Here is a 72,089-nt window from a genome sequence, read left to right on the forward strand (position 1 = left end):
TTCTACTGGTCCTGGTGGATAAGTTCAGTAAATGGGCAGAACTGGTCCCCATCCGCAAGGCGACGGCAGCGGCAGTGAAGCTGGCCTTACGAGAGCGGATTCTGGCGCGGTTTGGCGCACCAAGAAATCTCATTACAGACAATGGAGCCCAGTTTACGAGCCGCGCGCTGAAGCAGTTCCTCGCCGAGGCAGGCATACAGCAACAACTGACGGCACCATACACACCTCAGGAGAATCCCACGGAGCGGACTAATAGAACGGTTAAAACATTGATTGCTTAACTGGCGGACGGGCAGCACAACACGTGGGACGAACAACTGCCGGAAGCACAATTGGCCATTAATACAGCAATTTCAGACGCAACGAGCTACTCACCGGCTTTCATCCTATTTGGGAGAGATCCTCGGCATCCACACACACTGTACGGCAGGGATCCTGACGCCCCTGAGGCAGCACCAGGTAGCCCAGAAACACACGCGTCGCTGCTACAGTTTGTTGCCCGTATAGCAAGAAGAAACCGAGGGGTGGCCAGCGAGGATCAGGCACGCCAGTACAATCTGCGGAGACGCGAGTGGCGACCCAAACTGGGCGACGAGGTGTTCGTGCGACAACATCACCTGTCCAACGCAGCCGAGCAGTTTGCGGCCAAGCTGGCGCCTCGCTTCGATGGACCATTCACGGTGCGAGCAGCGACGACAGAGGCAGCGTTAGTATGGTCACCAGGGCCACGCCACCGACAGCTTCACAGCAGCCACAGCTCAGCGACCACAACAGCAGCCGCAACACCAATCTCCGCAGCCACAACGTCAGTCCGGGTCACAACATCGGCCACATCAACGAGCACAACGGCAGCAGCCGGCTTCGTAGCAGCCACACCGACAACAGCAACAGCAACCCCACCGACGTCCACCAAAGCGGGAACAGCAAAGCTGCCGTTCTAGCCGAAGAAGATGCCCATGTAAGCCTACAAACATAATTAAACGAAGTTTGTTGTTACGTTTCAGGCCATGCGGAGCGATGTAGATTACCGCACCGCCTGAGATACACACACAGCGCCGAATATACCAGAGACGCAGCAGATGGGCGGTATGGTAATTCCATTGGCGATCCCTAAACAGCTACGGCAACAGCAGCCAGTCCCACAGAATCCAGAGGATGACGACACGTCAGCACCACGCGGCGGAAATGAAGAGCGAAAACAACGAGGCGACAGAATGACAGCGCGAGCAGCTGACGGTGAAGGTACAGGTGGCGTTGACCGGTGGCCAAACGCGAGGGGTGGCAGCGCTGCCACCCAGCTGCTACACATCTGCCGTTCGATTATGGCGCGGTGAAGGAAAATTCGAAAACACCACCGATCGGGCCGTTCGACCCCTTGGGGAAAGGGGGAGGTGTAACGACGCGTTGCGCAGCAACCAGCTGTGCGTCATTACGATGCTGAGTAATTATAAGTTAACAAGTAGTTGTAAGTAGGAGTAAGCCATGAAGGCGAGTAATTTTAAGTTCTGTTCTAGTTTTAGTCTTCTTTTGGCTTCTGCCCAACGCGCACTGAAGCGCTTTATTATTTTGTATTAAAGAACATTACGAAAAGACACGTGGGGAAGATTTTTGGCATACAGCCCTCTTTATTTGCACATTTTGGTGGACACCTCGGCACTTTGGGGTGCCTAATTTATTTCAGCAAACTCTGGCCGGCGAGCATACCCGCGGCAGAGTAACAACGTTACAGTAGTTCCTGTTTTCTCACGAAGAGGCACAGTACACGTGAAGCGTAGGGAGAATGAGAGCGCGAAGCCCATACTAAGCAGAGACGAGCTTTTAAAGTTCGCTTACTGTAATGAGCGTGAGTTTCGCTCTCCCTATGACTCTAATTCTGCTCTGGAAACCAATGCTAGCTTTTACTAATAATATAAGTTTTAAGTTTCATTTTAAATTGCTAAATTGCTCTTCCTATATACTCTTAATTGTAAATGTACTTATATTTATAGTGTGCAGACTCATAAGTGCTTTTGTAAGTTGTAAAATGCGTGGGCGTCTGATTGCTTTTCTGAATCCATGCCAGATGACCTAAGTCATATGTCCACAGCGAACAGTCGAACTATTATTCGAGTTCTATGCAAGCAAAAGAAGGGTCTACATATGTGCCACCTCAACGCACAAAGTCTTGTTAAAAAAATGGATGAGTTTAGATATTTATTTGTCAATTCCAACGTCGATTTAGTTTGTGTGTCTGAAACGTGGTTTGCTTCTAGTCTTAGTGATCAATCTATATGTTGTGATCGTTCTGATCGTGAGGGGCATGCGGGGGGTGTGGCCATATATGTAAAAAACAGTCTGAAAACAGCAAACAGGCGTTGGGAAACAATATTGAATATCTGTTCTTGAAAATAACAACTCGCAGCAATACTGAAAGCATCCTTGTCGGATGTGCTTATAGACCAAACAAGCTAACGGATTATAGCGATTTCATGAACACATTTCACTCGGTTTCTCTAAAACACAACAATATTTTCCTAGCTGGAGATTTTAACAGCAATATGTTAACTGAACATCACCTGAGGGACGATATGATCTCTCTTGGCATGGGACTAGTAAACACTACTTTACCGACGCACTTCTCCAACACTTGTGATACCCTCCTTGACGTATTTTTTGTTAATGACACCAAAAAAGCTATCCTATTTGACCAGCTTTCAGCACCAGCCTTCTCTAAACACGCCATGATTTTCTTGACGTATGACATCTACAAAGATCAAAGTAACCACGCAATATCTTTTAGGCACATTTATTACATATATTTTTAACTCCATTCTTACAACCTCATGCTTTCCATCCAAATGGAAATTCGGAAAAATAATCCCTATACTTAAGGGAGACAATGAATTTCCATTCTTCCATTTCTCTCAAAAGCATTTGAACAGCTAATGGCTAACCAAATTACTAACTTCTTGGTAGGAAACTCATTATTAACTGACAAACAATCGGGCTTTAGAAAGAATAGAAGCTGCATAACATCACTGTTAAAAATTACAGAGGACATTCGCAAGCAAATCGACAACAGTATGGTAACTTTTCTTACACTTCTTGACTATTCTAAAGCTTTTGACACGGTAAACCATACCATACTTTGCACAAAACTAAAAAGACTCTTCAACTTCTCTGACTCGGCAATAAGTCTAGTGCAATCGTACCTATCCGGTCGCCATCAAGCAGTTGTCACCTCGGGTAGTTTTTCGTCTTTTATGTCAATAAAACGTGGTGTCCCACAGAAATCGGTGTTAGGGCCTCTGTTATTTTCTATTTATGTTAACGACCTTCCATGTTTCGTGTCAAATTGCGAGATTCACATGTACGCAGATGATGTCCAGTTATATGTTAGTCGTCCGTTAAATAGAATAATAGAATGTGTTAGTGTCTGTAATGACGATCTGTTAAAAATCAGTGAATGGGCGAGAATTATTGGTCTTTAGTTAAATCCGAAAAAATCTAAATGCCTGGTATTATATAAAAAGAAAATTAACTCACTCAATCTAGAGAAATTGAAACTCAGCAATGAGCATATCGATTATGTCAAGAAGGCAAATAACTTAGGAATCACCATCAATGAGACTCTATCCTGGCATAATCACGTTAACAATGCAGTAGGAAGAACTTATAGTGCACTAAGGCATCTCTCTTTGACGCAGAATTTCCTCCCAGGCAAACTCAAGCTTCTTATTGCAAAGTCATACCTGATACCCTCATTATTTTATGGGGTTGAGTTATTTGGAAACTGCGATGCCGCAAGCCAGAATAAATTAAAAGTCGCCTTCAACCGCATTGCGCGATATGTCTATAACATTATGCGAAGAGAATCTATAACGACATACGCTAACAAAATTTTAAACCTGACTCTTCACTCGTGGATAAAACTTAGGACTCTAATTTTGCATAGAACCATTAATCGTAAAGAACCGAACTGTATAACAAAATCTCATTTAATTCATCAAGAAGAACCAATAATATAGTTTGCGAAAGATATAGATTATCCAGAAAAGCACTTTCTCATCTTTGCTGTTCGTCTGTGGAACGAGCTACCACATAACTTAAAAATAATCAGCAATGAAGAGAGTATAACTAATTGAAAAAATCAAAAAGCACTAAACCTATACTATACATTTACACTCATTAGGCAACTCTCTTGTACTAATTTAATGATAACGATAAGAGCAAAAGAAAAATCACCTTAAATATATGTGTTGGTGTGGGGTGCTGGGGATGAGTCTCCAAAAAAACCCAGAGGAAAAAAAGATGGCGGTTGGTCGATTTCTTTGCTGTGCACTTGCAGCGCACGCACTTGTATTCACTTTGCTTTTCAATTTGAACTCACTTAACCTAATTACAATGGCGCTTAGCTATACATATGAGAGAGAGAAGGGCCGCCGACGCTAGCAGCGCTCTGCCAGCTGATGTTGCTGGCGAGCGTTGCCACGTCAACACTGGCAGAGCGCTGCCACATCAACATTCCCCCCCCCCCCCAGGATGCGGGAAACCTTCATTGGCAAGCGCCCGAAATGACCCAGCCCAGCTGGGTCTGTTGAGCCGCCGGGAAGCCGTCGCTGGCACGCACTATCCCCGGCATGAGGAGCTCCTGCTATAAACTGGCGCCTAGTACGACGAAAATGGAGGTTGGTAATGAGGCACGCCCGTCCGGTATAATTCTTCACCTCGAACGGCCCCGCAAAGTCGATGCCGGTGTGGGTGAAGGGTGGAGAAAAGGTGCTTCTTGGCGCAGGAAGGCTTCCCATCAGCTGGTTCTGCAGCCGCTTTTTAAAGATGACGCAGACCCTGCAGGAGTTTACGGTGGCCATGACTAGATTCCGGAGCTTGGGAATCCAGTACTTGGACCGCACGAGGCTTACCGTTAGCTGGTTCCCGCTATGGAGCGATATCCGATGCGTGAAACTCACGAGGAGCCGCGCGAACTTGCAGCCGTACGGCAAGATGATGGGGTGACGCTTGTCATACCTTAACGAGGCCGAGGAGGAAAGCCGACCACAGGAACGGATGACTCCCTGCTGGTCCATGAACGGATTTAAGCCGATGATCGTGCTGCTGGATGCCACCTTCTTCCCGTTGGACAGGGCGCGGTACTCTTGGTAGTACTCGGTCCGCTGGGTGCAGACCACCAGTCTACGATGGGCCGCCACCAGCTCCAGATGGGTGACCTCCTTGGACAGCGGAGCGGGAAGCTTCTGGCAGCACATCACAAAACGTTGGACATACGCCATCACCCTGAGCGCTCTCCCAAAGTCGGAGAAACGCTCGAGGAAATCTGGAGCTTTGGGCAATATCGCGAGATGGGTCCGAATAGGACGCTGCTCGAGGGTGGTTCCCTGGGGCACCTGCTCCGGCACGGGCCAACTCCCTCGAGGCGTCTGGAGCCAAGCTCGTCCGTGCCACCACAGGCTGCTATCCGCCAAATCCTGCGGCGCAACGCCTCTGCTCGCCAGGTCAGCAGGGTTATGCTCGGAACGCACGTGCAGCCAAGCCTGTATATCCGTGGATTCAGCTATCTTGGATACGCGATTTGCCACAAAGGTGGTCCAACTGCACGCTGGCTTGCGCAGCCAGGCCAGCACGATGTTGGAATCCATCCAGCACGCCGTTGGGTAGCTGCTGAGAGGAAGATGGGGCAGGATGGCCGCACACATGTCTGCTAGGAGGACGGCGCCACACAGCTCCAAGCGCGGCAGTGACACCGTTTTGACTGGCGCCACCCTGGTTTTGGCTACCAGGAGATGGACCTCCGCTTGCTCGTGCGCCTCGACGCGCACGTAGATGGCCGCCCCGTATGCCTGCTGCGATGCATCATAAAAGCCGTGGTACTGGAACGTACCTTATGGTCGGAAACGAACCCACCTTGGGACCCGGATCCGGTCCAGAGCGGGATAACTGCGCAAAAACTCGTTCCACTTTTGCTGCAGCTCGGAGGGGAGCGGGTCATCCCATCCGATTCCGCTGAGCCCGATTTCTTGCATAAAAATCTTGGAACGTACAATCATTGGGGCCAGCCATCCTGCGGGATCGAACAGTCTGGAAATCTGGGCCAGAACCTCCCGTTTGGTGAATGAGGACTTCTCCTCCAAAACGGATGCGATGAAAAGGAATTCATCATTGGTGGCCTTCCAGCGGATGCCCAGCGTCTTAGTCATGCTGGCATCCTCAATGTCTAGGAAGTCGGCGCGCAGCAGATGCTCTGGTGGTATGTCGCGAAGGATGTCCTTGTTGTTGGCGACCCACTTGCGCAATGGAAAACCTGCTGCGCTGAAGGCTTCTCGTATCTCTCGAATGGATGAGAGTGCTTCCTGCTTCGTATGTGCTCCGGCTAGGACGTCATCTACATACATGAAGTCCGTGAGGACCCGGCTGGCGAGCGGATACTGCGCCTTGGAGTCTTCGGCAAGCTGCAGGAGAACGCGGATGGCCAGGAAAGGCGCACAGTTCACCCCGAAAGTGACTGTGCGGAGCTCATAATCCCGCAAATCACCTGCCGGATCGCGGAACAGGATTCTCTGGAAACGGGTATGTGCGGGGCCGACCAGAATCTGCCGATACATCTTGGTGATGTCGGCACTGAAAACGTGCTGGAAAAAACGCCACTTCAGCACCTGTAAAGTCAGGTCGGCCTGTAGGACGGGCCCCGTGTGGAGCACGTCGTTTAAACTATTCCCGTTGGACGACGGGTAGGACGCATTGAAGACCACGCGGACCTTGGTCGTGGTGCTGTCCGGCTTCAGCACCGCGTGATGGGTCAAGTAAAAGTTGGCGCTGTCCGTCGGAGGAGGGACAGGGCGCATGTGCCCTAAATCGAGATACTCGTTGATGACCGCGTCATACTGCTTCTTCAACGGAGCGTTCCTACGCAGCCGAGCCTCGTTCTTGAGGAACTGGGCCATCGCGAGGGATCTAGAATGGCCCAGTTGAATGTCCTGGGGGTCCTTGAAAGGCAGCGAGACCATGTATCTGCCATCCTGCTGCCGGCTGGTGGTCTGGACGAAAAACTGTTCGCACACTGCGTCAGCCTCCTTCTCGCAACTCACCGGTATATCCTCCACCTCCCAGAACTTGGTGAGCAGCTGGTCCAAGGAAGGCTGTGTGCCTGGAGAAATGCGCGTGGTGAAGGAACGGATGGCCGTCTTCTTTGCCGCCGCCACTGGCCCGGTCAGAATCCATCCAAAAATGGTCTCCTGTGCCAGCAGCGAGCCGCAGACGTTTGGTCGGGTGCCGCCAAGCAGCACCGCAGGCAGTATGTCAGCGCCGATGAGCAAATCAATGGTGGCGCTTCGGAAAAAACATGGGTCCGCCATCGGCAGGTCAGGAAGATCTCTCAAAGCCTCGTCGGATATGGGGAACGATGGCAGGGTGCCTGCCAGTTGCGGCAGCACGTATGCCGCCGTCTCGACTTCGCGCCTCGGTTGCGAGGAAGATGCCAGCTTGACACTGCACACCTTGGTCGCGAGCCCAGATGTGGTCGCGTTCAGTCCCGATACCTGAGCCTGCACCTTCTGGAACGGCAGCCGAAGAGTTCTGCGAGTTCACGTCCACTATAGCCGTGCCGAGGAGGACGCCCTGAACGCTGCTGCTGAAATAATTCTGAACATTCGACGAAATGGACTGTAATGGATTGCATTGTGGAAGGGGAACTGATGCTGAGGGCGTCGATGGAAGGGAGGGGCCGCGGTGTAGGAGAGTGTGGTGGCGCCCCTTGCACGTAGCGCAGTTGTACTGGCTTGTGCAAGCGTTTAGTTGGTGCCCTCGGGCGAAACAATTCATGCAAAGCTTTTGATTCTTGATCACCTTGCATCGGTCCTTGACCGACATTTGCAGAAAACGCGGACACAGGCGCACGGGGTGGTTCTCCTTCGAGCAGAGGTTACAGGTCTGCGGACTGGTGCGGACCTTCGTCTCGAAAGAGGTGACTCTTCTCACAGCCGGCTCCTTTTGAGCTGGCTTCAGCATGCGAGTGCGGAGGCCCAGTTTCGCATCGTTTATCGCCTCCAGTGTGCGATAGCGATCCGAGAAGAAGCGATTCATGTCGCTCCAGGGCGGAATTTCCGATTTGTCTTGTACAGACTGCTCCCATAAGCAAAGGGTAGCTGGAGGAAGCTTGGTGGCGCAGAAAAACACCAAGATACAATCCCAATTTTCGGTGCCTATCTTGGCATTCTCGACCGCCGTTAAGCACCCTTGGATTGTGCTTTGGAGCTCCTTTATGGCGATGCCACACTCCGAAGGAATAGGCTGGCGGTTGGCGAGGACCTTGAGCTGACTGTTGACTAACAATCGCTTGTTCTCGAAACGCTTAGTCAGATTTTTCCAAGCTGATGCGAAACCGTCGTTGGTGAGTGGAGATTTACTCACGATATCCTTCGCTTCGCCTCGAGTTTTGGAGCGGAGGTGGAACAGTTTTTCCACCTCTGTCAACCGCTGGTTGCGAATGTACACAGCGGTGAAGAGGTCCCTGAATGTGGGCCACTTCAGGTAGTCGCCAGTGAAAACCTCGGTGTCCACTGGTGGTAGGTTGCAGCCCCTGAATTGGTGCTCGGGAGCTGGAGTTGGCGCTGGAGTGGGAGCACTGCTCGGCTCGGACGCGTCTCGTATCAGCGTGGTAAGCTGAGTGGCGCACCGCTCATAGACGCGGTAGCAGTGCTCATATTTGGTTTGTAACGCCTGCTTGTCGGAGTCGCCAGACTCTGATTGATTCAGAGCCCGGGAACAGCGCCGACGCTCTTGCTAGACCTGTTCCCACAGGGCTTTGACCTCGTCTAGTCGGATCTGCTGCGTGACAAGCGACACGGCTGGGTCGGACGAAGAAACTAGCGCCTCATATTTGCACAGGTCATCGCTGACCGAAATGAATTCGTCCAATACCATTCTGATTGTTTGGGAAGCGATCCGAACAGCTGCTCGAGTAGACGGAACTGGTTTCGCAATTCTGGGCACCCTCACAAAGAGCTGTGGCGAACAGCTGGTCTTCCTTGGAGAGAGAGACGAGAATGCGTTCACGGACAACTGTGATTTGGGGCTGGCCTTCTTGGCAGTGGAAGGCGAAGGTTTTTTCACCAACAAGCGCGAACCCGGACTGCTCCTCTTGGAGGTAGAGGGCGAAACTTTCTTCAACGATGACGGTGGTTTCGAACCGAACTGGGTTGTGTGTCAGAAGAAGGAACGGCCAAATGCTGCGAAGTGGATGGGACGACCGAGGTAGACGGAAGGACCAAATGCTTCTTCGTGTCCTCCTCGCCTTCACTTGGCGTACTAGGCTCTCAACCGAGCCTGATAGAATGGGCCCACTTGAGGCAGATCGGATCTGAGTACGCCGGACAAGCGGCGTTGATGTCAACTTATGACAACCAAGTTCTGCGACGAGTTTTAATTGCTCTATTAATCTGGCTTATGCAGCTGGAGGCGCTGGACTGAGGAAATAAAGCCGCCCCACAGAACTTTCGGAATAAACTCGACCGATGAGAAAGACGGGAAAAATAAAGAAAATAGTAACTTCCTTTTTAAACTGATGAAAACGCAGCAACAAAAAAATACGTGCAATTACGTTGATGAAACCAGCTTGGGGCGCTGATATGGGACGGAGAATCCCAAAAAAACCAACAACAAACCCAATAATAAATTTGAATTTAATTTTGTTAGAATTTTTTGTTAGAAAACCAATAATAAACTTGTCTTTAATTTTATTAAAATTTTTTCCTTTTATAAAACCAATAATAAATTTGTATTTAATTTTATTAAGGTTTTGTGTGACAAAATCACTGCCGCCAGTAGAAATCACTTGTATCGAAATTCATTAATTCGTCTGCACTCGTGGCTGTGACTAGTATTAGGTCACACTGCAGTCTTCAATATTCTGATAACCGGCTTCGAAACAAATGCGCACCACTTGTTTACATTTAATGGGTGAGTAATTTTTTAAACGAAAATGGCAATGTTAAGCGAAAATGGCAAGGTTCGCCTTCGATTGCAGATGTCGCCCGGGCTGAATGAAGCGCCAACAGGAGTGTTGGCGAGCTGCTTGGAATCGTGGACCGACCAGGTATGTGGTATGTGTTGTAGGATTAATTGTTAGTACATAAGCAGGTGTAATATGTGTAAATATAAGCTTATGCGTGTGAATATATTTATTGTGGGTACCAAGCATATGTATAAGAGCATGCAGACGTATGTTTATTACGGATCCAGGTTTATATATGTACATAAGCATATGTGGATGTATGTTGATGTATTTGTGGCTTCAAAATATATACATATGTATATGTCAAAAGAAAATATATGGACATATATTCGTTGTGGTTGCAAATGTATCGTGCAACACTGTATTTACAAAATATATCTTGTGCTACTAAATAGGTTGCATATGGAAACATGCAAGTGTTTATGCCGGAAAAAGGGTATGGATATGTTGGCATAAGTTTATGTATGTGGATACGTACATGTAAATATATGCGTGTAAATATGGTTGGATATAACTACATATGCCAATATATGTATATGGTTTCGATGCGGTTATGGTTGCGTATGCCAATATAAATATTGCGGACTACGTTTGATGTAGCTGCCAATATATAAATGGGTATGGATATATACGCAGCGAATGTATTGTATATTATTATTATTATTAAAAAAAAACCACTTACAATTGCAAATTGCAAGTAGCTTGTGATTTTAGCTATAGCAGCTAAGGCCTTAAGCTTATCAGTGTCAACTTATTTACAATGTGTTTACTTAAGTCTAGATTTATTTACATTTATTTACATTTCTTATTTTTATTTGTTTTATATCAGGTGGTAGAGATTCGTAGATTTAAGGAAAGCAATTGTTTGATAAATGTTTTTGGGTGAAGTTATTTTTTCTATTGTTGTTGCCAAGAATTTTGTTCTTTCTTGTTGTAGCTTGGTGCAGTCTAGAAGTATGTGGTTGATGGTTATTGTGGTGTTGCAATTTGGGCATGTGGGTGGTGGGGATTTATTTAGGATAAATCTGTGGGTAAGGTTCGTGTGTCCGAGTCGGAGTCGCATAAGTTTTATTGTGTCTAATCGTGATAAATTCGAGCTTGGTATATTGTTGTTTGTAGTTTTCTCAGGGTTGACAATCTTATAATGTTGGGAGGTGTGGTTCCATAGCGTGCTGCTGTGGTTATTCAGTTCCTGTTTGATGTATTTTCGTATGTCTGATGCGTTGAAGTTCTGTTCTGTTTTAAGTGGGTGTTTTAGAGCATTTTTTGCGATTTTATTTGCCATTTCGTTTCCCAATATTTGACAGTGTCCTGGGACCCAGATAAGTAGAAATTTGTTTTTGTATGAGCTCAAGATATTTCTTATTGTAGTTGAGTAGTAGTTTTGGTTGTTAATGTTGTCTATTGCTAATAAAGAGGATATGGAGTCGGAACAGATTGCGAATTTACCAGTTTGTTTGGCTGCATATTTGCATGCTGCGAGTATGGCTGAGATTTCTGCAGCAAAAATGGAGGAGAAGTGGGGAAGTTGTTGGTAGGTGATGGTTTCCGTCGACGTTGTGGCGCTATAGGATACTCCGGCAGTCGATTTTGACCCATCAGTGTATAGGAGTTGTCGGTAATTTAGAGATTTGAGTTCATAAAATTTTTGTTGGTATTCAACTGATTGGGTGTCTTTTTTTAGATTAAGGTGTAATGTCAAGTTAATGTATTTGTGATGGAAGGACCAGGGTGGAGTTATTTGTTTTGAGTTTTTTACAGGTGAAATTTCAATTTGTAGTTTATGGCATTGGGTTATTGTGTCTTTTAGTGATGATGGGATTTTGAGCTGCTTTTTATTTTTCTTCAATTTGTTATATATATCCTCTAAAGGGGAGTTATTTGTTGTCATTATAGTTTTAAAGTTTTTAAGTGTAGCGTGGATTGTTCTGGATTCTATTGGTTGAATGTTTGTTTCGTACAGTAGGTTATTTATTGGGGTGGTTGGGAATGCACCCGTTGCTAAGCGCAATGCCGAGTGGTATATTGTCTTTAGTTTGCTGAGTGTTGATTTAGGTGCTCTTCCATATAGGAAAAGGGCGTAATCTATTTTGGATAATATGAGGGATTTAATTATATTTATTAGTATGGTGGTGTGGCAGTTAAATCTTTTGCTTGATAAGCATTTAATAATATTGAGTCTGTTTGTGAGTTGTAGTGCGAGATTTTCTATGTGTAGATTCCATTTGTAGTTTTTTGTGAATGTGACTCCTAGTATTTTGAGATAGTTTTCATTTTTTAATGTGAAGTTGTTGGATTGCAATTGAAGTACGCATTCTTTTTTCCGGCAAATATGTAGATGTTTGCATTTGGTGATAGAGAGTGACGCACCCGAGTAGTTGCACCATTTTATTATGTCAGCGAAAAGATTGTCAATATTGAGAGAGTTTTGGGTTCAGTGGATTTTATTAACTATTGTGTAATCGTCAGCGTAAGCGGAAAAGTGAAATGTTTTGTGTATGGCTATTGTTTTGTTTAATTTATTGAATGCTATTGAGAAGAGAATTACTGACAATGGTGATCCCTGTGGTATTCAGTTTATTAGCGGTTTTGTTGTGGAGCGGGCATTATATGTTTGGACTATTATTTTTCGTTTTGTTAAGAAGTTTATTACGTATTTAATTATCTTTGGTCCTATCCTATTTTCCATGTGGTGAGTTCGTCGACTATTGTGTGGATTCCCACTCTATCGAAGGCTTTAGCAAAGTCTAATGAGATCACAGATAGATGATTTTTGGTCGAGAGGGCCGAGGTGATCTGAAAATCTAGCATGGCTAGTGGGTCAGACACCGATTTTCCCTTTCGGAAACCCATTTGCCGACTGTCGAGTAGCTGGCTGTTAGTAGCTAGCCACCAAAGTCGGTTGGATACAATTTTATCGAGGACTTTTGAAATGCAGGAGTTTAGTGATATCGGGCGGTAAGAGTTTATAGAGGTTTTATCAGTGTTTGGTTTTGGTATGGGTATGACGCTGCTGATTTTAAATTGTTGAGGGATATGCCCATTTAGAATTTCATTAAATAGATTGAGTAGTCGATTTTCAAAGGTGGGGGACAAATTTTTAAGCATGGGGTAGCTAATACGATCTCTTCCAGGTATTTTCCCTTTAAGTTGATTAAGTGCGGCTTTAAGCTCAAGAAGAGTCACATCGTTTTCAATTTTCATGGCTACGGGCGATGGGGTGTGGCTTATAGTATGGCAGGAGTTTGTTTTGTGGTATCTAAATTCTGGGTGGAAGTTGTTATCTGAGGATGCGGTTGACCAATATTCGCATAAAGTATTGGCTATTTCGGTTTTGTTTACTATTGTTTGTGTGGAGTTGTTCGGATTGACAAGGCAGTGGATATCGTGACGGGTATTTAGGCCACAAAATCTGTTGATGTTGGACCAAATTTTTGATGTGGAAGTGGATGGATTTATTTCTGCTGTAAATGTTTGCACCGCGTTACGTTTTTTGATTTTAAGCTCACGCTTGAGCTTGGCATTAGCTTTTTTGTTTTCCGTACTAATGTTCCTTTTGAGGTTTAGCCAGGCTGTATTTTTTTTATTTTTGAGCTGTTGTAGAGTTTTGTCCCACCATGGGACCTCTTTTGCATGATATATGTGTGTCTGTGGAATGGATTGATATGCACTTTGTAAAATTATTTTGACTATGTTTGCTGTTTCTTGGTTAATTTGCTGGCTGGGTTGTTTTGCATTTGAGTATTTGTCTGTGAGTTTTTGAAACAGTGACCAGTTAGCTTTGTTTAAATTAAATTTGGGTTTGAAGGTGGGTTTACTTGGGCTATTTTCTTGGAATATTGTTAAGTGGATGGGGAAGTGGTCGCTTCCTGAGAGATAGTTGCTTATGTTCCATTTTATGAATAGAGCGAGGTCGGGGGATGCTATGGTGAGATCGATGTTTGTGAATGTGTGATGTGTTGTGAAGTGTGTAGGGGAGCCATCATTGAGAGTAGAAAGGGAAGATTGGTTTATAAATTTATAAATTGTGTTACCTCTGAGATTGTTAGTTTGTGAGCCCCAGCTTCTATGCCAGCTATTGAAATCACCAGTTATTAGTAATGGTGGTGTGATATTGTTGAAGGTATTTCTAAGGTTATTTATTGAAAAAGGCTTATTTGGTGGAATGTACGATGAGATTATTGTGAACTTTATTTTAGAATGTATTGTTACTGCTACTATGTCGAAGTACGAAGTGTTGATGTTGATTTGTTGTTGTTCTATGGAGTTGTGTACAAGAAGTGCCACTCCTCCGTAACCGTTTGTCAATGAGTTTTTGTGGTAGAGTGTATAGTTAATTGGGATGGGTATGTTATGTGTATTGTACAGGTGTGTCTCTTGTAGAGAGATTATTTTAGGGTTTTGGTTTTTTATGAGGATTTGCAACTCATTATAATTATTTAAATAACCATTTAAGTTCCATTGCAGGACTTTTAACATTTAAATTAGAAGTTTTTATGCTTTTGTTCGTTTTTATCCTTGGATTTAAGAGGTTTGGAAAGAGAGTTTTGCTTATTACTATAAATTCTAAGTTTAAGGTCTTCTGTGAGTTGAGTGGAGAAGTTTGCTGTTGGTTTTTCGGTTGTGGATGGGATTGTATCCATGATTGTATCATAGATATCTTCGTAGGATGTGGTACTTCTTTCTATTGGGCTGTTTTGTTTTTGTTGCGGAGACAAGGTGTGATTCGATGGTTTGATGATTTGGGTAGATGTAGATGGTGTTGTATGTGTGGGCTTCGAGCAATGGTTTGTGGATGGTTTAGCTGGTTGTTCTGTGACGACTTTTGCATATGGTGTAGGTTGATGAGTGTGGCGGGAATTATATATTGAGAGGGCGGTTTTGTGGTCTACCTTTTCTATTGTTTTTATTGTTCTTTTTGTTTTACAATGGCTGGGCATGTTTTATCAAACGGACTGTGGTTGTTTTGGTTAGTAGGTTCATATTTGCAGTTTATGCAGAATTTTTCTTTGGTACAGGATTCGTCTTCGGCTGTGTGTTGTTCCGCAGAGCAGTTAGTGCATGCTGTAGGGCTCTTGCAATTGGTAGATGAGTGTCCAAATTTCAGACAATTGCGGCATCTGAGAGGGAGAGGTATGTAAGGGCGAATTTGGATTCTTGGATTATAAGGATAGGATTCCTTATAGTTTCCGGAATTGTTAGGGATGCAAAAGTTAGTATGATGAGGCCGGTTTCTTTAAGTATGAAGTTCTCCTTTTTCATTATTTTCCGCACTTCTACAATATTTTGTGTTTTTAACTCTTCTAAAATTATTGCTTCATCGATGTTGCGAAGCTCGTTCGAATAAATTACACCTTTAGAGAAGTTTAGTGTTTTGTGCTCGCTAACTGTGACAGGGAAGTCGGTGAAAGAGGTCAGTTTCAATAGTTTTTGTGCTTGCATAGTGTTTTTTGTTTTGATTAACAACGTTCCCGCTCTTATTTTTTTACAAGTGTCAACTTCTCCGTTGCACTGGTAGTCGATCACTTTTTTAATTACAAATGGATTTACTTTTTCAAATGTTTGGTTGTCGGTTCTAGTGATTGTGATGTATTTTGGGTTATTGTTGTTGTTTTTGTTCGTCAAAAGACTATTTAAGTCTGGTGGTCGAGACATTGCTAGTGTAACAGGGCAGGAGCCCTACTGAGTTTTTGGTTTTTGTAACTGTTCTGCTGTATTTTTGTTTTTGGATTTTTTTTTTCAAATTTTGTTTTGTGCGGTTGTTTGTTTGTTTGTGAAGAATTGTTTTTGGCTTTAACTGATAAGCACACGGTTCGCTCGCGGTTGGTAGTTACACGTCTTTACTAGTTGAAGCTAAGAGGGGTACTGTGTATTGTATATCTGTGTATATGGGTGCACAATTAGGTGGTGATGGTTGAAATCGTGTATTTGTGTTTCATATATGACGGTGAGCGGGCACTAGAAGTGTGCAAGAGGTAAGACACGGTTGTGTTTCGCACTGGACACTTGTTGCATACTGGAATGCATATGCTCAAGTATGCCGAGATGCAGCCGCAAACGGACGGAGTTCGGTTTTATATTATTAATTTGCACCTTATTCTTTCGTTGTGGGGGTCGGCGGACAGACCGACAATGAAACCAATACGGCGTAAGTATAAAGCCACAAGTAAATGGTTTACTTAGCTGCTTTTTCCTCGTAGGTATCCAACGCCAGGAACAAGCTGGGGCGAACGGGTGTCGGCTGCACAAAACGTAGGATGAGTGAGGAGGTGCAGACCGCTTATCCTGCTCGAAGGACAATGTCGGTCTGGGGCGCTGGGGATGAGTCTCCAAAAAAAACCCAGAGGAAAAAAAGATGGCGGTTGGTCGATTTCTTTGCTGTGCACTTGTATTCACTTTGCTTTTCAATTTGAACTCAACCTAATTACAATGGCGCTTAGCTATACATATGAGAGAGAGAAGGGCCGCCGACGCTAGCAGCGCTCTGCCAGCAGATGTTGCTGGCGAGCGTTGCCACGTCAACACTGGCAGAGCGCACATCAACAATATGTATTAATAATAATAAAAAAAAACAGGAAAAAACAGAAAGAACAAGTAAAAAAGCTAAAGTCGGGTGTCCCGACTTTGAAATACTCTGTACATATGTTTACAATAATTATAGAAAATTAAAAAAATTAAGAAAATAAAAAAAAATTCAATGATTGATTTTACCTTTCTCGGTATTCGAACTCACGTAAGGGGTGTATAATTGCACATTTACATAGCAATTGCGTCTGTGTGAGTGTATATATGCCTATGCGCATCTATTCGTGTCTGTGTAAGCATTTTCGCAGTCAACCAAACAGCAACATCAACAACAGCCGCGGGCACCGCTTGAGCAGCGCTGCAGCAGCAAATATATTTATGGCTATAACTTCTTGTTAAATCGGTCTATTATAGCGAAACTTGGCATACGGACACATAATAACTAACTGGGGGTATTTGCAAAATTTTAGTTCGAAGTTCCAAGAATTACGGGAGTTACGATTTGCGGGGTAGAGGGGGGAGGGAGGGAAATTCCAAAATATACATTTTCTGCGTATTCACATAAGGCACCTTGGACTAAAATTTGGTGTTCCTAGGTCTTATGGTCTCTGAGATATAGGCGATTATACGAATGGAAAATCGGGAACACCTGAGATCCAGGTGTTCATACGGACGGACAGACAGACAGACAGACAGGGCTAGATCGACTCGTCTTGTCACGCAAAATTTTGGTTCGAAGTTCCAAGAATTACGGGAGTTACGATTTGCGGGGTAGAGGGGGGAGGGAGGGAAATTCCAAAATATACATTTTCTGCGTATTCACATAAGGCACCTTGGACTAAAATTTGGTGTTCCTAGGTCTTATGGTCTCTGAGATATAGGCGATTATACGAATGGAAAATCGGGAAAACCTCCATAGGGTGGAAGTGGGGGGGGGGGGGGGGGGGGGGAAATCAAAAAAATAAAACAAACTCGTATAGAATACACACATAACGCATCTTTGTGCAAAATTTGGTGCCTATCTCTTATAGTCTCTGAGATCCAGGTGTTCATACGGACGGACAGACGGACAGACAGACAGACAGGGCTAGATCGACTCGTCTTGTCACGCTGATCAAGAATATATATACTTTGTGGGGTCTGCCACGCCTCCTTCTGCCTGTTACATTTTTCAGCTCCCGCAAACCTAATATACTCTTGTACATTTCATGTACAGAGTATAAAAAAAAAGAAATACCACTGCAAAATAGCTTATCGTCCAGTTCCTTCTCTGTTTGTATTTTCATTAATAATTGCTTTGTGGACAAACGTCACTAAAAGTGGACACATTACGAGCGATGCTTCTATTAAAATATAATATTGGCAGTTAATGATATTATAAATAACAGTGTATCCAGACTAACTTCCGGCACTGGGCTTATGCGTCCGTAGCAAGCGCAAACTTGATGCTGCCGATGTAGTACTGGAGTAAAATTGTTTCGGTAACTTTTCTTAGAATTGAATGGTTTGCATAAAATTGGAAAAAAATTGTTTTGTCAGGAGTTTTGATTAACAAAATATTTTTCATCCTCAAAAAAATTATATATACATATAAGCTTTATAGTTTTTGAACAATCTACATCAACAATTTTTTGCATATCCTATGTTAATATTAGTTACTTAGCAAATAATTTAATGTATGCTTAAACAAGAAAGGAATGCTAAAGTCGAGCGAGCTGAACTCTTAAATACCCTGTACCTCCCACCAAAAAGGATAAAATGAAAAGAAATTTTAAATTAATTAAAAAAAATTATATTAATTTAATTAAATACAAATTATTCTATACATATATACAAAAGTGGAGACATGTTCATGTACAGTTTCAACAGCATAGACTTACATCAGAATCGTGTCTCTGCGTGTTTATATGCGTGTATGTATGCAGCACAAAGTTGAACCAAAGCAGCAACAACAGCAGCTGCGGGAAGCGCTGCAAGTAGATGATGGGCAGCGATTTTATGTATGGCTATAATTTCTTTATAATTGACCTATCATGATGATACTTGGCATACGGACAAATAACCACAAACTGGATGTATATGCTAAAATTGAAATTCCAAGACCTACGGGAGTTATGGAATAAACATGAATTGCTTGGGAGTGAAGGGGGTGAATCAGAATAAAAAACAAACTTGCCCTGCCTAGGGCTCAGGGGAACCTGGATTCCTAGTTTGGTAACTCTAGCTTCTGAGATCCTTGCGCTCATACAGACAGACGGACATGACTATATCGACTTGTCTTGTCATCCTGATCAATAATATAATAATAATACTTTGTGGTGTCTGCCATGCCTCCTTCTGAATGTTACATACATTCGCACTAAACTAGTACACCGTTTCACCCTTTGGGTACAGGGTATAAAGAGCAGAACTCACACACAGCGTCCAAAACAACCTTGGCTCAAAAAGAGAATTACATTTGTCGAACATAACATTTTGCTGAATTAAGCCTTATTTTGATTTAAACAAAATTGACGAAATTCTTTTTTCAAATAAGAACCAAATAACTGCGTATTAATAAAAAAAAACATGACGAAAATTGTGTGTCGTCAAGTGGCAGTTCTGTGTGTTAGCGAAAATATGAATGGCAATAAATCGCCATTTAAAAATACAATCATACCAGTAAAACAATATGCAACTACATTGTTGTTTTTTCTGAATTCAATTTCAAATGCTAGTTTTTTGTAGGGGAACGCAGTTTTCGTCCAATTTTTGGAAGCACACCCCGATATTGGGCAAAATTTCAAATGTTATAAAAACTTTTGGAAATAAATTTAATTTTCCATAAGCAACATAAGTGGAATTATTTAGTGGGATCAGATGCGCTTCTCAAACATTTGCGTTGTATTTTTTCAACATTTAATTGGCGTTTCCGCAAATTCTTGCGAGCCAAATTACATGCAAATGGCATATTTGTTTTTTATTTAATTTAGTACGTTACAGAATTCAAACACAATTATTCAGCCAAATGTAATCGTCGACAGTCAGCTGTTGCTGACAGCTGGCTTGGAGGGGAAGTTCGAAAAAATGAATTCTTTTGAAGTTCTGTGGCACCGACAGATTCTTTTTGGAGATTCCAAAAACAACTGTAGGCAGAACCTCCGGAGACTGCACCACTGATAAAGTCCCTTTGCAAATAACGTTTATGTTGTTTTCGAAATATGAATGGCATTGCCGAAATTCTGAAGCATAGAGTGGGGAGGGAAACTCAAAAGAAAAAACAAGTAAAAAAGATAAAGTCGGGTGTCCCGACTTTGAAATACTCTGTACATATGTTTAGAATAATTATAGAAATTAAAAAAAGTAAGAGAATTAAAAACAAGAGAGAACGCTACAGTCGAGCAAGCCCGACAGTAAAATAGCCTGTACTCTCCACAAAAAAGAAAAATTTAAAAAAATATATATATTATATATATAATTATATATATTATTATTATAATATATTATTATTATTATATTATATATATTAATCGAGCAAGCCCGATAGTAAACAAGTAAAAAAGCTAAAGTCGGGTGTCCCGACTTTGAAATACTCTGTACATATGTTTACAATAATTATAGAAAATAAAAAAATTAAGAAAATAAAAAAAAAATTTGATCGATTTTACCTCTCTCGGTATTCGAACTCACGTAAAGGGTGTATAATTGCACATTTACATAGCAATTGCGTCTGTGTGAGTGTATGTATGCCTATGCGCATCTATTCGTGTCTGTGTAAGCATTTTCGCAGTCAACCAAACAGCAACATCAACAACAGCCGCGGGCAGCGCTTGAGCAGCGCTGCAGCAGCGCTGCATCAGCAAATATATTTATGGCTATAACTTCTTGTTAAATCGGTCTATCATAATGAAATTTGGCATACGGACACATAATAACCAACTGGGGGTATTTCCAAAATTTTAGTTCGAAATTCCAAGAATTACGGGAGTTACGATTTGCGGGGTAGAGGGGGGAGGGAGGGGAATTCCAAAATATACATTTTGGTGTTCCTAGGTCTTATAGTCTCCGAGATATAGGCGATTATACGAATGGAAAATCGGGAAAACCCCCATAGGGGGGAAGTGGGGGGGGGGAATCAAAAAAATAAAACAAACTCGTATAGAATACACACATAACGCATCTTTGTGCAAAATTTGGTGTCTCTATCTCTTATAGTCTCTGAGATCCAGGTGTTCATACGGACGGACAGACGGACAGACAGACAGGGCTAGATCGACTCGTCTCGTCATGCTGATCAAGAATATATATACTTTGTGGGGTCTGCCACGCCTCCTTCTGCCTGTTACATTTTTCAGCTCCCGCAAACCTAATATACTCTTGTACATTTCATGTACAGAGTATAAATAGCCTGCACTCTCCACAAAAAAGGAAAATAAAAATTAAAAAAAATTTTTTTTTTAAATTAAAATATTAAAAAAGTGAATTAATTAATTAAGTAATTAAATTAAATTATAAGACATGTTTATGTTCAGTTTTAACAGCATACATTTACATCACGTGCCTATGCGTGTTTATATGCGTGTATGTGTGCAGCACAAAGTTGAACCAAAGCAGCAACAACAACAGCTGCGGACAGCGCTGCCGGCACACGGACACATTAGTACTAACTGGATGTACCTACCAAAATTGATTTCAAAATTCCAAGAATTACGGAATATATAAACAAAAACACGAATTGCGGCGGAGTGGGGGGATGGACAGACGGACATGGCTATATCGACTCGGCTTGTCATCCTGATCAATAATATATATACTTGGTGGGGTCTGCCACGCCTCCTTCTGTGTGTTACATACATGCGCACAAAACTAGTATAGCCTTTCCCCCATTGGGTACAGGCTATAAAAAAACATTTCGATCAATTTTACCTCTTTTGGTATTCGAACTCACGTAAAGGGTGTATAATTGCACATATATAAAGCAATTGCGTCTATGTGAGTGTATGTATGTTTATGCTCGTATATTCGTGTCTGTGTAAGCATGTTCGCAGTCAACCCAAGCCCCAGCATCAACAACAGCCGCGGGCAGCGCTGCAGCAGCAAATATATTTATGGCTATAAATCGCTCTATCATGATGAAACTTGGCATACGGACACATAATTACGAACTGGGGGTATTTGCAGAATTTTAGTTCGAAATTCAAAGAATTACGGGAGTTAGAGAAAATCGCGGTTTGGGGGAGGGAGGGAAATTCCAAAATACACATTTTCTGGGTATTCACATAAGGCATCTGGGACTAAAATTTGGTGTCCGTAGGTCTTATAGTCTCCGAGATATAGGCGATTATACGAATTGAAAATCGGGAAAACCCCCATAGGGGGGAAGTTGGGGGGAAAATCAAAAAAATAAAACAAACTTGCACAGCGTTCACACATAAGGCACCTTTGTGGAAAGTTTAGTGTCTCTTGCTCTTATAGTCTCTGAGATGCAGGTGTTCATACGGACAGACAGATAGGGCTAGATCGACTCGTCTCGTCATGCTGATCAAGAATATATATACTTTGTGGGGTCTGCCACGCCTCCCTTGAAAGGATCTACTTTCAAAAGTGAGAATTCGGTAACGATGCGATCTTGTGAATAGGTCGACTAAAAGCTCCTTTGCTGGTTTTTAGGTCAACCACTCGAACCTTGCCTGGAGAGGACCTCCAGGAATAGCCGAAGTAACGCGTGCCAGCTTCCATGTTTGCGTGGGCACGCTGTCTTCATGTACAAGAACCAGTTGTCCCTGTTCAATGTTTGGCTGCGCACAAGTCCATTTCGTTTTCCTTTGCAACGTGTGAATGTAGTCACGATGCCATCTGTTCCAGTATTGCTATGCCAGCTATTGAAATCACCAGTTATTAGTAATGGTGGTGTGATGTTGTTGAAGGTATTTCTAAGGTTATTTATTGAAAAAGGCTTATTTGTGTGTCGTCAAGTGGCAGTTCTGTGTGTTAGCGAAAATATGAATGGCAATAAATCGCCATTTAAAAATACAATCATACCAGTAAAACAAGATGCAACTACATTGTTGTTTTTTCTGAATTCAATTTCAAATGCTAGTTTTTTGTAGGGGAACGCAGTTTTCGTCCAATTTTTGGAAGCACACCCCGATATTGGGCAAAATTTCAAATGTTATAAAAACTTTTGGAAATAAATTTAATTTTCCATAAGCAACATAAGTGGAATTATTTAGTGGGATCAGATGCGCTTCTCAAACATTTGCGTTGTATTTTTTCAACATTTAATTGGCGTTTCCGCAAATTCTTGCGAGCCAAATTACATGCAAATGGCATATTTGTTTTTTATTTAATTTAGTACGTTACAGAATTCAAACACAATTATTCAGCCAAATGTAATCGTCGACAGTCAGCTGTTGCTGACAGCTGGCTTGGAGGGGAAGTTCGAAAAAATGAATTCTTTTGAAGTTCTGTGGCACCGACAGATTCTTTTTGGAGATTCCAAAAACAACTGTAGGCAGAACCTCCGGAGACTGCACCACTGATAAAGTCCCTTTGCAAATAACGTTTATGTTGTTTTCGAAATATGAATGGCATTGCCGAAATTCTGAAGCATAGAGTGGGGAGGGAAACTCAAAAGAAAAAACAAGTAAAAAAGATAAAGTCGGGTGTCCCGACTTTGAAATACTCTGTACATATGTTTAGAATAATTATAGAAATTAAAAAAAGTAAGAGAATTAAAAACAAGAGAGAACGCTACAGTCGAGCAAGCCCGACAGTAAAATAGCCTGTACTCTCCACAAAAAAGAAAAATTTAAAAAAATATATATATTATATATATAATTATATATATTATTATTATAATATATTATTATTATTATATTATATATATTAATCGAGCAAGCCCGATAGTAAACAAGTAAAAAAGCTAAAGTCGGGTGTCCCGACTTTGAAATACTCTGTACATATGTTTACAATAATTATAGAAAATAAAAAAATTAAGAAAATAAAAAAAAAATTTGATCGATTTTACCTCTCTCGGTATTCGAACTCACGTAAAGGGTGTATAATTGCACATTTACATAGCAATTGCGTCTGTGTGAGTGTATGTATGCCTATGCGCATCTATTCGTGTCTGTGTAAGCATTTTCGCAGTCAACCAAACAGCAACATCAACAACAGCCGCGGGCAGCGCTTGAGCAGCGCTGCAGCAGCGCTGCATCAGCAAATATATTTATGGCTATAACTTCTTGTTAAATCGGTCTATCATAATGAAATTTGGCATACGGACACATAATAACCAACTGGGGGTATTTCCAAAATTTTAGTTCGAAATTCCAAGAATTACGGGAGTTACGATTTGCGGGGTAGAGGGGGGAGGGAGGGGAATTCCAAAATATACATTTTGGTGTTCCTAGGTCTTATAGTCTCCGAGATATAGGCGATTATACGAATGGAAAATCGGGAAAACCCCCATAGGGGGGAAGTGGGGGGGGGGAATCAAAAAAATAAAACAAACTCGTATAGAATACACACATAACGCATCTTTGTGCAAAATTTGGTGTCTCTATCTCTTATAGTCTCTGAGATCCAGGTGTTCATACGGACGGACAGACGGACAGACAGACAGGGCTAGATCGACTCGTCTCGTCATGCTGATCAAGAATATATATACTTTGTGGGGTCTGCCACGCCTCCTTCTGCCTGTTACATTTTTCAGCTCCCGCAAACCTAATATACTCTTGTACATTTCATGTACAGAGTATAAATAGCCTGCACTCTCCACAAAAAAGGAAAATAAAAATTAAAAAAAATTTTTTTTTTAAATTAAAATATTAAAAAAGTGAATTAATTAATTAAGTAATTAAATTAAATTATAAGACATGTTTATGTTCAGTTTTAACAGCATACATTTACATCACGTGCCTATGCGTGTTTATATGCGTGTATGTGTGCAGCACAAAGTTGAACCAAAGCAGCAACAACAACAGCTGCGGACAGCGCTGCCGGCACACGGACACATTAGTACTAACTGGATGTACCTACCAAAATTGATTTCAAAATTCCAAGAATTACGGAATATATAAACAAAAACACGAATTGCGGCGGAGTGGGGGGATGGACAGACGGACATGGCTATATCGACTCGGCTTGTCATCCTGATCAATAATATATATACTTGGTGGGGTCTGCCACGCCTCCTTCTGTGTGTTACATACATGCGCACAAAACTAGTATAGCCTTTCCCCCATTGGGTACAGGCTATAAAAAAACATTTCGATCAATTTTACCTCTTTTGGTATTCGAACTCACGTAAAGGGTGTATAATTGCACATATATAAAGCAATTGCGTCTATGTGAGTGTATGTATGTTTATGCTCGTATATTCGTGTCTGTGTAAGCATGTTCGCAGTCAACCCAAGCCCCAGCATCAACAACAGCCGCGGGCAGCGCTGCAGCAGCAAATATATTTATGGCTATAAATCGCTCTATCATGATGAAACTTGGCATACGGACACATAATTACGAACTGGGGGTATTTGCAGAATTTTAGTTCGAAATTCAAAGAATTACGGGAGTTAGAGAAAATCGCGGTTTGGGGGAGGGAGGGAAATTCCAAAATACACATTTTCTGGGTATTCACATAAGGCATCTGGGACTAAAATTTGGTGTCCGTAGGTCTTATAGTCTCCGAGATATAGGCGATTATACGAATTGAAAATCGGGAAAACCCCCATAGGGGGGAAGTTGGGGGGAAAATCAAAAAAATAAAACAAACTTGCACAGCGTTCACACATAAGGCACCTTTGTGGAAAGTTTAGTGTCTCTTGCTCTTATAGTCTCTGAGATGCAGGTGTTCATACGGACAGACAGATAGGGCTAGATCGACTCGTCTCGTCATGCTGATCAAGAATATATATACTTTGTGGGGTCTGCCACGCCTCCCTTGAAAGGATCTACTTTCAAAAGTGAGAATTCGGTAACGATGCGATCTTGTGAATAGGTCGACTAAAAGCTCCTTTGCTGGTTTTTAGGTCAACCACTCGAACCTTGCCTGGAGAGGACCTCCAGGAATAGCCGAAGTAACGCGTGCCAGCTTCCATGTTTGCGTGGGCACGCTGTCTTCATGTACAAGAACCAGTTGTCCCTGTTCAATGTTTGGCTGCGCACAAGTCCATTTCGTTTTCCTTTGCAACGTGTGAATGTAGTCACGATGCCATCTGTTCCAGTATTGCTATGCCAGCTATTGAAATCACCAGTTATTAGTAATGGTGGTGTGATGTTGTTGAAGGTATTTCTAAGGTTATTTATTGAAAAAGGCTTATTTGTGTGTCGTCAAGTGGCAGTTCTGTGTGTTAGCGAAAATATGAATGGCAATAAATCGCCATTTAAAAATACAATCATACCAGTAAAACAAGATGCAACTACATTGTTGTTTTTTCTGAATTCAATTTCAAATGCTAGTTTTTTGTAGGGGAACGCAGTTTTCGTCCAATTTTTGGAAGCACACCCCGATATTGGGCAAAATTTCAAATGTTATAAAAACTTTTGGAAATAAATTTAATTTTCCATAAGCAACATAAGTGGAATTATTTAGTGGGATCAGATGCGCTTCTCAAACATTTGCGTTGTATTTTTTCAACATTTAATTGGCGTTTCCGCAAATTCTTGCGAGCCAAATTACATGCAAATGGCATATTTGTTTTTTATTTAATTTAGTACGTTACAGAATTCAAACACAATTATTCAGCCAAATGTAATCGTCGACAGTCAGCTGTTGCTGACAGCTGGCTTGGAGGGGAAGTTCGAAAAAATGAATTCTTTTGAAGTTCTGTGGCACCGACAGATTCTTTTTGGAGATTCCAAAAACAACTGTAGGCAGAACCTCCGGAGACTGCACCACTGATAAAGTCCCTTTGCAAATAACGTTTATGTTGTTTTCGAAATATGAATGGCATTGCCGAAATTCTGAAGCATAGAGTGGGGAGGGAAACTCAAAAGAAAAAACAAGTAAAAAAGATAAAGTCGGGTGTCCCGACTTTGAAATACTCTGTACATATGTTTAGAATAATTATAGAAATTAAAAAAAGTAAGAGAATTAAAAACAAGAGAGAACGCTACAGTCGAGCAAGCCCGACAGTAAAATAGCCTGTACTCTCCACAAAAAAGAAAAATTTAAAAAAATATATATATTATATATATAATTATATATATTATTATTATAATATATTATTATTATTATATTATATATATTAATCGAGCAAGCCCGATAGTAAACAAGTAAAAAAGCTAAAGTCGGGTGTCCCGACTTTGAAATACTCTGTACATATGTTTACAATAATTATAGAAAATAAAAAAATTAAGAAAATAAAAAAAAAATTTGATCGATTTTACCTCTCTCGGTATTCGAACTCACGTAAAGGGTGTATAATTGCACATTTACATAGCAATTGCGTCTGTGTGAGTGTATGTATGCCTATGCGCATCTATTCGTGTCTGTGTAAGCATTTTCGCAGTCAACCAAACAGCAACATCAACAACAGCCGCGGGCAGCGCTTGAGCAGCGCTGCAGCAGCGCTGCATCAGCAAATATATTTATGGCTATAACTTCTTGTTAAATCGGTCTATCATAATGAAATTTGGCATACGGACACATAATAACCAACTGGGGGTATTTCCAAAATTTTAGTTCGAAATTCCAAGAATTACGGGAGTTACGATTTGCGGGGTAGAGGGGGGAGGGAGGGGAATTCCAAAATATACATTTTGGTGTTCCTAGGTCTTATAGTCTCCGAGATATAGGCGATTATACGAATGGAAAATCGGGAAAACCCCCATAGGGGGGAAGTGGGGGGGGGGGGGGGGGGGGAAATCAAAAAAATAAAACAAACTCGTATAGAATACACACATAACGCATCTTTGTGCAAAATTTGGTGTCTCTATCTCTTATAGTCTCTGAGATCCAGGTGTTCATACGGACGGACAGACGGACAGACAGACAGACAGGGCTAGATCGACTCGTCTCGTCATGCTGATCAAGAATATATATACTTTGTGGGGTCTGCCACGCCTCCTTCTGCCTGTTACATTTTTCAGCTCCCGCAAACCTAATATACTCTTGTACATTTCATGTACAGAGTATAAATAGCCTGCACTCTCCACAAAAAAGGAAAATAAAAATTTAAAAAAATTTTTTTTTTAAATTAAAATATTAAAAAAGTGAATTAATTAATTAAGTAATTAAATTAAATTATAAGACATGTTTATGTTCAGTTTTAACAGCATACATTTACATCACGTGCCTATGCGTGTTTATATGCGTGTATGTGTGCAGCACAAAGTTGAACCAAAGCAGCAACAACAACAGCTGCGGACAGCGCTGCCGGCACACGGACACATTAGTACTAACTGGATGTACCTACCAAAATTGATTTCAAAATTCCAAGAATTACGGAATATATAAACAAAAACACGAATTGCGGCGGAGTGGGGGGATGGACAGACGGACATGGCTATATCGACTCGGCTTGTCATCCTGATCAATAATATATATACTTGGTGGGGTCTGCCACGCCTCCTTCTGTGTGTTACATACATGCGCACAAAACTAGTATAGCCTTTCCCCCATTGGGTACAGGCTATAAAAAAACATTTCGATCAATTTTACCTCTTTTGGTATTCGAACTCACGTAAAGGGTGTATAATTGCACATATATAAAGCAATTGCGTCTATGTGAGTGTATGTATGTTTATGCTCGTATATTCGTGTCTGTGTAAGCATGTTCGCAGTCAACCCAAGCCCCAGCATCAACAACAGCCGCGGGCAGCGCTGCAGCAGCAAATATATTTATGGCTATAAATCGCTCTATCATGATGAAACTTGGCATACGGACACATAATTACGAACTGGGGGTATTTGCAGAATTTTAGTTTGAAATTCAAAGAATTACGGGAGTTAGAGAAAATCGCGGTTTGGGGGAGGGAGGGAAATTCCAAAATACACATTTTCTGGGTATTCACATAAGGCATCTGGGACTAAAATTTGGTGTCCGTAGGTCTTATAGTCTCCGAGATATAGGCGATTATACGAATTGAAAATCGGGAAAACCCCCATAGGGGGGAAGTTGGGGGGAAAATCAAAAAAATAAAACAAACTTGCACAGCGTTCACACATAAGGCACCTTTGTGGAAAGTTTAGTGTCTCTTGCTCTTATAGTCTCTGAGATGCAGGTGTTCATACGGACAGACAGATAGGGCTAGATCGACTCGTCTCGTCATGCTGATCAAGAATATATATACTTTGTGGGGTCTGCCACGCCTCCCTTGAAAGGATCTACTTTCAAAAGTGAGAATTCGGTAACGATGCGATCTTGTGAATAGGTCGACTAAAAGCTCCTTTGCTGGTTTTTAGGTCAACCACTCGAACCTTGCCTGGAGAGGACCTCCAGGAATAGCCGAAGTAACGCGTGCAAGCTTCCATGTTTGCGTGGGCACGCTGTCTTCATGTACAAGAACCAGTTGTCCCTGTTCAATGTTTGGCTGCGCACAAGTCCATTTCGTTTTCCTTTGCAACGTGTGAATGTAGTCACGATGCCATCTGTTCCAGTATTGCTGCTTTAGAAAGGTCACTTTCTGCCAGCCGTCTAAATAGCGTAGATTGGTAGTGTCCTCCTGATTGAAGAGGATCTGCTCTGGTGCGGATATCAGCGATGTACCAATAAGTAGGTGACCTGGTGTGAGTACGTCGTCATCATTTGGATCGTCTGAAACTGGGGCAATTGGTCGTGAAAAATAGCCTCCACTTCAGTAAACAGCGTTTGCAGCTCTTCGAAAGTGAGGTTGGCCTCTGCGACGTTTTTTATCAAAAAAGACTTTGCTGATTTTACTGCTGCCTCCCACAAGCCGCCAAAGTGTGGAGTCCACGGCGGTATGAAACGAAACTCAAAGCCTTTACAGGAACTAAATTCGTTGATGCTGTGAGTTGCCTCTGAGTTAAGAGCGGCTCTCTTAAACTCCGCTAATTTTGCTGCAGCGCCAACAAAATTTGTCGCATTATCATAGTAAATGCGTTCAGGCAGTCCACGGCGTGAAATAAATCTTCGAATACAAAACAGCAATGCGTTAGTTGAGAGTTCGCTGACCAGCTCGATATGAATCGCTTTTGAAGCGAAACAAATAAATACTGCTGCGTAGGAGTTGTATGGCGCCCTTCCACTTATCCAATACGACGTCATAAACGGTCCGGAGAAATCCACGCCCGTGACCAAAAAGGGGCGACAAGCTCGCAAGCGATCTGGGAGATTGCCCATTACTTGATGCATGAGACGAGGCTTGTACTTGAAACAGTGTGTGCATGCTCGTACAACCTGTCGAGCTAACAATCTGGCGTTTACGATCCATATCTTTTCTTGTAAGAGAGAAACAAGTACTTTCGGCCCAGCATGTAAATTTTGACGATGTAAATACTCTACATATAGCGACTGAAACGATGGTCTCGTGGCAAAATGGCTTGGAACTTAGCATCATAGGGAATTTCGGCCTTAGCTAACCTTCCGCCAACTCTTACAACATCTACACACAATTCTCCTAGTTGCATTGTACATAAAAATGGTGCAAGGCTTTGCAAGCTTGGCTTTAATTGTTTATTTTTCGCTAATAGAATGCGCTAGAACGTTATACATAATTCTGAGGATTGTATTTGCGATTAGCGGAAACTCTGTTGAATACGCAAAATACATAAGACATGATTCTTAGTATTCGTATGTATGACGATGAGCATTCGATGACAGTGTCAATGATTGAAGTTGTAGGCTGCAACTCTTCTATGCAGATCAGTGCAGCTCGTTTGCGTACTTCTGTAGATGCAGGCAATGGTTCCTTAAGTTGTGGCCAGTAAATTTCGTCTTTCTTCAAAAAGTCAGGGCCGGTAAACCACATGTTGGTTTTCAGTTCCTCAATTGTGCATCCCCTTGAAATTATATCGGCGGTTATTTTTAGCAGAAGGCACGTGCCTCCAATTTACGTCTCCAGAATGCGCCTGTAATTCAGCAATTCTATTTGCTACGAAGCAGTTTAGTTGAGACGAATGCATGCCAATCCACTGCAGCACAATCTTCGAGTCAGTTCAAAAATAAATATTGTTGACGTTTTGGTCCAGTTTACTTTGAAATTTGCGCAAAGTTCTATTGAGCAGAACTGCAGCACATAGTTCCAGCTTCGGTAGTGTTTGAACCTTTATCGGCGCCACCTTTGACTTGGCTATTACCAAATGCACGTTAGTGTCTGCGCCAATCTTTGTGCGTATGTAAATGCAGCAGCCGTAAGCACGTTTAGAAGCGTCTGCAAATCCGTGTATCTCACTTCTGGCTATTGGCGATGTGCTTACGTATCGTGGAATTTTGAGACTTGAACTGTGTTCTAAGTCAATCTTGAGTTTGTTCCAAATCTCGACGAACCTTGCAGGAAGTGGGTCATCCCAGTCGAATTTCCGAATGACCAAGTCTTGAAGAAAGATTTGGCAGCGTATTACTATTGGCCCCATTAAACCTAGTACATCAAAAATCTTTGCTATGGTTGACAGAACTGTGCGGCGTGTAGCAATGTCATCGATGGAAATCTCCTGATACATTTGTTGGTCGTTGATGAGCTCGCACGAGTTGCTGGTGAATTTTGTCATTTGCACTCCGGCGTTGTTCAGAATTTCAGTCAGTTCATCCTTTTTTCGTTTAACTTATTCAAATTTGTCGGCTCCTGTAAGTAAGTCGTCAACATATAAATCAGATCGCAATACTGCCGCACCTATTGGAAACTCTGAATCAAATAGATCAGCTAAATGAAATAAACACCTTATGACAAGGAATGGCGCGGATGAAAGACCGTATGTTACAGTATTGAGCTGATAGACTCATAAGTCGTCTTCCTGATTTGACCTCCACAATATCATACGAAATTGCCTGTCGCGTGAGTCGATGACGAACTGGCGATACATTTTCGTAATATCTCCTGACAGAGCATATTTGTGCAAGCAAGAAGTGTTGGTTTAAGATCTTGCTGTATTGTTGACTTGCAGTTTTGTTGTCAAACTGTCTGGCCGTAATACACAATGGTGTGGGATGAAAAAGTGTTGTTTAGTTTTCGTTCGAGAAAATTTAAACGCTTGCGTGCTAAAGTGATTTTCGAATTTTTGTTCTTCATCAGTGAATTTGGCTGGTGAGCTCGTATACTCCTCGACATTCCAAAACTGTTGGACAATTTTATCTAACGGTGGCTCTTCATTCACGACGTAACATGAATAGTTTTGGTTCCTTGGCTGAATGCCTTGACCGCCTACTATCCAACCGTATGCAGTGTTTAATAAACATGACATGCTGTCGAAAAACCCTTCCGTGTTTATGAGAACGTCGATCTTATTCGTTTTGTAGAAATAAGGATCGGCTAACTCGACGAGTGGTGGAAACTGCCATTGTAATATTTCCAAATTGCGATTTGGCTGGTTACTGCAAATTGACTTTATTACAGCAAACGTTGATGGCCATTCGAAATCCGATAGACGCGATTTCAATGTTGTTTGAACTGTGAAGTTGATCCTTTGTGGAACTTCCGAAATACCGCATACTGAGCTTGAGACTCGACATTTCTCTAGCTTGAGCCGTTTAGCAGTTTCTTCAGTCATGAAACTTACTTCTGAGCATGAATCTAGCAAAGCGCGTACTATGTGATAGTCATCGCATTTGCTCTTGATTTGTATTATTGCTGTTGGGAGAATGCCTCTAGTAGCAGCTCGAACTACTAACGATACATTTCCTTGTTGGGCCGGTGAAGACGGCATAAATGATGGCGTCGTAAATGATGACGGCATAAGCCCGCTACTCGGATTAGCGCTGGCTGTATGAGTTGGTCCTTGCGACCTTTGCTCAATTTCCGCGAAGTTGTGCAATAGTGAATGGTGAGGTGAATGGCACACCTTGCAGCGTGACTTTGACTGACACTGCTTTTGGTTGTGGTTTTTACGAAGGCAATTAAAACAAAGTTGATTCCTTTTAACCCATTCTTTTCGTTGTCCCAAAAGTAACGCAGTGAATGCAGGACAAGACGAAATGTAGTGCTCTGATGAGCTGCAGAAGACACAAGTTGCTTTGCTCGTAAGGAATGTCTTGGATACATTGCTGAGCTTAGCCTTATGCTTGACATCTGGCGTATCTGGTTTCTCTAAGGGTTTAGAACGACTTTTTAGAAATCTACATCTGTGCGTTAATGTAGTACAACAATTTTCCCAAGATGGCAAAGTTTCGAACGTCTGTTTCTCGTCGTAATGAAACTTGGTGTCTGCGTCGACTTTGGATAAAACTATGTGAATCATAATTGAATTCATAACATCAGCTCTACAATGACAAAAGCAACGCTCGCATGGCTGAGACAGAATCAATTAGTTTCTGCAGCATCGTCGCATCAGGTTTTGGTCATCTTAGGTAGACTGAACAAGCTCGATATATAATCAAGGAATATGAGTACATTGTTGTCATATCTCCTTTTTAGTTGACTTAACGCCTTGGCATAGTTCCCTTCAGAGACTTGAAATACCTGCACGACTTCTAATGCGGGTCCAGACAAACAGTTTAGTAAATAATTAAATTTGTCAATTACCGATATTGAACTGTCGCTTTCAATAAGGTTGTCGTATGCAGCTATAAATCGTTTATAGTCGGCATACTGGCCATCAAAGGTTGGAAGCTTAATCTTTGGAAGCCTACTGTGATGGACAGCAGTTATGCTTGATGTCGAATTTAAAAACGTCGATTCAGAAACAGTTGCTCGCCTTTTCTCGTTGATAAACGTGACAATAGCAGCTTTTGTTGCGATGAAAAGTTCTTCAATGCTAGACCTGCTTGTGTCCCTGTTATGGATGTCCTCGATTTGTGTTTGTATCTGCATAATTTGACGAAAATAGGACTCCAGTATTTGAAGGTTGCACTCAAGAACTGGTACTTCAGAACCAGCTCCAGTTGTGGTTATTCTGGACTTTAAACTTTCGATGTTTCATTCCATTGTAGTTCTCTGCACACGAAGTTTGATCAAACGGGGATCGTTGACGTCGAGGGCCGCAGCTTTCGTAAGTGTGGTGTCGTCGTATTGACTCATTTTAAGTTATTTATCCAAATTAATTACGCGCAAAATGTAAATAACGCAGTAACACAACCGCAACAGGTCACCACTAATGCCACTTGAAGCTAAATCTCTTATGCAAATAATTTATTACAAATTTCACTAAGTTTGTGCCACTGTGCGCTGAGCGCGTTGGGCGAAATTGGTTACAACGAACTGAAAAGCAATGCCCAAAAACAAGAATCACAGCCTAACGGATCTTTCTAGCGAGTACAAATTTGCAACAACAGCCACAATATTTGGCTGTACATTAGTTTTAGAATGCAAGTGTATTAATGTGTGTGTATTTACCGCTTGATTTTGTGCTCTTCTTTGAGCGCGCTTCTTACAATTTTCGTTGGCGGGAACGATATGTGAATTGGTGAGAGGGGATGTGCGGAGCGGCGGGTGTAGATTGTGAACGGTGCAATGATAACGTCTCTGTTGCTATTCTATCCAACAGCGTGGCCTTGATACAGCGACTATGTTGACCACCGTGCCTTGTGCACTAGTCACAGTTGATTTATATGTAGATACAGATGACGATTACTATGGCGTTCCAATAGTGTTTGGTAATCTGTATAGCAACTATACGATTTCATGAAATCGGCGAATTTGAATATAAAAAATGGAACGAGACTTATCTGTGTCCTGTCACGGTCGCCAAAATGTTCCAGACGTGCTCCGGAGGGGTCTTCGATCCACTTGATATGTGGTTTGTTGAGCCGATTTGGCGCTGCTGTACCGGAAATGCTTAGATAAATTTCGGGTATCCCGACTTTGAAATACTCTGTACTCTGTACTCTGTATGTGTGTGTCTGCGAATCTCTCGTGTGCCTGAGCAAAGCAGTAACAACAACAACAGCTGCGGGCACTACTTGGTCTTATGTACATATATGGCTATAACTTCCTGTTAAATCGGCCTATCATGATAATCATGACTTGGTATTTGGACTTAAAATAACTAAATGGAGGTATTTGCCGAGTTTGAGTTCGAAATTCCAAGAATTACGGGAGTTACGATTTGCTGGGTAGAGGGGGGAGGGAGGGAAATTCCAAAATATACAATTTCTGGGTATTCACATAAGGCATCTGGGACTAAAATTTGGTGTCCGTAGGTCTTATAGTCTCCGAGATATAGGCGATAATACGAATAGAAAATCGGGAAAACCCCCATAGGGGGGAAGTGGGGGGGAAAATAAAAAAAATAAAAAAAAAAACAAACACAGCGTACACACATAACGCACCTTTGTGCAAAGTTTGGTGTCTCTAGCTCTTATAGTCTCTGAGATCCAGGTGTTCATACGGACAGACTGACAGACAGACAGGGCTAGATCGACTCGTCTCGTCATGCTGATAAAGAATATATATACTTTGTGGGGTCTGCCATGCCTCCTTCTGCCTGTTACATTTTCAGCTCCCGCAAACCTAATATACTCTTGTACACTTTATGTACAGAGTATAAAAATCCAGTACTGGTCAAAAAGTTTCACTCGTATGAAAAATAAAGAAACATAAACAAATTGAATAATGACACATCAAAAATATCACCACCTTAAATTGTTACGCATTGGCTTTTTCAAAAGTTGGCCACCTTAAAGTAGACCAGCTGGCGAAATTGAAATTATGATATAAGCAGCTGTAGTATGAAAATACGTGCATGAACCTAACAGTATGTACAATTTGAAATGTAAACAAACTTGGTATTCTTCTCTTGGTCATATTTCACAACACATGGCTGCACGATTCTAATCGTAGAATACGGTAACTAAAGGAAGAGAAGCTAAATTGGACAAAATTGCATTATCCCAAAAATAAAATCCATTAATCTTAAAGCTGAACAAAATTAATTTTTATTGTCGTTTTCGAGTAGACCCGACAATTTCAGTGACATTTTAAAGGAATAATGCTCTAATTCAGGTATGCATTTGACTTTATACGTTCAATCGACTCTCCAAAAACAAATTGATGTTTAACAAAAATGTTAAACATCGATTAAAAAAAGTTTCACTTCACTTTTATGCGGAAACTAGTCCATCCAAGTTTGAGCTTGCCAACATACCGAATGTTTTCTGCAGGCTAGCGTGGTACGTAGCAGAGAAATGCGTATTCGCCGGCTTGGCTGCGCTTGCTGCACAGCGATGCTGCAGGTGAGCAGAGAATCGGGAAGTTCTGGGAAGGCGTTATAGAAGGAGCAGACTTCGTTGGACATCTGGCCAATAGGGATCGACGGTCGATCCTCCTGCGTAAGCGGAAGCGATAGGGGTGCCTCCAAGAGAACCTTTGGCTGATTAGCCACACCGCCGCCATACTAGTTACGGCTCGTTGTATACGGCCTGCATACCCGTGTTCTGCGGGACCGGTGGCTGCTCAGTGGGAGCCACCTTCTTCAACTCCTTCGGTTGCATATCAGGCATCGACGCGAGTTCGCACAACTACGTCACAGTTTTTTTTAACTCCCGTAATTCTTGAAGCTTTGAACTAAAATTGTTGTCCACGATGTACAGCTTTAAATAAAAACACTCTCCTAAAACAGAAAAAGAAAGTATGTATGAAAGTGTTGAATGCTTTATATTTAATTAAAAATTAATTAAATTAATTATTTAAAAAAATTTTGAAAGAGTTGAGCTCGATTGACTAGCACTCCTTTCTTGTTTTTTGATAGGGCTTAGCTGTAAACATAAAATGTCAAAGTTTGAGAGGGCAGCGTAGCTTCCTAGCTGTAAGAAGCAGTTCAATCTGCATAATGTAAAAGTATAAACACATGTGAACAATTTATGTATATGAATTTTTATAAATGTATTTAAATAACGAGAGATGGGACGCTTGTTTTTCACGAATTCACGAATTTCAGCTCTTCGGCGGTGAGGAGCGAACTGCCCACCGTCCGCAGGAAGAAGTGCTTTGCAGACTTGGCACCTGCCTCCCATAGACCGCCGAAGTGAGGTGCTCTCGCATCCTTTTTTTTTGATACGAATTCGCGTACGCCTTCTGCTTCCTTCTCCCACCACGCTCAGAACTCCTGCAACCTCCGGTCGGCTTCCACGAAGTTCGTCGCGTTGTCGCAGTAGACTTTGCGTGGGACGCCTCTCCTGCCGACGAACCTTTCAAAGGAGAAAAGAAAAGCATCAGTGGTTAGGTCTGACACAAGCTCTAAGTAAACCTCTATCGAGGCAAAACAAACAAAAAAAAACCACGTATGACTTGTACGGTGGCTTGCCACGGATGCGGAGCGTTGTGCTTATAGGGCCACAAAAATCAACACCACATACTTCGAATGGGTGGAATGGCTGGATCCTGTCTGTCGGAAGATTTCCCATTACTTGGGAGGCCAACCGGGGCTTCCATTTGAAGCAGAGGATGCACGAACGTACTGTTCGGCGACACACTTCCTGAGCGTTAACCAGCCAAACTCGCTCACGAAGCAGGCTCACCAGCGATCTAGGGGAAGCATGGCAATTTGAGACATGCAAATAAGAAACTTGGCTTCGTATGGAATAGAAGCATTCAATAATCTTGTCGATAGGAAAATTAAAGAACGGGCTGACTTGACGACAAGATCTCCGATCTGCTGCACACTGCTCAATACGAGGCAAAGTTTTTCTCTTGAATAGAGCTACTTTGGATTTTGAGGTCAAAAGTGACACTTTCCAACCATTGGCAGTCGGAACACGAACATAAATACAGGCGCCATAAGCTCGCAATGAAGCATCGGCGAACGCATGTATTTGAATAGGTGACTGCGTATCTGTATGGACGAAACGAGCCCCAAACTTTATGAAGATGCTCAGGAATGGATTCGTCCCAATCTGTAAATAGTTCCTTGCTATACAGCTAGAAACTATTTCTATCAGAGGCTACACTTAATCCTGTGTAGAGCGTCCCTGAGAGAACAAAAAAGGAAACAAACCAATGCTGAAATTTCCAATTTCATTCTAATTTATTTCTGAAATTCCTTCAATATTTATACAATTTTTGTCTTATTTACTAGGTTTTTCTTATGTACTAGTAATTTAATATTTCACTCTTTCTTATTCTCTAAACATTGCACTTTAATTTTACATTTTTTGTCTTATTCTATCCTAACGGTGTCAAGTGGATTTCCCCTCCATATGTACTTGTTCGAAGCCTTTCTTATCTAGTGCATTGCGCACCTACCCTTAAACGTTGTGTTTTCATATACATATGCCTACGGTGCATTGGTCTGTAGCACTGCTGCATGCGGCTATTTTTAGGCAGAGATTCTGTTGAGACTACCTACTGCTTATGTTTCCTATGCTCATTCCTGAGCTTTTGTTCACTTTTGTGAACATCTTGCGCAGGGCAAAACCTAGTTGTAATAGTCGCTGGTGACTAAAAGTATGTTCACTTTTGTGAACACAATCCAACTTCTTTCTTCTTCAAATCTTTCAGCTACATTTTAATTTTTGTGATCAGCGGGCAAAGAAGGCCCACACGATCGAAAAACCTGGCGATAATATGTTCCGTTTTGTCGAGCGGAGATCTTGGAAGGAATTTCAAAACTGAATATGAAATACATCTTCCTTTGGCAACCACACAACGCCGACTGTTTTGATTGTGTCAGAGTCGGTTGTGGTTAATGGAATAACTGTGTTATCAGATGCTGATAGTTCTGAGCAGTTCGAAAACCACTGCCAATTCGAAGCCTACACTTCTCCTCGAAGCTTTTTTAGCTGTTCAACGCTTTCAGCACCAGTTAGCATATCGTCGACATAAAAGTAGCTCCGACTAACTTCAGCAGCTGTTGGATGTGAAGAAAGGACCATTTCACTCAGCCTTGTTAAACACCGCACCGCTAAGAACGGAGCTGGAGACGTGCCATATGTTACAGAGTACCCCTGACCCAAAGGGTGAAGAAAAAAAAACTATTTTTAAAATTAAGAAACAATTTAAGTTAATATTTTATTATTACACTTTGCATTTTGCAGAGCCATGTTCATAAAATTCACTTTTTAGGTTTTTAAAATAATAACCATAAATTATATTCAGAAGTACTATTCACTGCTTATTATATACAACTGCCTGCTTTTTAAGTCAAAACTAGACTATTGCGCTGCACCAAAACTATGGGTAATATATACCATTTCTGTACGTGTACCTAGGATAAACAAAGTAAAACCCCTACTTATCTGTTCAAGTGCTTTAAACCAAAAAAAAAAAATATATATATATATATATATATTTTAGGAATGGGTCAAAAAGATGGCAAGCCAGCAACCTTGTAAAGACGACCTGGCGACCGTCACAGGGTGTTGTTACTAGAGAAGGACGGCGAGGACGGCAGAAAGGGGCCAACCCAAATGGTGGCCTCAACACAAACAGCAGCACAAACAGCAGCATCAGCCGGGGCTGCGCCAGTACCGTTGCCACCACCCACACTGCAGACACGCCATCAGTGCCAGCCGTAACCACGAGCCAGATAGTGTCCTCGGCGGTGATGACGACACCAGCGGTGGTTTCTGTGACCGGGCCAGCTGTGCCGACCGCACCAACAACAGATGCAGCGGCCCGTTCGACAATGTCGCGAGCGGAGCGGAAAGCCCTGAGCACGGAGGTGGGGCAATAGGGAGTACATTTCGATGGCAGCGGGGACCCACGAGCATTTCTGCGTAGACTGGAAGAGAAAGCGGAAGTGAGTGGAGAGCCGGTAGATAACTTGGTACCGATGTAACCCAATATCCTGCAGGGCGCAGCAGCACCCAGCCGTGGGCCGAGTTCCGCGCGGAACTGCTGGAACGGCAGTGGCAACAAACACGATCCGCGTTAAAGACGACAGGCCCATCAAACAGCGCTACTATCCGAGAAATCTTGCGATGCAAGCGGCGATTGACCACGAGATAGACGAATTACTAGCAAAGGGCTGTAAACAGTAACAGCTAGACAGCTAAAATTTGGACACAAGGTCCTTCTCACAGTTAAAGTGAGCACTAAGAAGGGATTTTGGGAAATTCGAACTCCAAAGGGGCTCCAACGTTTGTATTAAAAATCTACAATTTTCATCCGATTAACTTCAAACTAAAACTGCAGCAGACTTACGAACTTTTAGGGCAGCTGATTTTTTGGACGGCTCGAAGTGAGCATTTAAAGTTAAGCCTAAGTTACTTACTTAGTTTGTGTACTCTCGTAAAGAATACAAAAAAAAAAACCTATATACTTGGTATTTTGCTATTTGTCCTGGGGCCAGAATTATAGGGATTTTCCAGTGGAAACATCGCGACACGAAAAGCTATGTGCAATCAATGTACAGCCCAAACGATAAGAGCTAAGAAGCTGAAATTTTGACAAAAGTTGTCTTTTATGGTGTAGGTGAACACTAAGAAGCAATTTTGGAAAATTCGAACGGAAAAATTGAAACACAATCAACACCCCACAGCCCAAAAGGTAAGAGCTAGGGAGCTAAAATTTGAGCTCAAGTATCCTATCATAGTGTAGGTGAGCACTAAGAAGGGATTTTGGTAAATTGTCCAAGCTCCAAGTAGGAGAAACGTAACGTAACTAAATCTGCAACTCTGCATTCAAGGATTTTCAAAATATATAAATACGGGTTTCGCTTTACAAATGTAGGCAGAACAAACAACATAAAATGCATACGTGTGTGCGAGGACACGGTGTGAAAGTGAAAGCAAGTTGGCTGCACTGACGTCACTTACCATCGCCGCATAAGGGTTGGTAAGATACCTTCCACATCTCGGATCTTCCCGGCTAAACCGTGGACTTTGTACCCTCACTTTTAACAAGGTACAACACTTGCACGGGGCAGGTCGACGGGTCGCGGCGGACGGTACTCCGGCGGTGTACCTAAAAGGGGCTCTGGTGACCGAAAAGGGGCGGGATAACCCCCATCCCGTCAAGGTAAATACTTGGCCATCGAGGGAACTCGCTTCTACTCGCCTCGATGACCGACACGCAACCAAAGGGATCGGAGAAGGTGGCTCCCACCGACCAGCCACCGGCAGGCAGAATTCGGCTGTACTGACAGCGAGTCGTAATGCGAAAGTAGGAGGTGCGACTATCCAGCCAAAAGTGCGCTTGGAGGTGCCGCCTTCGCTTTGGCAGGGGCCGTTAACACCTATGTGTGACGAAGCCTGGCTGAAAACCAATGAGGAAGTATGGGCGAAAACACTTTCGCGCGGCGATCGCTCGTAGCTAAATCTCCACCAAAATCTGCTCCATCTACAGTGCCAATCCAGAGCTTTCCTTTGCTATGCTCACCTGCAGCATCGTGGTGTGCAGCAAATGCTGCCGAGGCAGCGACCACGCCCTTTTCCACACCGATGGCGGCGCCTTTGCCAAGCTCAGTGGGGGCGCCAATTAGGCCTACAGGACAACCGGCAGTCCACCGTCCAAGTGGAGATGCAGGAGCTGGGTACCTACAGTTGGTCTGCCGCCTCTTCGAAGGACAGCAAAAGCGGCATGTTAGCCAGAAGGATAAAGAGCTAGAGAGAGATGCTAAGGCTGCACAACTCAATCTGCAGCAAGTTGGACTGGACAATTATTGGAGTGAAACCAACGAGCACCGACGTCGGCATACAGACTGCCGCGTAGAAATCACCACTACCTAATAAACGGAGTAATAAAGACGCCAACCTCGCTTTGGCTACTGCAAGTGCTGCTTCGCATGTCACGCCAAACGGAGCATTCCACAAAGCCGCCCGTGGCCGCTAAGGCAGTACCTACCACCTCTGGAGAACCTGCAGATCAGATATGGTACGAGGTAAAAAATAGGCGCAGTAGAGTAACTCGTAAGCAACCACCAGAGCCAATACGAGCTGGCCATCATTATTGAACATCGGGAGAGCCTATCCTACAGCGATATCCTGCGAATGGTCACCAGACGCGACGACGACAAGCTACAGGGCGTAAGCGAAAACATCAGCAAGGTCAGAAAAATGTGTAACGGTGACTTACTCCTAGAAGTCTGAAAGCTGAAAGAAAGCATCGGGCAGGCCCTTGGCGAGACGCTGGCAGTTCAGGCCGTTGTCCAGGTGCACGGTTTCGAGATTAGGGACCTGGACGAACTGTAATTAGCGTGCCAGGCAAAGCTGCCGAGAGCCTTCTTAGACTGGGGAAACTCAAAGTCGGAAGGTGCTACCGATGCCTGGAGCCTGGCCACATAGCTAGAAACTGCAATGGGGTAGCGAACAGAAGCAATCGCTGCTTCAAATGTGGAGAAACCGGCCATAACGTTGCCGAATGCAGTGGGAGCGCGATATGCTTCCGGTGCAGCAATAAAGGCCCCGCCGACGTATGTGTGTCCGCTGGAGACTGAGAGTGCCTTACCAAATCACTGATGAGGATAATGCAGCTAAACCTAAATCATTGCGCAGCGGCCTGCTGGCGTAAACCGTTACAGAGCGTGGAGCTGACCTGGCGATCCTCAGCGAGCCGTATAGAGTGCGAAGTAATTCCGACTGGGTGTCCAATCCTAGCAAACAGGCAGCAATATGGCTATGCGGAAATCAGTATAAGCAGCTGCATTCTACTAGGAGATGGGCTTTGTGCGGGCGAAAATCAGCAGCTTCTGGGTCTACAGTTGCTACCTGGCCCCAAGTTTGTCTCTTAGCGAGTTTTCCTTAATTATGGATTCAATAGTATAGGATGCTATGAGCCGCAATCGCGTCACTAATGCGGGACACTTCAATGCATTGTCAACAGAATGGGGCAGTGTCTCGACGAATGCTAGAGGCAGAACGTAAATGGAGGCCTTCGCGACGCTGGACATTGCACTGCTGAATACTGGGTCACAAAACACCTTCAGCAGAGCCGGTACCGGATCAATTGTAGACCTTACATTTGTTAGTAGCGCTCTGTTCCCATCCTCCACTTCGAACCTTGGTCTGGACTACACAGCAAGCGACCATGAGGCCTTTTAGAAATAATATCTCTAAAAGGAGACTTGTCTAGGATTGAGTCGAAAACGACGAAGTTCGTTTCAAACAACTCAGCCCTCGTTAAAGGTGGAGTGATAAACCACCAGTATTTTAACGAGAGGATCTTCGACTCCACCATGGCTCGCACCCAACAATATAGGGAGTCATTCATGGAGAGAAATTCCACCCGCTTCAAAAGTACCTGAAGGGGAGGTTGAAATTGGACGCCATTCAGAAGTACCTGAAGTGCAGTTTAAATGTGCATCTCGTAATTCAAGCCCAACTAGAGAGATAGCAGATAAGCGGGCAGAGCGGCTCAGGCAATACCTTACACAGGTGCACAAATGCCTGATGGGTAATGACATCGAGGAGCTTCTAGATGCCAAGGACCGGGTGCAAATCTTATGGTCAACTGTAAAAACCACGCTCGACAAATTGGAAAGCAAATATGAAAGTTTTGCCTTTAATATAGACGAAATCGATTTGCTAAGAGAAGAAGTTAGCCTTCTTTGCCGGAAAATCGACAGAAAGACAAATAACATCAAGACACTGAAAGAAGAGTGAAAAATCGCTAGCTTTTTAGCGATTGCAACAAACAATATTTAACTAGTTATTAAATGAGACGCGGTATTCTTTCGATTATAAGTATAGCTTTAATGGCTTGGATAATTGTACAAAGCGAGGTTCACACTGCCGATATTACAAGACAAGCGATTTTGCCTGCTGCCGCTACAAGTCAGCGGACCAGCACAAGAAAAACGTACAAAGAGAGCGCCGCAGAGAGCGCAGCAATAGAGAGCGCAAAAGAAAGGCTTAGAAGCTAAGTAGGGTGCTCCAACATTCCGGCCCCTTTGAAGGACTCCCGGTCTTTCAAATCCACACGGAGCACCGCCAACATCGTGGACTGGTCACCTAGCAGCGCCGCTGCCTGCAACAATCCTCCTATGTGAGGAGGTCGGGGAAGAATGAACCACCAATCGATTCGTCGCTCTGCCGCAGAGTCCGTCAGGGCGTCCTTTCTCCGCTCGAAAGCCGACGGCAGGTCTCTCAGCAAGCCGCTTATTCCCGCGAAGTTCGTCACGAATACCGCTACGTAATTTGTAAAGGGCGGTCTTCCGCGTATGCGATAGCTACCATGGAATGGGCCGCAAAGTTGGAATCCACAAACCCTGAAAGGTCGACCTTCTCGAAGGCGATCACCTGGCAAATTTCTCATTATTTGCTCAACTAACTTGGGCTTGCATCGAAGGCAGTTATGTAAAACTGCTGAGCAAGACCTACGACTATTTATCACCCAAATCTGTTGCTTTAGCAGCCCAACTAACATCTTAAATCGCCACAGCTCTTGCCACAGAGTTTTGGCCTTCCAAGTTGCTCAGACAAACGAAATAATATATTCCGCTTTGTCGGCTTCAACGAAGTAAAGCTATCCTCATGTAGATGATAACGAAATACATCATCTTGAGGAGCCAGCATGTCGTCAACATAAAAACAATTTTAATGACATTTAACGCGACATGGTGACATCGAGCATAAATATTGGCCAATTCAAACAAACAGCGCACAGCTAAAAATGGCGCTGATGCAGTCCCGTATGTGACAGTGTTCAACTTAAAGGACTGCAGCTCATGAGAGGCGCTTTCTCGCCAGAGAATGAGCTGGTAATTTTTGAGCCGTTGACGTTTTACTAGAAGCGTCAAACACCACACGCAATTTGGTTGTGGTGCTTTCAGGCCTCAGGACACACTGATGAGGAGTATAGTAGTGCTGTCCTGGAGGAGGAGATTCAAGAGCAGACATATGCCCAAGATCACTATACTCTCTCATGAAGTCATGATACATGCCATGGAGAGTTTTGTCTCTTGCGAGTTTGCGCTCAAGTTGCAGAAATCGTCTTTCAGCAGTTTGAAAGGAAAGCCCTAGTACAGTAGATCCCACTGTATTATGGACTGGATTTGACGGAAGTTCGACTTGAAAACGTCCTGTAGACAGGCGCTGTACTGATTTGGTTAAGTGAGCTTTACAGGCCTTTTGTTCAGCTGTCTGGCGCACAGCCTTCGACTCATTTGGGCTCCGATCGAGTTCCCAAAAGCGTTGAACTAAGGTGTCGAGAGAACAATCATTAACTTGAGCGACAACGTTAACGCTGAATTGTTGAGGAGCTATTTGCCCTGTATATCTACCAGCAACAACCCATCCCAGCAATGTCTTCTGCAACAATGGAAGACATGGATTTAAGAACCCAAAAATCAGTGCCAAAGCTGTGAGAATTCAAACGAGATTGAATATCAGCGCACACCTTGTGCCTACTACCAGTAGTGGTTCCACCTGCCATTACAATACTCACAGCTGTGTCTTTACGCTTTAATCGAAGGCGCTGCGCAAGGTTCTCAGTCATGAGGTTCAACTGTGAGCCGCCATCAAGTAACACACGAGCAGGATGGTAATGGCCAAATCTATCTTTAATTTTTACCACTGCTGTGGCAAGAATTACTTGATCGGCACTTAAAACGTGACCTAAGTACGCTTCTGGAGGTGCGACTGCGTGTGGAGCGGGTGAATTTGGCACAGCTACAGAGTATCTGTGCAACAACGAATGGTGTGGTTTTGAACACACCCGACACTTGGAAGCTTCGCAGCTGGAAACTATATGACCCACATTCAAACAATTGAGGCACATTTTTTGAGTCTTAGCAAACTCAAATCGCTGCATAACAGATATAGAACCGAAGGAAGGGCAAGAATAACTACAATATGTGCACTTCGAAATCGGTTTTGAAGGCTTTGAAGGACCCTTTTTGCAAAAAACGAAGCTTTACTATTTCTTGTAGGTTCTCCTCGCGGTTTATTTGGAACCCGAGTTGTCTCTTCAGCCGCTAAATATTGGTAACGTCTATTTAAACGGTTTCACAACTCCTAGAGCCTCACCTGACAAGCACGACACCAAATGGTTAAACTTCTCGACGTTGGTCAACGAAGGATCGTCATGAACTAGACTTTCAAATAAGCACATAAAATTCTTAAATTCGGCATGCTTTCCACTGAATGTAGGCAGCCGCATTTTGGGTAACTGTGACCGTTGACTGGCCATCATAGAACAGTCATGAGAAGTCTGACTTTCAACTTTTTGTTTCGTTGCCTTCACATACAACGCTTTAGTTGAAATGCACAAATCCTCAAGTGGCCCTCTACTATCGTTACTTGGATTGAGACTATCCAAATCTGCCTGAAGCGCCATAGCTTTCGTTATGTAACCTTCCAACAGCTCGAGACGGCACTCGAGTTCTGTTTGTTCGAACGAAATTGTCTTTAACTGAAATGCTGTTCTCATACGAGCAATATCAGCGCTAACCTTATCAAATTTCTGCAAGCATTGTACTAGTTTAGAACTAGATTTACTACTACTTGTTGCTTCTCAGATTCTGACATGGTAGAGTATAACCAAAATAAACTCTAAACAAGTTGCAAATCAAAGAAAATGAGCACCGAACTTTCCTAACAGCCCTCGCAAATAACAACGCGCTAAAACAGCAAGAGACCAACTGAAATGCACACAGATTACGTACACACGCACTCAATACAGTATGCACGCAAGCAAAGTAGCAGTCCAAGCGACCGCACAAACAACAACGAAATCTGCAAGCAATCTCAGCTGTACTCAGAAAATAGGCGTCGATTACCGCAAGCACGCTTGTAGGCAACGCTAATTCAAACGGGTAGCGGGGGGAAGTTCGTTGGCCCAGCGACAAGTGTAGCCGAAAAAGGCAAAGGAAAGAGCGACAAAATTCTTTTGCTACGCTAGCGGCGCAAGCAACAACAAAGCTATGTTTGCATGTATGTATGCAGCTGATGCAACAAACATCTACCTAAATAACCAACACAATATAAATAAAAACAAGTAAAAAAGCTAAAGTCGGGTGTCCCGACTTTGAAATACTCTGTACATATGTTTACAATAATTATAGAAAATAAAAAAAATTAAAAAAATAAAAAAAAATTCAATGATTGATTTTACCTTTCTCGGACTCACGTAAAGGGTGTATAATTGCACATTTACATAGCAATTGCGTCTGTTTGAGTGTATGTATGCAGTAGGCAGACATACACTCACACAGACGCAATTGCTATGTAAATGTGCAATTATAAACCCTTTACGTGAGTTCGAATACCGAGAGAGGTAAAATCGATCAAATTTTGTTTTTTTAATTTTCTTAATTTTTTTATTTTCTATAATTATTGTAAGCATATGTACAGAGTATTTCAAAGTCGGGACACCCGACTTTAGCTTTTTTACTTGTTTACGTTAAAAATCAGCTTAGTAGCCCTTTTTTAATTGTTGTGGTTTGTTTTGCCTCGAGGTTTTGTTAGTAGTTATGTATGTTTATGAGGGTGTATAATTTGTTAATTTATGCAAGGTGTGGTGTATGTGCGTATGTATATGTATGTATATAATATTATCATGCAGTGGCGAGTATGTATGTATGATTATGTATTTGTGTATGTAATGTGGTTGCACAAAATAATTTGAGTGCCAAAAATTGAGTCCGCATAAGCATACACCTACTATATATACATATGTATGTACGTATGTGAATAGGTTTTAAACATCTTTCGCTTGCAAAAATTTGCAGCAATTAAACTTCTTAGAGCTTTATGCTCAATTGTTGCCACCGATTCCGAGCGACGATCACCCATTAGCCAACCCAAACGACATTACCACAAGTAGGGCAGACAGCAGCTCCACAGTCCAAACGAGCAGTTGTAGTTGATGGTATCCAGAAATGCACCAAGCTCCAAATCCAAATAAATGTATGTATATGGTATCCAAGCGACACCAGATCCAATCAAACGAGGTACTAATCACACGACCGCGCACAAAAAACCAAGCCACAAAGCCCGCAAACAAACGAGAAAATTATCTTAAGAAAACCGAAGTCCCTGCTCGGACGCCAATGAAAAATCGCTAGCTTTTTAGCGATTGCAACAAACAATATTTAACTAGTTATTAAATGAGACGCGGTATTCTTTCGATTATTAATATGGCTTTTAATGGCTTGGAAAATTGTACAGACGATGTTAAACGTGCGAGTATTACTTAGCAAGGTGATTTGCCTGCTGCCGCTACAAGTCAGCGGACCAGCACAAGAAAAACGTGCAAAGAGAGCGCCACAGAGAGCGCAGTAAAGGTCGCAATAGAGAGCGCAAAGGAAAGGCTTAGAAGCTAAGTAGGGTACTCCAACACAGAGGTCCCAGAGTTCCCCAAAATAGAGCTTCCCAATTTCAACGGCAACTCGGAAGACTGGCCAATATTTTACGAGCTGTTCAAGGAGGTCATACACGAAAGAAAAGATCTCAGCAACGCAAGGAAACTTAATTATCTAAAGACTTGGCTCAAGGGAGAGGCGAAGATGGTAGTTGGCCACCTGCTGAACGGATCAGCAGCAAACTATGATTCAGCATGGGAGCTAATTTGCAAGCGATATGAAAATAACCACAAGAGTCGTTACAGTTATATGAACACAAAAGGACGTCAAAAAAAGCGATTTCAAGCCAGCAACAAAAGGAATGCCGCTACTGTGGCATTACTGGACACGACATAGCAATATGTCAACCGTTTAAGGCAAGGATGGAGCTTACCTCAAATCAACATCTTTGCTTCCGATGCTTTGGGAATCATAATATCAGGAATTGTGAGAAAGAATGGAAATGTCAATTCTGTGATAAAGGTCACAACACCTTGTTGCATGAAGAAGTGAAGAAGGAATGTGTCAACTACATGACCAAAACAAATGGTCAAGAGACAATTTTTGCCACAGCTCTAATGAAAGTAAATGCAAGGGGAAACTATGAACTGCTTAGAGCTCTTATGGATGGATGATCGCAAAGAACTTTCATCGCCAAAGAAGCAGCACGACTCCTACGACTTCCAAGAGTAAAGCAAGTTGTAGAAATAGAAGGAATTTGTACAGGTGGCACGGAAATATTGAGAAACACCATACAGTTAAAGATAAAACCCACATTTGAAAGAAAATTCGAGACACGAACTAAGGCATTGGTAATGCCAAAGTTACAGAGAGTGCTACCAGAATAAGGTTTTGATATGGGCATAGGAAAATAGATAGACTGGAAGAAGTGCATTCTGGCATATCCAAACTTCAACAAGCCAAAATTGACATGATTATAGGAGCAGACCTATTTCCATTTATAATTATGGGAAATGTGAAAACCGTCAAACGAATATTAGGTCAAAAGACAAAGTTCGGTTGGATAATGTCTGGAAATATAACTGTAAAACCGCGCAGTAAAGTAATCACTGCCGCAACAACAGTACGTCAGCATGAACTGGAACACTTTTTGGGACAGTAAATCACCTGATCCAAAAATATATATGCAACACAAAATGGAGAAATTCTCAGAAGCGGAAGCTATTCAGAAGGGCTTAATCGCATCTTATAAAACCGCTGACAACGAAATCGAGCTGGAAGAGTCACGCCTATTCATTCAGCAATCCAATTCTGATGTTATTCTGATTTTCATTGACAACAACACAGATCAGGTAAAGACTGATACAACGCACAGCATGGTTGCTACAAACATTAAGGTTCGCCGACAGAGCGATTTGGAAAATGTGGAGCATAAGGGCGGCAAACTGGAGAGAGAGAAGCGAAAGCCTCGGAGGAAATCAGTCATATTGGACCAGCAGCTCACTTGGAAAAGAGTCCAATTAAAACAAAGACCAGGACCAATTTGGATTGACTTCCACGATGTGGACAAAGTCGATAATGTCATTACCGAGCGTGAATCGGAGCCTGAAGCGGAGCCAGAAGCCACCCTGAACGATATGCTCAACAAAGTAGCTGCTGGCGACTAAAATAAATTGGGCCGTCTATCATTAATTTTAGTAATAATACTATAATTATAACAATTTATGCTAGAATAAGATGTATGCAATATAGGCAATGTTTAGTAGATACTATTTTGGCCCCCCGAAGAATGTTCAGGCATGAACATACGGAATCGTTGAAGGACTAGCTCAAGTGTCCCAAGACTGCCTATTATTCATTTCAAGGTGTAAAAGTATCTACAACAATACTAATTACAAATTTTCTATCGGAAATTATGTACCGTCACGTCAGATAACGTCACGTCAGACCATAATTCAAATTAAAAAACAAGTAAAAAGGCTAAAGTCGGATGTCCCGACTTTGAAATACTCTGTACATATGTTTAGAATAATTATAGAAATTAAAAAAAGTAAGAAAATTAAAGAATTTTTTTTTGATCGATTTTACCTCTTTTTGTATTCGTACACATATACAAAGCAATTGCGTCTATGTGAGTGTATGTATATTTATGCTCGTATATTCGTGTCTGTGTAAGCATGTTCGCAGTCAACCCAAACACCAGCATCAAAAACAGCCGCGGGCAGCGCTTGAGCACCACTGCAGCAGCAAATATATTTATGGCTATAACTTCTTGTTAAATCGGTCTATCATGATGAAACGTGGCATACGGACACATAGCTGGGTATTTGCAAAATTTGAATTCGAAATTCCAAGAATTACGGGATTACGATTTGCATGGGAGAGGGGGGAGAGAGGGAAATTCCAAAATACACACTTTCTGCGTATTCACATAAGGCATGTGGGACTAAAATATGGTGTACGTAGGTCTTATAGTCTCCGAGATATAGGCGATTATACGAATGGAAAATTGGGAATACCCCCATAGGGGGGAAATGAAGGGGAAAATCAAAAATATAAAACAAACTTGCACAGCGTACACACATAACGCATCTTTGTGCAAAGTTTGGTGTCTCTACCTCTTATAGTCTCTGAGATCCAGGTGTTCATACGGACAGACAGACACACAGGGCTAGATCGACTCGTCTCGTCATGCTGATAAAGAATATATATACTTTGTGAGGTCTCCCACGCCAGTTAGTACTAATGTGTCCGTGTGCCAAATTTCATCATGATAGGTCAATTCTGAAGAAAGTTATAGCCATAAGTAAAATCGCTGCTCATGCGCTGCCTGCAGCTCTGTCGGCAGCGCTGCCCGCAGCTGTTGTTGTTGTTGCTGCTTCGGTTCAACTTTGTGCTGCATACATACATGCATATGAACACGCATAGGTACGTGATGTAAATGTATGCTGTTTAAACTGAACATAAACATGTATTCTAATTTAATTTAATTAATTATTTTAATTAATTAATTCATTCATTTTTTTTAATAATTTAATTTTTTTAAGATTTTTTTTTTTTTAATTTTTCCTTTTTGTGGCTATTTTATTGTCGGGCTTGCTCGACTGTAGCGTTCTATCTTGTTTATGTTGAAAATGTTGTTGTTAGTGTTTTTAATCAAATCTCCAGGCAAAACATACGAGAAAACCTCACAGAGGAATCACCGAGAATTGGTTTTGAGGCGAAACTTGGGTGGAAGAGATTTCTGTGGCGAGCTGGGGTAAAGCATACCAGCTCGTGATTAAGAGGGTCGGCCGCAGCGCCTCGACGGTACCATCAGATGCTCCGTCCGTAACACACATAGTGGAAGTGCTCTCCCCACTCTGGCCAAACGTTACATCAAGTGCAGCCCTGTATGGATGCGGTGGCCCACCCTTCTCCATCGAAATGATAACGTCTCATGAACTGCTAGCAATTGCCCGCAACCTTAAGTCGTCCAAAGCGCCAGGCTCAGACTCTTCTACTCTTCTACTTCTTCTACTGCCAAAGCCTGGAAAACCACCGAAGAAGCGTCATCATATAGGCCAATCGGACTCGATAGCAAAGGTGTTGGAAAAAATTATAAGCTTCAGGCTAAGCGTGGCCCTGGAGAGTGCCGGCAGATTATCACCTATCCTAATTTGGGATCCATTAGGCGAGGTCAACAGTGGATTCCATCAACAAACATCGCTACTGAAGCGGGTTCGCACTAAAGGGATGGCTTAAAAAGGTATTACCTAGTAACAACGTTGGACATCCGCAGCGCATTCAATACAGCAGATTGGAACCGCAACTTAATGCCGCTAAAAAGCTTTTCCGTCCTTGGATATGCTGGGCCCAAAGTCTGCGTTCAAGAGTTACTATAGTACGCAAACCGGAAGGCAGCAGAGTCTGGATGAGCGGTCGCACGAATTGTGTTCAATTGTAGAGGACCGAAACAAAACCGCAGAGTACTGCTAACAAGCGTAATGAGCTCTGTCATGCTTTATGCTGCTCCAGTTTGGGCCCACGCCATGGAAAACGGGTTCTACAGACGCGGCCCCGATGCGACATATCGTTTAAGCGCGATCAGGATCAGCAGCGGATTCAGGACAATTTCTGATGAAGCTGCACTCGTGCTAGCAGGCATGATACCCTTCGAGGAGCTTTGGAGGCGAAGCCTAGATTCGATGGTGCGCGTGCCTCAGTGTTAGACACTCGATCAGCGCCCACACTGCGCCAGGAGGTAAGGCGTCAGAGTTTGGGTCGATGGCAACGGCGTTCGGAAACCTCGACTAAAGGACGATGGACATACCGTCTAATTCCCAACATCCCAACTAATTCCCAACATCAACTTTCACCTTACGCAGCTGCTTAGCGGGCATGGTTGCTTTCGTAGTGATCTACACAGATTTGGACATGACTCTTCGGCGGAATGCACTTGGTGCGATAAAGGCGTGACAGAAGAGGCGGAACACGTCTTATTAAATTGCCCCAGGTTCGGATGCATCCGGGGGGTGCTGGAAAACGACCTGGGCGCCCCTATCTCGGCGGATTGTGGAGAAGATGCTCGACAGCCAGCATGGATGGGACGCCAAGCTTAGGCGACTGGAGAGAGACTGAGCAGTAGAGCAGTAGAGATGTAAAAGGAGGCCACAACTCGTGCGAAGCAATGCTTAGCGGCCGTCCCGCACGAGTATTGTGACCTTTTTTAATACCCCCTTTAATTTAAGTTCTCTACATTGTATGGGAAACTATAAGTTGTTAATAAATAGAATAAAAAACAAGAAAAGAATGCTAAAGTCGAGCAAGCTCAACTCTTAAATACCCTGTACCTCCCACCAAAAAGGAAAAAATGAAAAAAATTTTTTTAATAATTAAAAAAAAATAATATTAATTTAATTATTTAATTAAATTAAAGACATGTTCATGTACAGTTTCAATATCATACATTTACATCAGAGATGTACACGCAGACATCTCTGCTTGTTTATATGCGTGTATGTATGCAGCACAAAGTTGAACCCAATCAGCAACAACAACAACAGCTGCGGGCAGCGCTGCCGGCAGCGCTACAAGCAGAGCGTGGGCAGCGATGTTATTTATGGCTATAACTTCCTTCAACATTGAGCTATCATGATGAAACTTGGCATACGGACACATAATCCCTGGATGTAATTACCGAATTTGAGTTCAAAATTCTAAAAATTACGGGAAGTTTTGTGCGCATGCATGTAACACACAGAAGGAGGCGTGGCAAACCCTACAAAGTATATATATTCTTGATCAGGGTGACAAGCCGAGTCGATATAGCCATGTCCGTCCGTCCGTCTGTAGGAGCGCAAGGATCTCAGAAGGTATTAGAGCTAGAATAACCAAACTTGGTATCCAGATTCCCATAAGCCCTAGGCAGGTCAAGTTTATTTTTTTATTTTGATACACCCCCCCCCCCCACTCCCCCGCAATTCGTGTTTTTGTTTATGAATTCCGTAATTCTTGGAATTTTGAAATTTTGGTAGTTACATCCAGTTAGTGCTTACGTGTCCGTGTGCCAAGTTTCATCATGATAGGTCAATTCTGAAGAAAGTTATAGCCATAAATAAAATTGTTGTTGCTGCTTTGGTTCAACTTTATGCTGCATACATACACGCATATAAACACACATAGGTATGTGTTGTAAATGTATGCTGTTAAAACTGAACATAAACATGTATTCTAATTTAATTAAATTAATTAATTCATTCATTTTTTTTAATAATTTAATTTAAAAAAATTTTTTTTTTAATTTTCCTTTTTTGTGGAGAGTACAGGCTATTTTACTGTCGGGCTTGCTCGACTGTAGCGTTATCTCTTGTTTTCATATGATATGTTGTAATACTTTTTTTCGACGGTCAGCAAATTTGTAGTACATATTAAACATAGTAACTAGAGCCAAATGCATAACATAATTTTGAAAATAAAATCGAATGAGTGAAAATCGAATTTTTTTTTACTCTATACACTATAAAATTAACGAACAATTTTTAACGGACTACAAGGGCGTACGTAGGGAAGCAAAGGCCGTTGCCCCCCTAGAAAAAATGTAGCAATATGAAGTCGACCACACATTCATTATTATGAAGACTCTTTTTGCCTTAAAATGGACTGAGTTGAATTTGTTGAAGTTTTTTTTATTAATCATATGCATAAATTATATTTAAATGCATCGTGCATTATTTAATCAAAATTTTACGCCCTTGACGGACTACACATACACGGTTCTCTACGTACGGTTAAAACAGTAAAGAGAAACAAAACAAAACCCATACATACATATGTATGGACATACATATAGGGTGCGCCATCTTTTATGTCGGTATGTAAATATTGAATAACTTTGTCATTAGTGAACCGATTGATTTGAGTAGACCAGTGTTGAAAACCTCAGTTCAAGAAATTGTGCAGAACCAAATTAAATAAAAATATCTCATACTTGAAAATCGGTTGATTATTTTCAAAGATATTCAATGTTTACATACCGACATAAAAGATGACGCACCCTGTATGTACACAAGAGGAGAATGTGAGTAGTAGTAGAGTGAAGACACATAAAATTTGGCTCACTAAAATACTGCAAATAGCCAGTGAAATATGTCGGTAATATTTGTTTAAACGTGTATGATGATGTGAGACAGCGGTACGTACATGTGTTTGCTGAAGGTACGGTGTTTTACCCCTAAGAAGAGAGCGAATTCGAAGTGAGCGGCGAGGGCAATGGTGCAATCCGCGCAGATGGGTGCATGGCCACCGGTGATGCGCTGGGTAAGTGTCGCAACTAGCTCGGTGCTATACTATGGCGGTTTGTCGTGAAGTTTGGCAGGTTGGGCACTCGGCAACCTGCCGGTCACCGAAGTCACTTATGCGGACGCCAACTATGAGTACTGCCGTTTGTTGAATCCGCCCTATAAATGGGCAGAGATTCACTGTAGTCAATTTTTTTCCTCGGCTGAGGCCGTCTAAATCAGCAGCCGCAAGGCTGTCGAAATAGCACATGTTACTGTTGGAAACGCGGTTTTGCCTCCAAGCGGGCGATCATGTACCTGGGAGTGATGCTGGATACCAGGTTGTGCTTCCGGGAGTACCTCGCCTATGCTAGCAATAAGGCCGCCACAGCATCGAGAGCACTAGCGCGTATTATGTCAAACATCCGCGGGCCAAGGCAAGGGAGCATATTACTCATGGTAGAGCTACGTAGATTGGAGCGCGAACGCCAACGAGGACGAATATGAACGGCCGAACCGCACGGATGCAGATTCGTTTATTAACTTCTTTCTTTTATAAAGCATCTATACTAGCTTGCTTAACCCAAAAATGATCTAATGTGGAACAATGTGATTGGCTGTATAAATCTGCTGATTGCCTCTACTTTACTGCGGTTCCACGAATCCAAGAAAATCTACTTTTTATTTAAAAAAGTATTTGTATAATAGAGTTTCTCCAACACCTATGCAATATGTTTTACGTGGTCTTCCATGTTTTTCGACAAAATGAGAACATCATCATTTTTTTTCTATTCTTTTCCGCAAGTAGTATTTGATGAAATCCCGATTTTAGATCAAGTGTTGTAAAATACCTGGCTTTCCCGAGATTTTGAGGGTATTTATCGTCTGTGGTTTTTAAATGTAGTTTCCTAAAGTCTATAACTAGACGTTTTATCGTGTATCCCTGTTCGTCTATCCCCTTTTTATCCACTACCCACACCGGATTATTATAGGGTGATCTAGATTGCATAATTATGTTATCCTTCAGCAAGCTGCTGATTTCGCTGTTTATAGTTTAGAATAAACGTTTGGGAGTCTTGGCTCTCGCCTTTGTATTACTCAGGCTGAACTGAAACCAGTGGAGCTTGAGACGCTGGATTTGATGGCCAGAGTAATCTCTGGTAGCAACTCGTCCCAGGTATTTTGATCACCGCTTATAAACTGCGATATCATTATTTTTATTGTCCGATTTGCCCTTTCCGTGGGGTTCTCTTGAAGGCAGTACGAAGGTGAATGCTCGACTCCCCATTCTTTTGGGCAGTTATTGAATATTCGACTCGTAAACTGTGTGCTGTTATCACATACGAAGAGTTTTGGGACTCCAAATCTGCTGTGAGGACTCGTTTGCTAAATGCTCGTACCAGATGGGTGGCAGTCGCCTTTTTAAGGGGGACCAATTCAACCCATTTCGAGAACAAATCAAAGAAGACTAGCAAAGTAGTGTTACCGTGTTTGGTCCTAGGTAGAGGTTCGACAAAGTCAGCACATACACGGTTGCCACAGAAAACTCCGGTGGTTTCCGCAAATGCTATTTTTTAAATCTAAAAAAAAATCCGTCAGTGCCACAGAACTTCAAAAGATTTCATTTTTCGAAGTTCCCCTCCAAGCCAGCTGTCAGCAACAGCTGACTGTCGACGACTACATTTAACTGACTAATTCTGTAAAAATCCTGTAACTTACTAAGTGAAATAAAACCAAATATGCCATTTGCGTTAATATTAGCCAGGAAGAATTTGCGGAAACGCCAATAAAATGTTGAAAATGTTTGAGAAGTGGATCTGATCCCAATTTGGCGAAACAAAGAGTTCCACTTATGTTGCTTATTATATATTAAATTTATTTGTAAGATTTTTTATAACATCATATGGAATTTTGCGCAATGTCAGGGTATGCTTCCCTAAATTGCACGAAAATTGCGTCCTGTTGTGGCGATTTCTCTTTTCCCCTGCAAAAAACTAGCATTTGAAATTGAATTCATAAATTACAAAAATTTACTTGCATCTTGTTTTACTGGTACGAATTGTAGTTTTAAATATTTATTTTATTTTTAACTTTCGTTTGATTAACAACTTTCGACTTGACTCATCAAGTTGTGATGTTCGAAAAATTTAATTCTCTATTTGGGCCAATTAGGCATCTCTATTGTGCGGTTGGTTTGGATTCTGTGTGTGAATGCTGCTGTTTTAAGTTTCAGTTAGTAATTTGCTAATTAAATAATATTTACATAGTATATGTAAAATATTTTTAATGCAGATTGTCCAGAAAAATTATAAGGTTATATTCTTTTTTTTAGGAAAAACGCCTTTGTTAGTATTTTTAATCAAAACTCCTGGCTAAACGAACAAAATTTTAAACCTCCCAAGAGCGATTTTTGTGTCACCGAGATTGGTTTTGAGGCGAAACTTGGGCGGAAGAGATTTCTGTGGCACCCCTGCATAAGGACTAGAGACACAAAATTTTGCACAAAGATGCCTTATGTGTGTACGCTGTGCAAGTTTGTTTTATTTTGTTGATTTCCCCCCCCACTTCCCCCTATGGAGGTTTTCCCGATTTTCCGTGCGTAGACCATAAGACCTAGCAGCACCAAATTTTAGTCCAAAATGCCTTTTGTGAATACGCAGAAAATGTGTATTTTGGAATTTCCCTCCCTCTCTCCCACAAATCGTGATTTTCCATAACTCCCGTAATTCTTGAATTTTTTGACTCAAATACATTCAATTAGTGATTATGAGTCGGTTGGCCCAGTTTCATTATGATAGACCGATTTAACAGGAAGTTATAGTCATAAATATAATTGCCAAGCACTGCCCGCAGCTATTGTTAATGTTGGTGCCTTAATTGACTGCAAACATGCTCTCACAGACACGAATAGACACGCATAGGCATGCATACACTCACACAGACGCAATTGATATGCAAATGTGCAATTATACACCCTTTCGAATACCGAGACAGGTAAAATCGATCATTTTTTTTTTATTTTTATAGCCTGTACCCAAAGGGTGAAAGGCTATACTAGTTTTGTAACACACAAAAGGAGGCGTGGCAGACCCCACAAAGTATATATATTCTTGATCAGGATGAGAAGACGAGTCGATATAGCCATGTCCGTCTGTCCGTCTGTCTGTATGAGCGCAAGGATCTCAGTAAGTACAAGAGCTAGGATAACCAAAATTGGTATCAAGATTCCTATAAGCCCTAGGCAGAACGAGTTTGTTTATTTTTTCTGATACACCCCCCCCCCCCCCCCCCCACTCCCCCGCAATTCGTATTTTTTCTTATAACTTCCGTAATTCTCGGAATTTTAAAATCAATTTTGGTAGGTACATCCAGTACTAATGTGTCCGTGTGCCAAATTTCATCATGATAGGTCAATTCTGAAGAAAGTTATAGCCATAAGTAAAATCGCTGCTCATGCGCTGCCCGTTGTTGCTGCCTTTGTTTAACTTTGTGCTGCATACATACACGCATATGAACACGCATAGGTACGTGATGTAAATGTATGCTGTTTAAACTGAACATAAACATGTATTCTAATTTAATTTAATTAATTATTTTAATTAATTCATTCATTCATTTTTTTTAATAATTTAATTTTCTTTTTTTTAATTTTTCTTTTTTGTGGAGAGTACAGGCTATTTTACTGTCGGGCTTGCTCGACTGTAGCGTTCTATCTTGTTTTTAATTTATATAGCCTGTACCCAAAGGTTGAAAGGCTATACTACTTGTAGTTTGGTGCGAATGTATGTAACACACAGAAGGAGGCGTGGCAGACCCCACAAAGTATATGTATTCTTGATCAGGGTGATATAGCCATGTCCGTCCGTCCGCCTGTCCGTCTGTCCGTCCGTCCGTCTGTATGAGCGCAAGGATCTCATAAGGTACAAGAGCTAGAATAACCAAACTCGGTATCCAGATTCCCATAAGCCTTAGGCAGGTCAAGTTTATTTTTTTTATTCTGATACACCCCCCCCTACACTTCCCCGCACTTCGTGTTTTTTTCCATAACTCTCGTAGTGCTTGGAATTTCGAACTAGAATTTGGTAACCGTTAGTGATTATGTGCCTGTCTGCCAAGTTTTTTTTTTCTTTTTTCCCTTTTTGGTGGGAGGTACAGGGTATTTAAGAGTTGAGCTTGCTCGACTTTAGCATTCTTTTCTTGTTTTTAATTATTTAAAAAAAAAATTTTTTTTTCCTTTTTGGTGGGAGGTACAGGGTATTTAAGAGTTGAGCTTGCTCGACTTTAGCATTCTTTTCTTGTTCTAATTTTTTTCATTTATATTTTTATTCTAAACATATGTACAGAGTGTTTCAAAGTCGGGACACCCGACTTTAATTTCCTTACTTGTTTTATTTATTTAATCACACCAGTTTTACAAATTCATATATTCACCGACATTTTTACCAAAAACATAAAATGAATAAAATAATTATAAATTAATATTTTTAAATGAATTAAATAATATTTTGATTTAAATGCCAACTGACATTTTGACCAAATATTTTTCTAAACTAATATGCAAGTCAATCAACAAGCTGCCGACGTCATCAAAGCTTCTTGTATACAAGGCGATCATCAGGCCAATCTGGACATATGGTATCCAATTGTGGGGCACCGCCTGTAAAACTAATGTCCGAATTATACAGACATTCGAGAACAAAGCTCTCCGCATCGCCACCAGCGCTCATCCTCTGCACGACAACTACACCATTCATGAAGTCCTCAGCTTCCCTTGGGTGTAGGACGAAGTTAAGAAAATCAGCAAGCGGTACATGCAGAGGCTACATGACCACCCCAACAACTTGGCGATGAACTTGCTGGACAACAGCGAACGGACCAGGAGGCTGCTCAGGACCCATCCTCTGGACCTCCCCAAGGACTAGCCGAATACTACAACCACATTCTAAATGAAATAATAAACTGTAAAGTTTATCTTTATCCAATTTAATGATTGTACATGATGGATAGTTTTAAATAAAATACGAAAAAAAAAAATCAAACAAATATATTAATTTTTAAACTCAAATTTGGTTATTACATCCAGTTAGTGATTATGTGTCCGTATGTTATCATCATGATTGGTCGATTCTGAAGAAAGTTATAGCCATAAATAAAATCACTGCACATGATTCTGATGTAAATTTATTCTATTTAAATTGTACATAAACACTTATGTATGTATTCATGTGTTGAATATTTTATATTTAATTCAATTAATTCAACTAATTAATTCAATTTTGGCATAAAGTCGTAATTTCGATATGAATATATCATATTTTTGATTTTAAATTATTTTACTAAATACATCATACACATACAAAATTAAACAAGTCTATTCGGGTCTGTGTGAACATGTTTGCAGTCAACCAAAGCACCAGCATCAACAACAGCTGCGGGCAGCGCTTGGGCAGCAAATATATTTATGGCTATCATAGTCATAGTGAACCTTGGCACACGGACACATAATCACTTACTGGATATTTGAAAAATTTGAGTTGAGTGAGTAATTCCAAGAATTACGGGAGGTTCGATTTGTGGTGGAGAGAGGAGGGAGGGATATTCCAAAATACACAATTTCTGCGTATTCACATAAAATTGGACTAAAATTAGGTGTCCCTAGGTCTTATAGTCTCCATGATATAGGCGATTATACGAATGGAAAATCAGGAAAACCCCCATAGGGGGGAGAGTGGGGGGAATCAAACAAATAAAACACAGCGTACATACATAACGCATCTTTGTGGAAAATTTGGTGTCTCTATCTCTTATAGTCCCTGAAATCCAGGTGTTCATACGGACGGACAGGCAGGAAGACATAGATCGATTCGTCTTGTGACGCTGATCAAGAATATTGAAAAATCGGTAGCTTTTTAGCGATTGAAAAACGAAGTTAATTAATTAACAGAATGAGACGCGGAAATCTTTCGATTATAAGTATAGCTTTAATGGCTTGGATAATTGTACAAAGCGAGGTTCACACTGCCGATATTACAAGACAAGCGATTTTGCCTGCTGCCGCTACAAGTCAGCGGACCAGCACAAGAAAAACGTACAAAGGGAGCGCCGCAGAGAGCGCAGCAATAGAGAGCGCAAAAGAAAGGCTTAGAAGCTAAGTAGGGTTCCAACATTCCGGCCCCTTTGAAGGACTCCCGGTCTTTCAAATCCACACGGAGCACCGCCAACATCGTGGACTGGTCACCTAGCAGCGCCGCTGCCTACAACAATCCTCCTACGTGAGGAGGTCGGGGAAGAATGAACCACCAATCGATTCGTCGCTCTGCCACAGAGTCCGTCAGGGCGTCCTTTCTCCGCTCGAAAGCCGACGGCAGGTCTCTCAGCAAGCCGCTTATTCCCGCGAAGTTCGTCACGAATACCGCTACGTAATTTGTAAAGGGCGGTCTTCCGCGTATGCGATAGCTACCATGGAATGGGCCGCAAAGTTGGAATCCACAAACCCTGAAAGGTCGACCTTCTCGAAGGCGATCACCTGGCAAATTTCTCATTATTTGCTCAACTAACTTGGGCTTGCATCGAAGGCAGTTATGTAAAACTGCTGAGCAAGACCTACGACTATTTATCACCCAAATCTGTTGCTTTAGCAGCCCAACTAACATCTTAAATCGCCACAGCCCTTGCCACAGAGTTTTGGCCTTCCAAGTTGCTCAGACAAACGCTTTGTCGGCTTCAACGAAGTAAAGCTATCCTCATGTAGATGATAACGAAATACATCATATTGAGGAGCCAGCATGTCGTCAACATAAAAACAATTTTTAATGACATTTAACGCGACATGGTGACATCGAGCATAAATATTGGCCAATTCAAACAAACAGCGCACAGCTAAAAATGGCGCTGATGCAGTCCCGTATGTGACAGTGTTCAACTTAAAGGAATGCAGCTCATGCGAGGCACTTTCTCGCCAGAGAACGAGCTGACAATTTCTGTCTTTCTCAGACAAGTTTATTTGCCTGTACATCTTGGAGATGTCGGCAGTTATTGCGTTTTTATTCAACCGAAAGCTTACAAATGTTGAATAACGCTCCCTCTGAATAGTCAGCCCAACCGTTAACGTATCGTTTAATGATAGAGCCGTTGACGTCTCACTAAAAGCGTCAAACACCACACGCAATTTGGTTGTGTGACTTTCAAGCCTCAGGACACATTGATTAGGAATATAATAGTGCTGCCCAGGAGGAGGAGATTCAAGGGCTGACATATGCCCAAGATCACTATACTCTCTCATGAAATCGTGGTGCATATCATGGAGAGTTTTATCTTTTGTGAGTTTACGCTCAAGTTGTAGGAACCGCCTTTCAGCAGGTCGAAAGGAAAGGCCTAGTACAGTGAAATCGGGTTTGAACGGAAGTTCGAATTGAAAATGACCTGTAGACAGGCACTGTACTGAATTTGTGAAGCACACCTTCACAGGCCCTTTGTTCAGCTGTCTGGCGCACAGCCTTCGACTCATTTGGGGTCCGATCGAGTTCCCAAAAGCGTTGAACTAAGGTGTCGAGAGAACAATCATTAACTTGAGCGACAACGTTAACGCTGAATTGTTGAGGAGGTATTTGCCTTGTATATCTACCAGCAACAACCCATCCCAGCAATGTCTTCTGCAACAATGGAAGACAAGAATTGAGCTCGATTTGCCCAACGCATAATAACTTGTAAAAAAGTTCAGCGCCTAGGATAATATCAACCTTGGCTGGCTTATAGAATTCTGGGTCAGCCAACTCAAGGTTTGCGGGTATTTTCCATTTCGATGTGGGCACAAAGTTACCAGGCTGACAAGTAGATATGGATTTAAGAACCCAAAAATCAGTGCCAAAGCTGTGAGAATTCAAACGAGATTGAATATCAGTGCACGCCTTGTGCCTACTACCAGTAATGGTTCCACCTGCCATTACAATACTCACAGCTGTGCCTTTACGCTTTAATCAACTGTGAGCCGCAATCAAGTAACACACGAGCAGGATGGTAATGGCCGAATCTATCTTTAATTTTTACCACTGCTGTGGCAAGAATTACTTGATCGGCACTTAAAACGTGACCTAAGTACGCTTCTGGAGGTGCGACTGCGTGTGGAGCGGGTGAATTTGGCACAGCTACATAGTATCTGTGCAACAACGAATGGTGTGGTTTTGAACACACCCGACACTTGGAAGCTTCGCAGCTGGAAACTATATGACCCACATTCAAACAATTGAGGCACATTTTTTGAGTCTTAGCAAACTCAAATCGCTGCATAACAGATATAGAACCGAGGGAAGGGCAAGAATAACTACAATATGTGCACTTCGAAATCGGTTTTGAAGGCTTTGAAGGACCCTTTTTGCAAAAAACGAAGCTTTACTATTTCTTGTAGGTTCTCCTCGCGGTTTATTTGGAACTCGAGTTGTCTCTTCAGCCGCTAAATATTGGTAACGTCTATTTAAACGGTTTCACAACTCCTAGAGCCTCACCTGACAAGCACGACACCAAATGGTTAAACTTCTCGACGTTGATCAACGAAGGATCGTCATGAACTAGACTTTCAAATAAGCACATAAAATTCTTAAATTCGGCATGCTTTCCACTGAATGTAGGCAGCCGCATTTTGGGTAACTGTGACCGTTGACTGGCCATCATAGAACAGTCATGAGAAGTCTGACTTTCAACTTTTTGTTTCGTTGCCTTCACATACAACGCCTTAGTTGAAATGCACAAATCCTCAAGTGGCCCTCTACTATCGTTACTTGGATTGAGACTATCCAAATCTGCCTGAAGCGCCATAGCTTTCGTTATGTAACCTTCCAACAGCTCGAGACGGCACTCGAGTTCTGTTTGTTCGAACGAAATTGTCTTTAACTGAAATGCTGTTCTCATACGAGCAATATCAGCGCTAACCTTATCAAATTTCTGCAAGCATTGTACTAGTTTAGAACTAGATTTACTACTACTTGTTGCTTCTCAGATTCTGACATGGTAGAGTATAACCAAAATAAACTCTAAACAAGTTGCAAATCAAAGAAAATGAGCACCGAACTTTCCTAACAGCCCTCGCAAATAACAACGCGCTAAAACAGCAAGAGACCAACTGAAATGCACACAGATTACGTACACACGCACTCAATACAGTATGCACGCAAGCAAAGTAGCAGTCCAAGCGACCGCACAAACAACAACGAAATCTGCAAGCAATCTCAGCTGTACTCAGAAAATAGGCGTCGATTACCGCATGCACGCTTGTAGGCAACGCTAATTCAAACGGGTAGCGGGGGGAAGTTCGTTGGCCCAGCGACAAGTATAGCCGAAAAAGGCGCGCACAAAGGAAAGAGCGACAAAATTCTTTTGCTACGCTAGCGGCGCAAGCAACAACAAAGCTATGTTTGCATGTATGTATGCAGCTGATGCAACAAACATCTACCTAAATAACCAACACAATATAAACAAAAATAACTTTAAAATATTTGTTTTTTATGTTAAAAATCAGCTTAGTAGCCCTTTTTTAATTGTTGTGGTTTGTTTTGCCTCGAGGTTTTGTTAGTAGTTATGTATGTTTATGAGGGTGTATAATTTGTTAATTTATGCAAGGTGTGGTGTATGTGCGTATGTATATGTATGTATATAATATTATCATGCAGTGGCGAGTATGTATGTATGATTATGTATTTGTGTATGTAATGTGGTTGCACAAAATAAATTGAGTGCCAAAAATTGAGTCCGCATAAGCATACACCTACTATATATACATATGTATGTACGTATGTGAATAGGTTTTAAACATCTTTCGCTTGCACAAATTTGCAGCAATTAAACTTCTTAGAGCTTTATGCTCAATTGTTGGCACAGAATACCTATAAGCGCTCAAAAGAGTCCACCGAAACTTCCCTGGATTCCGAGCGACGATCAACCATTAGCCAAGCAAAACGACAGTACCATAAGTAGGGCAAACAGCAGCTCCACAGTCCAAACGAGCAGTTGTAGTTTATGGTATCCAGAACACCAAGGCACCAAGCTCCAAATCCAAATAAATGTAAGCAAACGAGTAGTAATCACCCGACCGCGAACAAAAACCAAGCCACAAAGGCCGCAAACAAACGAGAAAATAATCTTAAGAAAACCGAAGTCCCTGCTCGGGCGCCAATGAAAAATCGCTAGCTTTTTAGCGATTGACAAACGAAGTTAATTAATTAACAGAATGAGACGCGGAAATCCTTCGATTATAAGTATAGCTTTAATGGCTTGGATAATTGTACAAAGCGAGGTTCACACTGCCGACATTACAAGACATGTGATTTTGCCTGCTGCCGCTACAAGTCAGCGGACCAGCACAAGAAAAACGGACAGACGGAAATGGCTATATCAACTCAGCTTGTCACCCTGATCAAGAATATATATACTTTGTGATGTCTGCCACGCCTCCTTCTCCCTGTTACATACATTCGCACAAAACTAGTAGAGCCTTTCAGCCTTTGGTTCAGGCTATAAAAATTAATAGTTTCCAAACAATAGGAGGTCTTCAAGATACTGAAGTTGGTAGTGGGGCCAGCCGGTGAATTGCTCGTTTAAGCAGCCCGGTCTTAGTGTGGACTGTTCCTACGCGCACTTTGCATCGGCGACTTGCATCGCTCATTCGACGGTCCCTAGCATTCACTGTTGAGGCGGAGCGTAGTCGTCGTGCACTATCACGACTGTTCCAGATTGCTGTTCCAGATTGTTGTTAGCTAGTCTTGCCGTAGAAGTGCCCCTCCTTTTGCTTATTGAGTAGCAACGTTTCGGCCAACTTTACGGCCGCATCCCACAGACCGCCAAAATGCGGCGCCCTCGGAGGGATGAAGATGAACGTTATCCCTTTCGTCGCCGCATACTCCACAATGCCATCTTTGTTGGAGTTGAAGCTGGCTTTGAATTCCTTCAGCTTGCGAGCCGTACGCACAAAATTGGTCCCATTGTCGCAATGGATGCGCTTGACAGGTCCACGGCGACCAACAAATCTGGATAAACACATTAAAAACGAATTAGTAGTCAGATCAGTGAAGAGGTCAATATGCCTTGGACGTAAAATAAATAAACGCCGCCACGTACATTTTCACCGGGGCTCGGCCACGTATTCCCAACGAGACAAGAATTCGAACGGCCTACAACCATGTAGCCTGGCGCGCGCTTATCAACCAAAGTTGTGGGTACAAGTGTGCGCAGACCAGCGTGGCAATTGGAACGTTGCAAATCTTGTAGATATAAGTTTACGATTCAGTTTTTGATAGGAGGGTTGCAGGATCATCGACTTGTCTAGCTTTGACACCTCGTCTGCAAAAGCTGTGTGTTGTATTGCATGTACAACAGCCAAAAAAATGCGTAATGCAATTCAGACGCAGTGGGCACAAGCGATGAATAATTCGATCGCCCGTTAATGAAACAAGACATATACGAAACGAAATGGAGAATTTTTAAATAAGATGTCGACGCCCTAGTCAAAGCGTCAGCAAAACCATGGACTTGGTATTTGGTGCCTTTTGTGACGCCGTCGTACCGGGGTATGCGAATCGACTCTAACTCATCGAAGGACTTCTGGATCGTTTTCAAGTCATGAAGTAAATGGTTAGGTATTTGGTCATCCCAAGCTGATTTTTGCAACCAAATTTCCGGCACCAAGATTTTCGCTTTAGTGACTATTGGACACAATAGGCCAAGCGGGTCGTATAAGCGTGATTCAAACGATAAAGTTGCTCGTTTTGTGAGTACAATATCCAAAGACATATTGGTTTTCGAATATTTAAACGCGTCGTCGCATGGACTTCAGATGACCCCCAAAGTCTTTGTATCTTCTTGGTGGCGGATTCGAGGACCATTTTGCCAGTGTGAACCCGAATGGTTAACACTGAAACCAATTAATTTTGCAAAAGTCGCAATTCTTCAACAGAATCTGCACCAGATAAATGTCGTCCTGGCATGCAGCTCACTCAAATATTTCAAGCGCCGAATGGCCAAGAATGGTGCTGCGGCGGTAACGTATGTTACCGTATTCAAACGAATTATTTGAAGTGGTTGTGCATCGTTTTTTTTTCCAAATAATCAACTGAAAATTGCGCTGCGTCGATCGATTTCGACGATTTCGGTTCATTTTGGCAATGTCTGCCGACAACGCGAACAGGTACAGTCGAAATCGCAACAAAGCCGAGTACAGACATGGCTGTATCGTAGGACCCATCATAAGGATGCAGTTTAGGGACATTTGCGACGACGCCTTACATGACGCGTCGAAAACGACTCGTAACTTTGTGGACAATGTTGTCAACTTGGCTCATGTGACCGATTGAAATGTATTCTTGCATGAAAGCAATGTACATTGATTCAGTGGCGGGCTGCTTAGCCATACGCCTGGCCTTCAGCCAATGGGTATCACAAGGGGATCAACGTGTAATCACCAAGCCAGGTGGTACGCGCCGTAATTGTGATACACCAGTGGAAGTGCGACTATACTCTCCTCGCGAGGGCGGCTGGAAGCAGGCCCTTGGCACGGTCATGTCTCTGCCTTGCGGTGCTGACTAATGGTGGTCGGGCGAAACAAGGCGGAACAGCTTAGGCCGATGGATGCGTGGCTGAGGGGGTGCTCAGTCTCTACTATGCGAACTCGGGATACCTGCCGACCTCCAGTTTAAGTCAGGCTTCCCGTGGTACCCGGGATATGCCACGGGTAACCCAACCCTTCCCGACTACTCGTGGGACCAACATGAAACCAAACATCAAAAAACAAAATAAACTAACAAAACAAAACAATGAGACCGGAACTCGCCATAAGCCGGACGGGACCTCAAGTCCCTCTAACCAGATGGTCATAGATTTGACTGTCGCCAGGATGGGAACTCTTAGCAGCTCCCATCGGTTGTCTCATAATCTGGAGAGCATCAGACACCCTCCACGTCGAAGGCGAAGCAGCTAAGCCAAGCTGCTAAGCCAGCAGTCGAAGGGGAGGTTTCTGGTAACTCTGCAGAGCCAGGCACTTCGGCGATGCCACCACCAAAAACGAAAACGACGATAAGAGACGCGCAGTAGACATACTGCAAAAGCACCATTCTGCCCCCGAGTCGTCACCCGATGGTCGGAAGATGGTAGAATGGGCAAAGAAAATCTTACCGGATTTCAAGCCAGCTCCGTTAAGAAGACACAAAAATGCCCCGAAAAGGCACAGGTCGGCAGAAGACACGCCGCCACAACCAGCGAAGCGAACACGGCCTCCGCAGACTCTGCATCGAACCTTCGCAGAAGTGGCAAAGGATAAGATCCTCATTGGTGTCCTAGACATGGGCAGCAAAGATGGTCTTATCCCGAGGCACAGATGGGCAGGAGTCGAAAACGAGCTGCAGGGTCATTTTCTGATGGAACCAAAGCAGCTACAGCTACCCTACTGCATCGTCTTAGCAATGACGATGTCGACGTTGTTCTCATTCAGGAACCTTGGGTCTGCAGAGGCAAGGTTTTTGGATTGAGAACGAATGAGTACAAGCTGATCACAGCAAACAGCACAGGCAAGACCCGAACCTGCATTTTATTCAAGAAAAATATTAATATTTTCTTGCTATCTAATTTTAGCGACGGCGACAACTCAGCGGCATGCATAGAGACTAAGCTAAAGCCTATAAGAATATGCTCCGCCCCAGCCAGAGCTGGTCCTATTCACAAGGAAATAGAAAATTCCTCCTCTTCACCCCCCATCACTGAATGTGGTACCATTATCCTTCAGCAGTTCAGCCAAATATCTAGGCTTGATACTAGATAGGAAACTGGACTGGAACCTGAATATCGAAGACAGAGTGAGGAAAGCCACAATCGCACTCTACACCTGTAGGAAATCCATTGGACTGAAATGGGACATGGCCCCCTACGTGGTCCATTGGCTATATACTGCAATTATCAGACCCATACTCCTATATGGAGTCTCTATATGGTGGCCAGAGAAATTCGTCTCTTCAGAGACTAAATAAAGTTCAACGGCAAGCTGAACTAACGATCTCTGGTGCACTCCGCACCACCCCCAGCGACGCACTAGATGCGATTCTGGGAATACTCCCAATACATCTCATAGGCTAAATGAACGCCACGCTGGCGGCCCTTCGCATGGGAGAAACCAACCAATGGTCAGAGGAATGTGTTGGTCACGCCAAAATCCAGGAAGGAAATGACATAATCCCTTCAGTCACTGACTATTGTACCCCAAAGGAGTACCTAGACACTCCCTTTCACACCATCATTCCCTCCAGAGATGAATGGAATTTCGGCCCTCCAGGCCCCGAAAATGCAATAAAAATATATACAAACGGTTCTACGCTGTACACCCGCGGAGGTGTCTTCTGCGAAGAACTCGGCATCAGAAAAGCCTTCAGGCTCCCGGATCACTGCAGTGTATTCCAGGCCGAAATCACAGACATTCAAGAAGCTCTCTTCATACTGCCAAGCGCAGTCACAGACATCAGCAATAAAATCCTTAGACAACATCACATCAAACTCGATGTCAGTGCAGACCTGTCGCAAATCTCTTCACGAAATGGCAGCACAGTTCTCAGTCTACCTCATTTGGAATCCAGGCCATCGGGACATAGAGGGAAATCTCACGTCAAACGTGGCCCATCCGCGATAGGAAACGGAGTTTAGAACTCTGTAGGCTAAGCAGAAGCCAATGCTCAGCCGTAATCAGAGCCATCACGGGGCACTGGCTGGTGGGCTTCCATGCCGCCAGACTACGACTTCAACACAACGACTTCTGTAGAAGTTGCAGAGACGAAGAAGAGGAGGAAACAGTTTCCCACCTCTTCTGCGACTGCCCAGCTTTGTGTAGGACCAGACAACGCTTTCTAGGAGATGGCCTCCTCCCAAATTTGTCGGCGTTAGCAAAAAGAAAGCCGATAGACATTTCTAAATTCATCCGGGCATCCGGATGGGTGTAACAATTTGCGCAGGAATGCAGCCAACCACGGGATATGGGAAGCGGACTTTGTCCACGCGGTACCACAACGGGCAAAATAATCACGGCCTAAATGAGTCAGGGTCTTCATAAGCTCTGGCTGCCGCACCTACCTACCTACCTACCTAGCCATACGCCTTTTTAATGCCAGAGAACGTCACAACGCTGTCTCACACGAACCACCAAGACAAAGTGGGCTCGACTTTAATGACAATGCAACGCTGAGCCGACCCGAGGAAAGACGTGTGACCGACTCCACAAATGACCTTATGACTTGATAAGTTTGAAACCTCTTCCAATTCCCAGAATTTGCGAATAAGTGAATCGATAGAATTGAGAGGACTGACATCTTGGTTTGGTTGGATTGTACTGAGAATTGCAAATTCTACTATAAGCTTGAAAATCATTATCAACGACTGAACCACATGACGAACAATAGATTTGTGTTTACCAATGCCTAGCAAATGTATATCTTTGCGCTCACGTATAAGTTGCAAATTTCTGGCTAAATCCTCTATCATGAAATTTACTTGAGAGCCGGAATCTAAAAGGATTCTGGCTAGCTGTTAGGATCCGGACTGGTCCATGATCCTAACGACAGCAATGGCTAGCACTACTTGATCAGCTGCCTCACTAGCATGGTTGACAGAAGACGTTCGAGCTGATATGGCAGCTTGTGCCACAAAGGACTGTCTAGCCACTGCCGCTTGCGAAGAGTCTGGGGCATATTTATGTAAAAGCGAGTGAAGTGGCACTCTCAAACGACCAGGCTTGCAATCCTTTGTACTATGGCCGTTGCCTAAGCAGTTTATGCACAATGGGCACCTTTTATCGAACTTAAAGCGCTCGTCACTGCAGCGAATGAGGAACACGCACGAATGAAGTGGTCATACGATTTGCAGAACGGACACTTCGGACTAGGAACTTGGCTCGAAATTAGATTTTGCAGACTTCGGCCGCCCAGTCGGCGATTCCTCCGCTAACAAGTGCTGGTATCGTTTGTTGAGAGCAGCGTCGCAGTCTTCCCATGACGGAAGCTGAACGTAATAAAGGCCCTCTTCCCATTTCGACTGTGTGGATCCTCCTTGCTCATTGTCAAATGAACGAGCATGACATTTGAAATCTGCTTTTCGTCACCCAAAGACAAAAGTGACTCGTAACTGACCCGAACATTGCCAATTAAGAAGCGCAAAGATGAAGCTGAGGTTCCTTTTTCCATTTTTGGCAAATCAAAAAGCTTTGCGATGATGTCGAAAACTATCAGGTAACTGTTGTCATAAACCCACGTTAATGCCGCCAATGCCTTTGGATAGTTAGCATCGGTGACTTGATAGACCTTTACTGTGCCTAGCGCTTCCTTGTCTAAGCAAGACAACAAATGGTTGAACATTTCAACATTCGAAATAGACGTATAAAATTTGTATACTCCGAATAGTTTCCAGTTAACTTCGGAAATTTTATAGAGGGCAGCTGCTTACTATGCGAGCCTGATCCAAACATTGTGGAATTAGGCCGGCTTTTCCTTTTGAACTTTAGGTCGACCACCTTTACTCAGTAGCAGGGTCTCTGTTGTGATGCACAACGTTTCTAGATCTGCCCTAGACACTAACCCATGATCTATTTGATCTAATTCCTCTTGCACATTAAACGCTTTATCAACATAGCGTGTTAAAATTCATAGACGACACTCCATTTCGACTGGCTCGATACTGCCAGGGCCTTTATGAAGTGCATCTTTTATGTGCTGAATATCTTTTACTACATTGCAACAACAAATCGAGCTTTACTATGTCGAATTCATCATTTGTCTTGCTTTGGCTATGCTTGCTGCGTTTTCCAGGCATTTTACTGATAACATTGTCAAAATATGCACCGTTATTTTATAAATATTTATAAATTTGTACACTGCAATAACAACTACAGCCGCTGCAAAATATGCAGCTGGCGCAAGTTATTTAGAAAAAACCCACAGCTCTAATGTTACTAACAGTGCACTGATTATGCTAACATCAAGTCTAACAGCTGTTTAACAAAATTAACAGCGATCTGCACTGCACGATAGCAGTGGGGATGCAACAACGAATGTGCAAAGACGGCTGCAGCGACGCACGCTGTTAAAATTTTAAAGCTGTGACTGCGACTCAGTGAGAGCAGATCGGTTAGCAATGTAATTTGCAGCTGCAATTACGAGCGCACAATCTAATGTGCAAAGAGAGAGCGATTACAACAACAGCGCGGCAGTTGCTGTTGTCGACGAAGTAACTAGCCACTGGCTGTCGAAAATCGTGGCAAAGATCAAATGCATGATTACCAGTGCATGAACATATATGTATATACAAGGTGTTCTCCAAAGTAAACAGGACTTAAAAAAAAACAGAACAAATGGTTTTTTCGGCAAAATAAATTTATTTTATTCAAAATAGTCTCCTTCTGCTTCAATACAGCTTTTTACACGATCCAAAAGCATGTCAAAGGAGTGTTTTAGCTCGTTCGCCGGTATGGCCGCCAGTATGCCGGTGCCAGCCTTTCGTCATGTAGTGTAACCACCTACAGGGAAGTTTTTCACAGGTAACAAGTGTGGAATAAATAGTGGCCAACTTTTGCTTG

General features: G+C 42.6%; 1 long non-coding RNA gene across 1 annotated transcript; it reads left to right on the plus strand.

The window, feature by feature from the left end:
• The first annotated feature begins 9,914 nt into the window (after positions 1 to 9,914).
• On the plus strand, positions 9,915 to 59,519 carry LOC115628659. Its single transcript, XR_003995827.1, has 3 exons — positions 9,915 to 9,951; positions 10,019 to 10,087; positions 59,065 to 59,519. It is a non-coding gene; the product is annotated as an uncharacterized LOC115628659 (long non-coding RNA).
• The last annotated feature ends 12,570 nt before the right edge of the window (positions 59,520 to 72,089 follow it).

Source organism: Scaptodrosophila lebanonensis, unplaced genomic scaffold, assembly GCF_003285725.1.
Source record: "Scaptodrosophila lebanonensis strain 11010-0011.00,11010-0021.00 unplaced genomic scaffold, SlebRS2 tig00000122-arrow-arrow-pilon, whole genome shotgun sequence".
Classification (NCBI taxonomy): Eukaryota; Metazoa; Arthropoda; class Insecta; order Diptera; family Drosophilidae; genus Scaptodrosophila; species Scaptodrosophila lebanonensis.